At 52.6% G+C, this 70,511-nt stretch overlaps 1 protein-coding gene and 1 long non-coding RNA gene across 2 annotated transcripts; one reads left to right on the forward strand and one right to left on the reverse strand.

Moving 5' to 3' along the window:
- Nucleotides 1–7,787: 7,787 nt before the first annotated feature.
- LOC118976889 (uncharacterized) lies at nt 7,788–9,488 on the reverse strand. Its single transcript, XR_005064366.1, has 3 exons — nt 9,125–9,488; nt 8,633–8,745; nt 7,788–7,874 (listed from the first exon to the last, which is right to left on the reverse strand). It is a non-coding gene; the product is annotated as an uncharacterized LOC118976889 (long non-coding RNA).
- Nucleotides 9,489–23,156: 13,668 nt separating this feature from the next.
- Nucleotides 23,157–26,349, forward strand: IRF2BPL (interferon regulatory factor 2 binding protein like). The gene has a single exon (XM_037031223.1). It carries the CDS (start codon nt 23,181–23,183, stop codon nt 25,527–25,529), a length of 2,349 nt encoding a protein of 782 aa, XP_036887118.1. The 5' UTR covers nt 23,157–23,180; the 3' UTR covers nt 25,530–26,349.
- Nucleotides 26,350–70,511: the final 44,162 nt, after the last annotated feature.

Consider the following 70,511-nt stretch of genomic DNA (forward strand, 5'->3'; position numbering starts at 1 on the left):
TGTGTTACGTGAATGAATGCGAAAGCACAGAGGCACACGGCGTGTGAGATGACACCACGGACATCCTCAAAAAGTAAGCTGGACCCGGCCTGGGGTGTGTTTTGATGGGGGGGGTTAAAGCTTTCCTCTAGCATCGTAGGTGGTCAACCTTCACCTNTGTCTGTTTTGTTTACTACTGTCTCCCCAGTGCCTGGCAATAGCTCAATAAACTGTGTTACGTGAATGAATGCGAAAGCACAGAGGCACACGGCGTGTGAGATGACACCACGGACATCCTCAAAAAGTAAGCTGGACCCGCCCGGCCTGGGGTGTGTTTTGATGGGGGGGGTTAAAGCTTTCCTCTAGCATCGTAGGTGGTCAACCTTCACCTTTGCTTTGCATGTGTTATGCACACACGTATGTATGTGGGCACATGTACATGTGTGCAATAAAGGCCGCTGGGAGTGAAAATTTGATTGTGGTAGTGGTGGAAGAAGTTAAAAATTCATTGAGAACGTGTTCCCCTATCCTCCTCAAGTCCTTAGAGACATACCGAGTGAGATGTCACCCAGGGGTTTGGGACAGAGTGGGGATCCAGTGAGACTGATGGCGCCCCCCCCCCCCCCCCCCGCCCGCCGGCTGACACTGTGAGGCTAGGAAGGCTGATGAATTCAGGGAGAACTAGCCAGGTATGGCCAGTGGGGACTGCCCCACACAGTCTGAGGAGCTTTTTCTGTTTCCACTGCAATGGCCTCCCCTTAGAGGTCAGGACTCCATACCTAACCTGGAGCAGAAGGGCCCGGAGCGGGTCTGTAGGGTACCTGGTAGGTGGGAGAACCAGGCGAGCCTGGCATACCTCAGGAGCATGGCCAGGTCCCTTCCAAATGAACCAGGCGAGTGACAGCCCATGTTAGAAATGATGAGGTTTCCCTTGCAATGACATGATTATTGGTGGTGACTTTCAACTCCCCCCAAGTGACAGAGTCCTCCAGACTCACTCCCAGGATTTCTACTCTCTGGTTTAGGAAGATGGAGTAGAGAAGACTTCCTTGTTACAGATAAGGAAATGGAAGCTCAGAGGCATCACATACCCTGTCCAAGGTCACTCCACGTATTACAGGTCAGAGACGCAAGGAACTTGGATCACTTCCATGTCAGACGCAGTTTCTGGGGCAGTCTCTGAGCTTGAACTCATGCCTAATTGGCTCCAAACACCTAGCTTACCTGTCGCTCATTTTGCATCCCTCACAAAGCCTGGCACATTGCCAGGTGGGTGACACCTGGTGGGCACTCTGTGAATTTGGGGTCAAGCTACCAAGCAAGGATCTCCCTGCATCACCTCAGGTCCCCCACCCCGAGCTGGCAGGCCTGCACCTTTGCTCCCTGCCAGCAGGGGGCGCGCGCACATTTTTTTTCTAGTGGACTTCTCACCAACCTCCCAGCCCTTTTCCCCTTTTCTCCCCTCCTGAGATTGAGCATGTGTTAGGTATACAGGGGCCCTACTCCAACCAGCCTGTTTAATGTCAGGAGCCTTCCAACTGGGCGGTCTTCCCCAGCAGGCAGCCCTCTGGCAATGCCTGAGATCTAATACTTACTGAGTGCTCCCTATACCAGGCACCAGCTAGGCACTCGACGAGCATTATCTCATTTCATCATTTGAGGTACTAACATGATCACTTGTACCATGGAGAACACTAAGGTACTGTTTTTACCTCATTTTAAAAATGAGAATACTGAGGTTCAGAGCTGTTAAGCGGCTTGTCACCCCCACCCTTAAGACCTCGCCTTTCTGTCCCCTGGTGGTGGGCACGGGCAGGGGGCAGCTTGCCCAGGCCTGGGCCTCCAGAGAGGGCCAGGTCGGAAAGAACCCTTCCAAGAAGAGGAATGGTTTGTACCCACCCCAGTTCTGCCCAGGCTCCTGCCTCCTCATGTGTTGTCACTGTTCCCCAGCGCTCCGGGCAGGCCCCTTGACCCGCCAGCTTTTTACTGCTCACGTGGGCACCCGGGGACACTTCCTCCTGGTGGCAGTTCCAGCCACCCGGCATATACTTGGAAGTGTCCTGGGTGGTGACGTGGGTGGTGGTAGGGAGGTGAGGGCTGGCCCCGTGGGAGGGGAGAAGATACCACAGCGTGTCACAGTAGAACCAGCTAGCCCACCCCTCTGCCATTTTACCTGTAAGGAAACAAACCCGGACAGGAGAGGCCACTGGCCTAAGGTCACTTAGCCTGTGACGGCAGAGCCAGGCTGGAGCCCAGGACCCTGAGCTGACAGTCTTTCTTCAGGCTTTAGTTGATTATGTTCTCTGGGGCCCAGAATCATCTCCTTCCCGGCTCCCAATTTCCCACCACACCCTGGCCGTGTCTGCTCTTGCCCTTCCCATTCCAGGGACAGCCTCTTGCCCCTCTGCCATGGCTGGTTTCTCTCCCTGCATCAGAGCCGCTGGCTCCTGTTAACCGGTTTGTAGCCCGTGGATTCTATTCTGGGTGGACTTAACTTCCCAGCTGATCTTGGAGACAGTGCCCTGGGGGGGGGGGGGGAAGGCTGTACAATGGAGAGGGTCCTGGGTCGGGTGCTCCTGAATCAGAACCTGGCTGGGCCACTAACTCACAGGGTGTCTCAGGGAGGTCACTTCACTTCTCTGGGCCTCAGTGTCCCCTCTGGTCTAGATCAGGGCTTTCAGAGTCTGTCCAGGGAGAACATCTCTGGCCAGCATGGACAGGGCTCTGCCCCTGGCCCTGCCCTGGATTCAGCTATAGTAGTCCCATATTTTTATTTCTTTCTTAAATACTTGGGCATCAGGGTGGGAGGAGACGGGGTGGGAGGTTCTGAGGCTGAAAGAAATTTGAAAAACATTTTGAGAAAAACCTTTGTACTCTTAATCTTGTTTTTCTTCATATCCTTCTCATTCTCGGTCCCTAGCAGGAATATGGCATCTTGCATAGAGTATTTTGAATCCATATCTGGTGGACAGAATTGAATTTTGGTGTTGAGTCTGGCCAGGCAGGGGTCGGACATGCAGGAAGTAAATGGCCTGGAGCAGGCTTCTAATGTGAAGTGGACCTTTGGAAGGGGACTGAGGCCGCCTAGACACTGCAGCTTCTGCTTGCTCCTCACCTCCTCCGGGTTCCCTCCCGGCTTGCCCCGGGGAAGTGAGGCTGCCTCTCTCACAACCCTGCCACGGGGGCCACATTGTCCTCGCACAAACCCTGTTCCATCCCCTGCTGCCAGGGCCGCCCACGCGCTGGGCGGACGTGAGTCTGGCAGACGCTGGTGTGGCTGAGCTTTCCTGGAACTGGTTCAGGAGGGCCGTGGGGCTGGCATGGAGGGAAGTTCTGTGGCCTGGTCAGCAGACCAAAAGCTAGGCGGCCTGCCAGGGCCCAGGGCCCCCAAATGCAGGCCTTCCCAAGCTGCAGATGGCTACGACGGAGCTTGTCTGGGAAGGGACAGATTTTGTGCTTTTTTGTCAGTTGCAGGCCCTGTTAGTTCTGCTTCCAAATCTTGGCTCCTCCTGGAGCTACAAATTACACTCTAGCCTTCATCCTGTAGCAGGGCTTCCATGCCCCAGGGTAATCAGGGACCACCCCGATTGGGCAATGCGGCTGCCCACAATTAGAAAAGCCTGTGTCTCACAGTGTTTAACTCTGACCCAGGTAAGAAAAGGCACGGGAAGTAACAAAGGAGAACCAATGTTACAACCTCAGTAAGTTTCATCAGACACTTATTAACACGCTGTTTGAATTTCCTTGCCATCGTCATCTTCGTTGTTATTCTAGCACCCACCCACCTCTGAACTGCTCTAAAGTTTACTTTATTATTATCTGCCTCATTCTTTGGGTCACTCATCACAGTTATTCACACATTCACCTCAGATTGCCTCAACGGGAATGTCTTTAATCTTTAAGAAACTACTACATGCTGGGCACCATTAGGAACTTTGCAAACTTTGTTTATTTAGTCATCACAGTGACCCTGTGAAGTGTGCTTTGGGTTGCAAGTAACAACCTCGGTTCTGTTGGATTGAGCCAGTGGTTCCTCACTGAACAGTGAGGGAATTGATGGCCTTGGGAAATACTCCAGAAGTGGATGGCTCCAAGGCATGAAAACCCAACTGCTAAGTTGTGCCACCAGGACCCAGGCTCTTGCCACCTTTCCATTCTATCATCTCTGGTGTATTGGCTTGATTCTCTGAGTAGCTGTCTTCATCACATCAGAATGGCTGCTGTGGCTCCAGTCATCATTTCAGACATAACAGGCAGCTGCTGAAGGACAACTGTTTCTCTCATGTTTTAAGAGCAAGAGAATATTTCCTTCACACACCCGCCATAAAGATCCCTGCTGGGTCTCACTGACTGAAACCGGGCCCCATATTGATGCAAACATGAATCACTGGTGAGGGAAACATGGGATATTAGGATTAGTCTGATGTCATTAGGCTTTCTCCCACCCCACTTTCGGAACCTGGACTTCTGAGAAACATTTCAGGGCACTAGGAAGGAAGCAATAGCAACAATTAGTTGGCGATCAGAAATGTCTCCCATACCGGTAATTACTTTTTATCACCATTTTACAGATGGAAAAACTGAGATTAAGAGAAATGAAGTCATGCCTTAAAGTGACCGTCAGATGCCACGTTAGTATTTGCACCCCAAACTCTTTTAACTCCAAAGCCCTGACTCTTTCTACTATGGAATGTACCAAGAACTATTCTCTCTCTGCTTATGAATAAGAAAGATTCTTATATCCACACCTACCCCAGACTCTTGCTGGAACAGGGAAGGTATAAATAATATACACATACACTCACATAATATTTTATTGCCAATAAAATTACATCAGAAGAATTTATATGGAGGTGCCTTCATTTGACTCGCGTTTATTTAGGGCCCACTGGGTGACTTTTGGGGATAGAAGGTAAGCCCGAGCCTTGAACTAGGACACGTCGCCAAGGGGGAGGCCGCGTGCACGGGGAACCACAACTCTTCGTGACACACGCAGATGGCCCTGGGGTGAGACATGTCAGACACCGGGTTCACGGGAAAGGCGAAGACTGAGGTGGGATTTAGAAGACACACAGAAGCTGGTTCAAGGAAGAGGGGAAACATTCTTGCTAGACAGAGAAAAGGACCCTGCAAAGGCACGGGCTTAAAAGCTCATGTGGCGTTCGCGGAACAAAGAGGGATTTCATGCGGTCAGAAAGGAATTGAGGGGCAGGAAAAGGCAGAGAGAGGGGTTGGAGGGGTTTCCCAAGGGCCCTGTGTCCAAGTGAAGGAGTTTGTCTTGATTTCGGTTCAGTGCCTGGAAGATTTTTAGGCAGGGCTGTAAACTGATCAGACTGGAGTGGTTTTGAAAACTCAAACCCTAATGAACCCGAGTGAGTGGGAGCGTGCGCGGGCCGTGCAGAAGGAAGGAAGGGGTGGCTCGGGCACAGGTGTGCACTCCAGGTGTGCAGATTCCGGCACAAGTTAAGAGAAGCCACCAAGCATGGATTAGGAGCTACTCTCCCTGGCGTCGGCAGCGTGCGAGGTCAAGTGGGGACCGCGTGCCTGTGCAGGGATGAGCAGGCCTTCGGGGTTCGAGAAGACTCAGAGAGACGGATAACGACTAATGTATCCACACGGAACAAGCACACTGACTCTGAGGTGATGATTATTATCTTCATTTTATTTATTTACTTTTAGACAGAGGGGAAGGGAGGGAGAAAGAGTGGGAAAGATGTGCGGGTGCCTCTCGCATGCCCCCACTGGGGATCTGGCCGGCGACCCAGACATGTGTCCTGACTGGGAATTGAATCAGTGACCCTTTGATTCGAAGGCCACTGAGCCACACCAGCCAGGGCTGAGATTATTATTAAAAGCTAGCATCGACCGGGTGTTGACTACATTCTAGGCACTGTGCTAAGTACTCTATGAGCATTACCTTATTTCATTCTTACATCTCGTGAGGAAGATTTAAACTAAACTGTGTGAAATTGCAAATAAGTGATGTATTTAATTTAGAAAAACAGATCAAGAAACCTGGAGGTTGGCAAAGGTCACATAGTCACATGTAGCAGACTTAGGACTGGAACCCACGTCTGTCCGGTAAGGACTTTACAGTAAGGCAACCTTGAGTTCTAACTGCAGCCACCCCTTACGAGCTGTGTGTCCTGAGACAAGTTACTTAACCTCTCTGAGCTTCCGTTTCTTCATCTATAAAATGGGGATAATAACTGAACCCCCTTCATTAGGTGCGGATTCAAAGAGAGACTGCACAAAGCCAGATGCAGAAGAGGTGTCCAACGACTGTTAGCTGCGCTTGTCTTCACGGCTATTCCTATTCCCAAGCCTGGGCTGTTAAGCCACCTCCCAGCCTGTTGTGGGGGAGATGCCTTCCGGAGTCAGTGTGTCCCCTGGACGGAAAGGGAAAAAGATTGTACTACAGGAAATGTGACCAGTTCCAGTGTTACTGGTAGAGTCTTCAAACTCACGGGGTGAGGGGAGCCAGGAGCTGTGCCTCTCGTTTCCAGAACCACAGGCCCCTTCCTGGTCCTTCCTCTCTTGAGGTCTGGGGTCCTTGCGGCCACAGGGGATTGTCCCAGGAGGAAGCTGCCTTTCCCACTGCAGAATGTGGCTGGGGTCACTCTGCTCTCCCTCAGGGTGGCCTTCCTAGGAGCTGTTTCTGCCTCCTTCTCTCAGGAACCACCCTGAATAAGAGAGTATTTCCCGGAAATCCCAGCTGCCTTTGCTTTCGAGAACCACCTTGATCAGTGAGGGGTCCTGGCAGTCCCCACTGCCCTCAGGCCTCATGTGTGCTTTCTGACACATGTGTGTTTGCAGCTGTCTGTATGTGTGCTTCCAGGCCTAAGTGGAACTGGGCTGGCATGGGCTGGGGGTTGGCAGCTTCTCGGCAGCAACATGTCCAGGACACCTTTCCCCCATTACATTCCATGCTTGGGTGGGGTGCCTGCCTGCTGGGTGAGCATTGACTCTCTGCACCTTGCCATCTAAATCTTAGGGTGTTCTTTGGGCAGAAATTACAAGTGCCGCTAGTTTGAGAATGACGTTCAAACCCTGGCCTCCAGCTGTTCTCAACATATCTCTCTCCTGGAGAGGGATGGGGGTGCTTCAACTCAGACTGATACGGAGGCAGCTGCACTAATAAAAGGCTGAAAGAGGTCGAGAACAGGCGGGCCAGCTGAACCACACCTTTGTTTCAGCGTTTTTTTGGATGTGCACAGATCTTTCCGGCACTGTCTGCCCTTTTGCTTAGCTGGACTCTTGCACAAGACCTGGCTGCCCTCAGCTCAGTCTCTCTGAAAAACATGTTCGGCCCCCTCCAGAGAAACTCAAAACACAGACACTCCTTATGCATTTTCCTGGAAACATTCTATAGCTCCAGCCTGGGAAAGCTTCCAAAAGTTTTGGAGAACCAAAGATAACAAAGAGAGAGAGAGCGTGCGGTGCGAGAGGAGAGAAGCGTGGGCGAATGCTCCTGTTGGTTAATGTTCAAGGGAACAGACTTGGATTGTAGGGAAAGGAAAAAGGAAGGCTTTCCCAGGTCAATTTAAACATTTGTGCTGTTTGTGTTAAAGGCAATTTCAAAATATTTGGCCTCCCCAAAGCAAATTTTTGGAATCTACCCAGAGGGCAAAAACTTACCCTTCCCTCCTCAACCTGGAAGTTTTCACACCAGAGGCCCCACTCATTCCTGAGCTCTGGCTTTTAGAAAGGACTTTCCCAGCCTTCCAAGAGTCCCTGCCCTCCCTCACCCTGCTGACCCAGAAGGAGTTATTTTTGCTCCACCCCGAAGCAGCTGCATTCCAGCTGTGGCGCTATTATGAAACATTCAGGAATGCCCTGGCTGGAAAGGTAAATGAGGAGTGTGTCCTAACGACACCTGAATGCTGGCAAAAAATCTGCAAACAGAGAAGCACAACGAATAGATTCTTGACTTCGGGTTCCTTTTATAAATCTGTGCAGAAGAGCCAGCTGTGAGCTTACAGAGAGTTTTTAATGGTTTCACAGACAGAAGTGCTGACCAGACTGACACCCCTTACTGTGAAATGCAAGAAACGAAATTCGAACATATTTGTGAAGAGTCAAAAATATTTTCACCTGCTCATGAGCTCTCATCTTTTTAATTAAAGGCATCAACTTGCTCAAAACAAGTCTTTGGAAGAACAAAGTAAACAGAACCTTAATTTAGGAGTTTGCCAATTGATCTTGACTACTGTAAGCAGGTTACAGCAGACGATGTGGGTTTCTTGGGAGGATCCCATCCCTTCCAAAGGGGCTGCTTTTGCCTGAGGACTCAGGTGGAAAGGGGGCCTTAGAGACCAACAAAGATCCTTTAAATACACAGAGGTTGGCCAGACAGGGCAGGCCAGAGCAAATGGCTTCTTATGCAGCTGAACGGCACCCCGTGCCCCGCCCCCCACCGCAGCTGTCAGAACAACTGCCACCAAACCCCTTGGATTGCCAGAGTGCTGCAGCGCGAACTGGGGCCTCTCCCCTCAGTCTCTCCACCATCATGTCATCTCCTGAGCCTGTACCGGGGACCTCAGGCTAATGACAGCCCATCTCACGATCTAGGTTTAGACCAGCTGGCAGCAGCTGCCTAGCTACACTCTCTCTTATCCAAACTGCTAATTCCCTGGGTCCTGGGATTCTGCACCTTTTCACCAGCATCATCGGCCACCAAGCAACAATGAACAGCCATGGGAATTCTTTGAGAAGCCAAGTATCCAGGGTGAGGCACTCCATGAAGTCCTCCATCAATTCCCGGTGCTGAAAGCGGATATGGAAATTTAGTAGGAAAGCTGGTGGCCTGGGACCCAGGGGGCCACTAAGCTATTGTGAAAGCTTTCCTCTCCCCACTTCTTCCTGCTCCTGCTGTCCCACTTCAAACACTCCCTACCATCCACCTTTTAACACCTCCAAGGCCACCACTGCCACCCCCCTCTCACCACTGGCTCAACAACCCGCTTCTCACCCAGGTCCTTTCAGAGCCAAAGTGTGTCTTGTTGCCATGGAGAGTGCCTGTTCCCCCCACCCAAGCCCCTACTTTTGGGGGCTTTGAGACCCTAGGAGGAAAGTACCAGAAAAGCCCCAAGCATTGTCCCCCCTGAAAACAATGGCTCCCAGGGTCTGTGCCAGACACACTCACAGCACCCGAAATAGACCCATTGTCTTCTTGTGCAATATCCAGGAATCTGGTGAAACTCATCATTTTTCAGGTTACCGATAAATGCAAGTTTGGAAACTGAAACAGGAAGGAACACAGGCTGAGAAGGCTTTTATCCAGCCCACAGCATTTCTCTCTCCAGATGCAATATTGTTTTCTCGTTTCGTTTTGTTTTGTTTTTCAGCCATACTTTGATAGGGTTAAAATTAGCTGGCAGCATTCTGGTCACATGCTAGACAGCAAAACAAAAGGGAGCTGTTCCGAGGCAGCTCCTGAAGCAGCCCCGCAGACCTTACTAATCCATGGGCTTCTGGGAGCTGCCTCTTCAGGCCCGGGTGCAGAGGGGCCACCCCGGCGACGCCCCTCTGATGCCTGTCTGCCGTGACAGGGCAGAACATGGGCAGTGTCCAGGCAGTTTGGAATCTCGGGGCTTGCCTCCATCTGGGAAGGCACTCGAGAGCCCCAGAATGGTTTTTGCAAATCCCATTTGGAAGAAGAAGGCTGGGGAAAAGGAAGAACTTTCGAAGCCAACAAATAAGCACATACCACAAGGACACGGAGAGACAGAGGAAGGGTGGGGTCTGAAATGTGAACAGAGGCATCACCTTCTGGGGGAAGGGGCTGCTCTTGCCATGGTTAAAATGGAAAACCCTGCGTCTGTGCTATGTGCAGGCAGCTCTGCCCATAGATTCTTTATCTCTGGACCCTGATAATAAAGGGTTCCTCGTGACCTGCTTTGTTCTTCTGGTTTAAAACTGTCACTCGAAGGCCGGGATAAAAGATACAGCCTCTGATTCATGCATGCAGTCAGGAAACATCCCTTGCTCAGTACAGAAACATGTCGGTCAACCTGGGAAAGGGATCACCACCACAAAATATGCCTGGGCTTGCCAAAGCTTAGCAGCTTTGAGAGCCAAAAACCCAGCTGCCTGGATTGTCTGGGGAAGGTGGGGTCTGGGGTGGAGGTGGGAGGAGGGATTGGGAGAAAGAGGGACTTTTGCAATCACCTGACTTCTGCCCCCAAATCTGTCCTGTTTAATTCCAAGCCGCACCCATCTCCAAATATCTCAAGGGTAAATTGGTCCTAAAAATCGCATAGAACACGACCCCTTCCAACTCTGTGCCTGCTGGCAAGGTGAAGCAGATGGCTTTTATTGATAAATTTATTTATTTACTTGAAGTCAGGACATGCCAGCGAGACAGAGTGCGGGTGACTCTGGACAAAATTGCCGTGATGATCCCAAGCAGACACCCAGAGAGAGTCCAGCTGAAACAAAGTGCAGGTAAGCCCCAGGACCCTGGGGCAGCCTCCAGCTCAGTGCTGTCTGGCCTCCATAGCAGCCGTGCACTCAGAAAGAAATCCCTCGGTTGGTCCAACATTCTGTGACACTCAAAGGTTTGTGTAAGCTATGTAGCACCCGTTTTCTCAAAAGGGGTCCATAAACCGAGCAGGCCTCTGACTCGGATCTCATCCTGAAGCCCTCATTATACCGACAGGCCCAAACAGAAATCCCCCCTGCCTTAGCGCCTGGCACATAAAGTCCTCTTTAATAAACATACACCATTTTCTAGTGGAACAGCCTCAAGGTGTTAAAAGTACATAAAGGTCTGAAAGCCGAAGCCCTAGATAAACAGTGAGCTGAAATATATTTAGCAGAAAATATTGAAAGCCACAGGAAAAATATGTTCTCTTCCTGGGATGTTAACAAAGGTCTAGGTTCAGGAAAGCTCCAGGAAACGGCGAGCTGGGTCAAGAAGGAATGCTGTTCAATGTAAATAAATCACTAAACCTCTTTGGCCTCCATAGGCCTTGGCTGGAACAGACTATTTCATTTTTTCCCCATTAAACAGGCCACCCGGAGAGTTGGCATTATAGACCTGAACATGTACCAAATCTGAATGTGCTATTTTGTTTCTGTACATTGAATCAGACTGTGTTTCAAACAGCAGCTTGTGCAAAATAGGAGGCCGGCCGGCCAGACTGGCGCAACCTCACACCCAGCATAAATGATAGACCTGTTTCACCTCGGATCACCCAGTGTCTTGTCTCCAGAAACATACCCTCTGTTGTTGCTGCCGGGGTGATGTCATGCTCATTCTCAAGCCTGAGGCTCCAAAGGGCTCGGGTGCCTCTACTGCAATAAGATGCCTTCAGAAAGACCCAGATTTCCTGTGGTCTCAGGGCAGGGAGGGAGAGTACCAGGAGAGGACCGGCAGCCACGCTCCCCAAGATGGATGCTGCGTGATGTCAGTGGCTGGCTAAAATTTCTGGCATCCTTGCAGTTCTAAGTTGCCAGCAAAATATTATTAAAAAGATAAAATACACGCAAACTGTGCAGAATGTAGGGCTCCTGTGTTTACATCCGGGTTTTGATGACTCAAAGACTTACACTTGGACTTGCTGAAAAGCTCTATTAAAAACACAGCTTTGTGAAAGCCCCCAGGGAGCAGGAAGCAGGGCTGCGGAGGGCTTGTGATTGTCTGGGGGGTGTGTGGGGGGGGGCGTTTTGGTGACCTGCCCCAACAGGGTGCTTAGTCCTGTGGTCCCGGCTGGCACTGAAGAATCGGGAACCGCTTAGAGGTTAACCCTCTTCTCCGCTTCGGAACCAGGGAGAGGAGGGTTAACCTTTTTCCAGAACATTTATTTCACCATCTCACTGACTAGGAGGAGGAGGGGCGGGAGAGAGTGAGAGCCTGCCGCGCAGAGAGGCTGCGGATCACAAGGCCACTCTGATAGCCTCCTGTCCCCATGGCAACCGCAACGGCATTTATCAGTTCCTTCTGCGCACAGGCACAGCAAATCTGCATTGCACATGGCAGGCTTCCAGCATTTCAAATGAAAGAGCACTTTGAACGGCTGCCAAGTTTGGAAGGAGCAGAACTGTCAGGGCTGCTTAAAGCTGGCAGTTTATACTGGGGAGGCTTTCACTTCCCAGAATCCTCTGGGCCTGGCGAGCTGCCAGGTACTTAGCGGAAGCTAAAAAGTAACTCGCTCCGCTCCCTCCTCTCCCCTCCCCTCCTCCCTTGCCCCTGCTCTCGCTACCGCCACCCCCCCACCCCCACCACGCCATTCACCGCAGTGCTCTCAAAAATTTCCACATGTCCTGTGTCACCAGTGCAGACGGTACAATGAAAACCAGAACCCTGGCTCCCCATGCCCGGGCTTTTATTAATAGGGGGCGGGGTTGGGGGGGGCAGGTTGGAATCTGACGCTGACAGCCGGGGCACCGGGTCTCTACTGTACCTGCCACAACCACAGGGTGTGAACGTGTGTGTGTGTGTGTGTGTGCGCGCGCGCGCGCCTTGCAGCCTCAAAAATACATGAATAAAAATAGAAGTGAAAGGAGCTTCAGTGCAGACACCCAGAGTACAGGGTTGCTGCTAGGGTGGATTTCAGTTGGGTGTTTGGAGCTTCATTTAGGGTAAGGAATGGAGGTTATGCAGGCGGCGTGGTTCAGACGCAGCCTTGCCAAGAGCCTTGGGGAAGAGGGTTGTTATTGAGAACCCAACCAGTGTTGCGAGCTTTTCTCCTATCTCTCGGGTGTTGATGAAACCTCTGAGGCCACGGATGGGGAGGGAGTCCGACGATGGTTTTCAATGGAAAGTTTACCAGATAACTTCTGATTGTCGCGCTGTCACACACAGCCCAGAGCACAAGGGCTTCTGCTAGCAGAAACTGGAAATTGGCACCGTGTTCACTGTGCTGAATTTTTTTAAAAAAATTATAATCTACACTGAGATCAAGGGCCCGGGCTTCATTTTCCAGCACAAATAGAACGAAAATTGTCTGCCGCTTAGGCAGTTGGACAGAGTTCAGGAAAACTATGTCTGGCATTAATTCCAAAGTGGAGGTTTTGGTTCAAGCGAGGCCCATTAATTTCAGTAAACTGTTTTCACTAGTCCAGTCCCTGCTGTGCAAGAACTATTTATTACCTTTCGCTAACTTGATGTCTGCAGGGATGTAAAGTAAAGGGGGGGAAATCCAGGGTGGAGATATCTAAATCTTGGATCAAACGGGTTTTGCCCCTTCCCTTTGGGGGCTGTGTTTTATGAGGCATTTTCTATCTGCGTTTTTTATTTAGCAGCCCCCATTTTTGTTTTTGTTTTTTAAATCCATCTTGCACAATGAATTAGAGGGGGGGAAATCCTGATGGAGAGGAAACTAGCAAGAGCAAACACCTATCTCCTGCCTCCTTCGGAAGGGCACCTCCCAGACACAGGAGTGTTTTGTGTGCCTGTCCCCGGCTTCCAGGCTGCGGGTCCAATGCAAAGCCCTGACATGATTCACCCTGATGATCCCGTCTAAAATACACCAAGACAGTCAATTTTGGCATTTGTTCTCCCTTAGGAATTTTACTAGCTGCCTTAGAAAAGCACATAAATTGCTTCCCCCTCCCTCTCTTTTTTCCATGCCTCCTCTCTTCATCCCCACCCCACCCCCATTCCATCTTGATGTCATTTCAAAGGGAAGGATGAAAAGGGGGGATTTGTCAGGCGGTCAGGTTTGTGAATGTGTCTTTCTAGACCCCAACACACACAGGCATACACAGGCACACAGAGACACACACAGACACACACACACCCCAGTTGAGAATGAGAATGTTAATCAGAATTAAAAGCCAGTCAGTATTATTAAAGCATCAAACACGCAGACTTAGGAAGAGGAGGGGTGGGGTGGGGTAGGGCGGGGCGGGGCAGGGGCAGGGGGAGTGGGAATGAAATATAATTCCATTCTCTGCCTGATTTACTAAAAGAAAGGAGGGGAAAGGGAACACCAATTTGGTCAGCTTGTCAAATGTCGGAATTATTGGTCTTTCCTTTTAACTACCCCTCCGCCCGCCCCAACACAGTCAAGTTTTGTGCCTTTCCCAACTGTGATTAATCTCTGGCAGAGGCTAGAAACAGGAGTAGGATTCTTGGCTGCCCATTCTGATAAACAATCTGTTCTTGGGAAGAGTAGGTGAAGGGGGCGTCAGGGGGTGTGTTGCGGGGGGCGGGTAATCTGCGGGCGTTGTGGGGGAGGGGAAGAGGAGGGAGGGTGCCCGAGGCCAGCCCACCTAACCCTAGCGGAGGCCCGCCCTCCCGGAAAATGCAAGAGCCCTTCCTTTGGTGCGCGTGGTTTGGGGTGGGTCAGGTTTCCTGCCCTTAAGAATGCGAACAGACAGTGGATTCATTCTTGCTGCCAGTTCACAGCGTCCAGGAAACGTCAGAGGGACTACGAGGACTGGGGGAGGGAGAGGAAAGGGGAGTGGAGAGGTGAAGAGCCCGCTTGCCTGGAGGAGGCCTCGCACCCTTTTGAACGCCCAGGGGGCTACAGACCCGGGGCTCGGGTGCGGAGACTGCTTGCCTGGGTAAACCGAGGCAGCGGCAGGCAAGGTTGGGTGGAGCGGTGGTGTTAGGAAGTATCGTAAAGCGGAACAGGGAACGCTAGACGATGTCCAAAACAAAAGGAAGGACTATCTTGCGGCGTCGGAGGTCGCTGGTATCCAAACTGTGTAGGCAACAAAGCGGGCTGTGGATTTTGCTGTGGGTTTATTGTGTGGGCAGCCAGGCGGAAAGCGACAATGTGAAAAAGTGGGGAGGGGTTGAAGGGAAATCAGTGCTGAGAAGGCTGCGCATGGCTGGGAAATGTCACCAAGGAGAGTGCAGTGGCACCGAATAAAAGATGAATAATCGGCTACCTTTTGGAAAGGGAATGTAAAGATATTAATAAAGGCAAGAACCCGGCTTCTTCTCAGTCTGAAAAGCAAATCCATTCCTCACCTTCTGCCTCTCTTCCCCACCCAACAACCCCCCACCAACACCCCCCCCCCGCCCCCGCCCTCTTGTCTACCTTGAATCCAAGAAGCTTAGGCTGGGCTCTTGCTTTCCTCTAGATTTAATTACAAGAAAATGCTGAACAAAAACCTGTAATTACACCCTTAGTCCCTGCCACTCAGGCGAAGCGCACTTCCTGCCTAGTTTTGTTTTTTAAAGAAGAGGTCATTGCCTCTTTTCTTTCTGAATTGACCAAAACAAACAAAAAAAAGTGAAAGCCCCAAATACATCCGACTGTTTCCAAGCTTCAGCACCCCCAGGGATCTGGGGACAGAAAGTCCTGTCCCTCTAGGAGGGATGAGAAGACAGCCTAACCTGCTGCTGTCTCACTCTGGCACTTAAGTCCAGAGTCGCCACTGACTCTTTGTCTGTCAGCCTAGAGGAACAGAGGTGCTGGGCGGGCCACCTCAGGAAGAAACCTGCTAAGAGCAAGATGAAGAGTGTGGACAGGCCTCGCTTCCCAGCTATTTTTAGATCCAGAAGGGCTTAGTGCTGGGGAAGAGGTGCTTTACAGTGGCTCGGCTTGCTGAAGCCCTAGGCATTAACATACAGACTTTCACAGTAAGCCCCTGAAGTAGGGAGAATAGGCTTTAATATCAGTGCTTGACAGGTGAGGAAACTGAGGCCCAGCGGGAACGAGCAGATGGCTCTCAGTCAGTCCTCTGGCTGGTGAGAGTGTTGAACAAGCACCGCCTCTAATGACTGTGGGGCTATTGCATCAGGAAACTAGGGCACCGAGGGGGAAGTGGAAGCTTCTAGATTTTGGGCTGGAGCTAATCGGGTTTAGTTGATGGTTAAATCCCCAGGACTGAGAAAGTGCTTGCTAAATAAATGGTTGAATAACTGAATGAATGGCAAACGAAAAGGCTCAAGCTAAGGAGTCGGGAATGGAAACCCAACAGGCCATCTGGCAGCTGAGTTTCAGCTTTGAAACAATATGTAAGTGACGAGAATAGTTTCACACCCTCTACGGACACACACATCCGACTTGGGTCCTCTGGGTCTGGCCAGAGAGGGAAATTCAAGTTAAAGCATGGTGGTCTTCTAGATGAGTCAGGGTTGGGAGCCCCCGGCTCCCTCTATTTCTAGCTCCAGTGACAGGTTGACCAGGTTTGACTGTCTGGGTTGTAGGGCCCCCATAGGCTAGACATGCTTTGAGGGCAGCAGCCTGCCATGGTCATCAAGCGGACCCCAGCTCAAGTGTAGAAGGGTACCTACCAGGGGGCCGTGCACATGGCAGGTGCGGCCTCAGTGAGGCGAGAACAGAGGGTTGTTACCTGTATGATATGAACTGCGGGTCTGAGAAGAGCTCCTTCCACCATAACACATGCCCTGTCCACGTTCTCCTACCCCTTCATCATCTAGCCTGAGGTCCTTCTGAGGTGCGGACATTTAAAATGCAGCCATCCCCAGTAAGGGCAGCTCACTAAAGCTCCTAAATACTTCAGTGTGTTCTAGAGCTTCATATTTCCCTCCATCACCTCTGCCTAAAGCCAGGGCATACAAAACCCAGGGAGAGAGAGAAGTCTCAGGGGACGCCAGGGAAGCATGGCCACACAATTTTGCTCAAAGCTAAATGATGACTGATTTTAACTCTAAAATAACTGGTGCTAATTTGTGCATAATCTTACATCTACTGGGACAGTATTGGCATTAATAATCTGTAAACTCCTATAGGGAGAGGCATTGGACTTTGTCATTTTTAAAGATTTTTTACTGATTTTTTTTTTCTAAGAGAGAAAGAGAAACATCAATTTGCTATTCCACTTATTGGTACATCCATCGGTTGATTCTTATATGTGCCCTGACTGGGGATAGAACCCATGACCTTGGTGTATTGGGGTGATGCTCCAGCCAACGGAGCCATGCAACCAGGACCTTTCTTGCCATTTCTTAGAGGCATCGGGGACATATCCACCCCCCATCCCCCCATCCCCACCACCACCAAAAAAGGCCAGCAGCAACTGGTGAGTGAGAAGAAGGAATGCAGGGTTAGAGCCAGGGAGCCTGGTTTCCAGTAATTGTTGACCAGCTCTGGACCTGCTTTCCTCACCTATACAGCAGGGTGATGGAAGTAACACCTACCTCACAGGGCTGCTGTGGGGCTTGGTGAGATAATGTCTGGGAATGCACTGCAGAGCCCGAGACAAATGTTGGTCATTATATTGTTCATAATAATCTTACATTGGAGTAAGTACATTATAACATTTTATCGTTCGCACAGACTAATGAGGCAGGCAAAGGAGGCAGTCGAATTATTCCCATTTTACAGACTAAGGAACTGGAAGTTCAAGTAATTTGCTCAAGGTCAAACAGCTATATAGGGTCAATCAAGTCCAAGTTGAACATCATAATGTAAATATGTATTCAGTCCTAAGTTCCCTCCCTTCCTCCTTTTCTCCTGAGTTTTGGGTTGAACGGCCCAGCAAAGGCAAGTCAAAAATATTTGGAGACCCTGGCCCATCCACCTCAACCAGGGACAGCAGTGATGGCTGCCTATCTCTACCAGACTTGACACAGGAACTGCGAGGTTGTAGGGAGGGCTTCGCATTCTGAGGCCAGGCCTTCTGGCTGCCCCAGCAGGAAAACGCTGGCGACGACGGGTCTCTGTAGCTGGACGGTGGAAATCCCCAGCTCTGGTGCTGGCCGAAGGGAACTCACCCACTGGCACTCCAGCTCGCTGCAGAGGCCCATGCGCATGCAGGGTAGGGTGGAGGGTCCCGGGGTGTGCGCACCTGTGGGCTAGACAGCCCCTTCCAGGCTTTCTGCCCACACTGGTCCTCCAAACCCTCCTTCCCAGCTGCCCCCCTTTTCTTGGGGTGTGCATGTTTGTTTTAACCCAACCGGGGCATTGAATAGCACCCTTGTCTGGGGCTTCCTCCCCGCCCCCCCCCCCCCCAGGCCTGATCCCCGGGAGGCTCATTCCCGGGTTCCTTTATTTTTGGACCTTAAAAAAAAATCAGCTATTGCTGAGGACAGCGCTGGACTCCCCCGTGCCCTGGCATGCTGGCAAGGAAAGGAAACGGGGAGGAGGCAGGAACCAGACACGACTCCCCCCGCCCCGCCCGCCTTTCTTCCCTTCCCTGCTCCCCGCCTCTTCAGGAAGAAAGCATTCAGAGATCTGATCGCTCGCTGCGGCTGCTGTGCCAAGCACCAACCAACCACTAACTAGGTCCTCCCTTTTCCTTCCACCCAATTTTGAACGGAGCGCACAGGGGCCTGCGTGCCCTGGGCTGGGCAGGTCTTGGCGGGCGGCGCAGGGTCCCCTCCCCAGGGTTTCTCAACGAATCATGTTGTTCCTGGGATTTCACGGTCGAGTGGCTCTTGCGTAACCCTACCGCTCAGGACTAATACTTTTTATTTTTAATACCAGAATTAATCCTTTAGGAATCGGCAAATATTTCCGCCACGGAATCGGCCCAGGAGTAAATGTGTAAATTACCATGCCGACTGGATTCCCTCACCCCCACAGCCTCAGGGGGTTCCTGGCACGCTGGGATGGTGGCTCTTGGAGAGGCCGAGGAGCGCCCAACCCAGACTTTTGTTTTCATCTACTCCGAGGTGGCTTTAGCGGGCAGAAGAACCGTGTCCTGCTTACGGCTGGGCTGAGTGTTACCAAAAAAGGGCTTTCTCTTGCTCCAGCGCTTGGCTACGAGCGCTGCAGCGGGGTGACGTGAGGTTCAGACCCGGCCTCCTCAAAGACCCAGCCAGCTGGCTTACAGGGATGCCAGGCCGAAGAGTCCCCCGCCCGACCCATCTCTGCCACAAACCGGCGGGGGCTGGAGGAAAAGAGAGATTGCAGGGCGCTTTGAAGTGAGTGGGTACACTGCGACCTTCTCACCCCTAACGCAGGGCCATGGCTTCCGGAAAGACCAAGTGGAGAGATGACCTTGTGTTCCAGTTATGAGTGGGTTCTCAAATGGCAAGCTGGGGGAAGACACAACCACAGAAAGGAACTTCAGGGAGGACTGCAAGCCTTTTCCCTTTGCCCCAGTGCAGGTGGAGCCTGGCACTGCTCCTCTCCCAGACCCCACCGCCAGATTTGTCCCCCTCTCCCCCCTCCTGGTGTCTTAGCTTGAGCCCCGCTGGTTCTCCCCTGTTCCTGCTGGCGGTACTGTTATATGGGATTCTCCTTCCGGGAAAATCTGTCTCCAAAACATCAATGTTCTGCCTCTCACAATCCAACACATCCCTAAACAGGGCCATCTCAGGCAAGCAGTTCAGACAAAATTTATCACCGTAAATGGTGCCTATTTTTTGAGGGCAGGAAAGGTATCAAGAGAGCGATGCCTTTTAAATTAAAAGAATTAGGAGACTGTAATGGAGGTTTGTTTAAATGCATGTTTATTTCTAACTCAGCATGTCTGAAGACACCCAGCGTGTGTGTATGTGTGTGTGTGTGTGTGTGTGTGTGTGTGTATCTCCTTTAGTAACAGGGAAGACTGAGACAGACAGGAGAGGGAGACATATGTGTGCACATACCAAACATAACACTATGGCAGAATCCAACTTGCTTTTTCTCTAGAAGCCTGGCTAGAGGGTTGGGGCTAAGTCGCTAGTCCTCAGTATTTTTGGTTTAATAAAGGAATGGGCTGGATAAATATTAGTGTAAAGAAACAGACAAATCACCCTAGCCAAAGCGAAGAAGAGCCGTGAGTTTGGGGCTGACAGGGTTGTCATTCCATTTCCCAGCCCTACGTTTTGACTCACTCCAGGGTAGCTCTGGTGGGGGAGGGCTGAAGTCTGGCAGGGGTGAGGCAAGGTTCCTGGAGCGGCTCTTTACAGAGGAATGACTCGCAGAGCCAGCCAGGCCAGGGAAAGTTTATTATTGTTGGGGAGTGCACAGTGAGCTCACTGTTTTGCAAAAACAGAAATCTGGCTGCGTTGAGATGAAAGAGGGGCTCCCTGGGGCTCTTCCTTTCCCCTCTCCCTATCCTTAAAAACTCCCCTTCCTTTGCACCTAGGGCCCCAGAACGAGTGGGGGGTGAGGTGCTGGGGAGTGCTGGATGGGGAGATAGGCTCTGAAGGTCAACTGTCGAAATAAAAATAAATACTTCTTGTTGCTCCAACTGCAAAGTATTACAATTAGTAGTGATAGTGAGGTAATGCTCCTTACATCTTACTTTCACCCGTTCAATAGCTATCGTGCTAACATTAGTAACACTGAGAACTTACTGCCAGTGTCCTGTGAGGCTGCATGCTTTATGGTGTGTTTACCTTACAGTCAGTGGCAGTGGCAGATCCCCAACTTCTGTACATGGAGGAAAGTGGCACCGTTCTGTTTGGAAGGGAAGAATGGGGGTTGTTCATGAAGGTGTATTTGCATAGTCCTTTACAGGAGATTGTATGTAATGAAGAAAGGGGGGAGGTGGGCGCTAATGGAAATTCTGAGCACCAGAAACCACCTCTGAGAACCCAAGCTAGTCAAAGCCACCTCTCAAATCAGATTTACTGGATTCAGATCTTGGCTCCATCTCTAATGGACATGTGACCTTTGGTGAATCATTTAACCTCTTTACTTTCTGAGCCTGTAAAAACAGTGTTAATAATAGAATCTACTTTATTGATAATATTGAGGGTTTAATGGTGATGCAAGTAACCAACCACCAGTGTCTAGCTCACAGCAAGTCTCAGTGACTTACCTCCTACTGTGACAAGAAACAACCTGAAATCTCAAACAGTCCTAATGCGTTAGACGCTATTATCCCATTTTGCAGATGTGAGGTTATATGCCGGTAAGTAACTAATTTAAGGTCACAAAGCTAGTACAGCAGGTCTTCCAATAAAGGCATTTTTTCAAGGTCATTTCTTTAAAATTTTATTTATTTATTTATTTATTTAATTTTAGAGATGGGGAAGAGAGAGAAATACTGATTGGTTGCCTCTCCTACACGTCTGGACCAGCATTGAACCCACAACTCAGGCATGTGCCCTGACCAGGAATCGAACAGGTGGTGACCTTTCACTTATCACACAAGTCAGGGCCCAAGGTCATTTCTTTATAACGCTGATGTTGAGGAAATGCTGCAGGACCCTAACTCTTGTTTATAACAATTAGCTTATGGTTTGCTTAAGGTCCTAGAAACTATTGACAATATAAAGCAAGGACTTACTATATGCGATAGAAAGGAATTCCATTCTTGTCTGCCAGACTCCAGAACCTGATTTTCCATTACATTACCTCCCTCTCTACAGCCTTACCCAGGATTAGCTCAATCTTCATGAGGGAAAAAAGCAAAATGAACAAACAAAAAACCAGACCCAATACTTAGAAGAATCCTTTGAAATGCTCCAGCTAGAGCTATGGCCAATATTTTCGTTCTGCAATAAGCAATGATGATGAACAGTGATACTGTAGTAGCAGAAAAGAAATCATGCCCTTGCTCAGCCTTCTGAGCACTATGGAATTAAATCACAGCACCTGAAAAAGAACTTTGTAAATTGTGCTGTGGTTTACAAAGAGCTATCAGTATTATTAAATACTTCCCCCACCTTCTTTTATCAAACTCGGAAAAACCACTCACCTGTTTGGCCTCTCCAGCACCTCTCCCTCCCTGCCCCCAACCGCAGCTGTGCGCGGCCAGTTGACTGTTTTCCTTAAAGGCCTCCGAGTGCTCGTGCTCGTTGCTTCTTCAGACATTCAGCCAAAATTTTTAGACTGAGGCTGGGGGGAGGGGAAGGGGGGAAGGCGGGTAGCTCACCCTGAATCATGTAGTTCCATCACAGAAGCTCAGGTTTCTAGACCAGGGCACAAAAACAAATCGAAATGGCAGTTTCTGGAAGAATGGAAAACAGATAATTTTGCAGGTGTTTCGGCATTAGTTAGTAGCAATGAATGTAACATCCGTTTCGGGGAGAGGGGAAAGGTTTGATTGGAGATGAAATAGGTAGGTAATACCCTATACGAAATTCACAGCGAAAATTTGATACAGGACATTTAAATTCACTGCCCGGGGTTGGGTAGGAAGAGGAGGGATCGGAAACGAGCTTGTGGTTTTTAAATGCCTTTTTATTTGGGAAAGCCGGGCCGGGAAAGGAAAGGTCATCGTCTGTTTAATTTCCACCCCCAACCCTGGACTTCCAGCATTAGCTCGCCGGGCCTCAGCTGTCGTACACACACGGGAAGGGGGAGGGGAAGGGGGAGGCACAGAGGAGGGGCCGACTGGGAGGAATCTGGGCATCCTGCCGCGCATGCGCCTTTGCCGAGCAACAAGTGGGCTCCACAGACAGAGGAAGTGTAAAGGGGCGGGGAGGGGGGGGAAGAACTGGTGCAGAGCATGGTGGTGACGTCAGCGCTCCGCCCGGGCGGCATCCCGCGCGGCCAAGCCCGGGACAGCGCGAGCCGCAGCGCGAGCTGGAGCGCCGAGACGCGCCTCCGGAACGTAGAGTAACAATCACTACCCCACATTCCGGGCGAGTGCAAGCGGGAAGGGATGCGACCCGGGCCCAGGCGCCGCACGAGCGCCCTGCAGCCAACGTGAGCGCCGCCAGCCGCAACGGCCCGGGCGCCGGCCTGGCCTGGGGGCGGCGGGAGCCTGCGTGCGAGCGCTCCTCTCCTCTGATCTCGTGCGTCCTGGAAGCTGTGGCCGTGCAAATTCAGCCGCCGCCAGCGGAACAGCCGACGCTGCGGAGGGGAGAAGCTCCTCTCTCGGCAATCACCCCTCCCTACCCCGGCCCTCCAGGGAAGCAGCGACTTCAGCAAGATTGGACCCGGGCACCGGGTGGCACTGAATCCTCTAGCCCTCGCTCCAGGCAGCCTGGCGGGGAGAGGACGCAGCTCATAGGGGGACCCTCAGGGGAGAGGAAGACCCAGCCCCTTTCGAGCTTCCACCCACCAGCCACTACGGGGAGGGGGCCAAGAACTAACGGCAGCCGGCACTGGTCACCCTCGCCCCCTCCCCCCGGGCCTGGATCTTCCAGCCCCGGTCCTCGGCACCAGGAAGAAGGCGCCCGAACTACCCTCCCGACGAAACAGCCGCAGTAGGAGGTGGGGGCGAGGAGAGGGCTGAATTCGTCCGCCGCCCGGGCGGTGGAGCCCCAGAGGAGAGGCGCGGCGCCGGCGGTGGAGAGTCGCGCTCCCTCCAGCCCCTGGGGCAGAACTTTCTCGCCCCCCCTCCCTCCCCCGCAGCTGGACTCACTCCCCAGGCGGCCAGTCCTCCTGCAGGCGAAGGCGCTGCGGAGAGAGACCGGGCGGGGGCCTACTTTCCCCAGGGTTGGCATCATGTCGGCGGCGCAGGTGTCCTCGTCCCGGAGACAATCTTGCTACCTGTGCGACCTGCCCCGTATGCCCTGGGCCATGATATGGGACTTCTCGGAACCCGTATGCCGCGGTTGCGTAAACTACGAGGGCGCCGATCGCATCGAGTTCGTGATCGAGACTGCGCGCCAGCTGAAGCGGGCGCATGGATGCTTCCAGGACGGCCGCTCGCCCGGGCCACCGCCGCCTGTTGGGGTCAAGACGGTGGCCCTGTCAGCTAAGGAGGCGGCAGCGGCAGCGGCCGCAGCGGCGGCCGCAGCGCAGCAGCAGCAGCAACAGCAACAGCCGCAGGCACAGCCGCAGCAGCTCAACCATGTCGATGGTTCCAGCAAGCCTGCGGTGCTGGCGGCCCCGTCTGGCCTGGAGCGCTACGGCCTGAGTGCAGCTGCCGCCGCTGCCGCCGCCGCCGCCGTGGAACAGCGAAGCCGCTTCGAGTATCCGCCGCCACCGGTGAGCCTGGGAAGCAGCAGCCACGCCACCCGGCTGCCCAATGGCCTGGGGGGCCCCAACGGCTTCCCTAAGCCGGCACCAGAGGAGGGACCCCCAGAGTTGAACCGCCAGAGCCCCAACTCGTCTTCAGCAGCGTCGGCGTCGGTGGCGTCTCGGCGCGGGACGCACGGTGGGCTAGTGACGGGGTTGCCTAACCCGGGGGGTGGAGGAGGCCCCCAGCTTACTGTGCCCCCCAACCTGCTGCCGCAGACGCTGCTTAACGGTCCTGCCAGTGCCGCCGTGCTGCCCCCACCGCCACCGCATGGCCTCGGCAGCCGTGGGCCCCCAACGCCCGCGCCTCCAGGAGCCCCAGGGGGCCCCGCTTGTCTCGGGGGTGCACCTGGTGTATCTGCCGCGTCTTCCTCTGCGTCGTCTTCAACCTCGTCCTCGGTTGCTGAGGTGGGCGTGGGTGCTGGTGGCAAACGGCCTGGCTCGGTGTCAAGCACCGACCAGGAGCGTGAACTGAAGGAGAAGCAGCGTAATGCCGAGGCCCTGGCGGAGCTGAGCGAGAGCCTGCGCAACCGCGCGGAGGAGTGGGCCAACAAGCCCAAGATGGTCCGCGACACGCTGCTCACGCTAGCTGGCTGCACGCCCTACGAGGTGCGCTTCAAGAAGGACCACTCGCTGTTGGGCCGAGTCTTCGCCTTTGACGCTGTCTCCAAGCCTGGCATGGACTACGAGTTGAAGTTGTTCATTGAGTACCCCACGGGCTCAGGCAACGTGTACTCCAGCGCATCTGGGGTAGCCAAGCAGATGTACCAGGACTGTATGAAGGACTTCGGCCGGGGTCTGTCCTCTGGCTTTAAGTATCTGGAGTATGAGAAGAAACACGGCTCCGGGGACTGGCGCCTACTTGGAGACCTGCTCCCCGAGGCTGTGCGCTTCTTTAAGGAGGGTGTGCCCGGAGCCGACATGCTGCCCCAGCCCTACCTGGATGCCAGCTGCCCCATGCTGCCCACGGCGCTGGTGAGTCTAAGCCGCGCCCCCAGTGCACCCCCGGGGACCGCGGCCCTGCCGCCTGCCGCCACCTCTGGCCGGGGTGCAGCCGCCAGCCTGCGCAAGAGGAAGGCGTCCCCTGAGCCTCCGGACTCCGCTGAGGGCACTCTGAAGCTGGGCGAGGAGCAGCAGAGGCAGCAGTGGATAGCGAACCAGAGCGAGGCACTAAAGCTCACCATGTCTGCCGGGGGTTTTGCAGCACCAGGCCATGCGGCTGGGGGTCCGCCCCCGCCACCTCCACCCCTGGGACCCCATTCCAACCGGACCACCCCACCCGAGTCAGCCCCTCAGAACGGTCCGTCCCCCATGGCCGCCCTCATGTCCGTGGCAGACACACTGGGCACGGCGCACTCGCCTAAGGATGGCAGTTCCGTGCACTCCACCACTGCGTCCGCGAGGCGCAACAGCAGCAGCCCAGTGTCGCCGGCCTCTGTGCCCGGGCAGCGCCGCTTGGCCTCACGGAACGGGGACCTAAATTTGCAGGTGGCGCCCCCGCCGCCTAGCACCCATCCGGGCATGGACCAAGTGCACCCCCAAAACATTCCGGATTCCCCTATGGCCAACAGCGGGCCCCTCTGCTGTACCATTTGCCACGAACGTTTGGAGGACACGCATTTTGTTCAGTGCCCATCCGTCCCCAGCCACAAATTCTGCTTCCCTTGCTCAAGAGAGAGTATCAAGGCTCAGGGGGCCACCGGCGAGGTGTACTGCCCCAGCGGAGAGAAATGCCCCCTAGTTGGGTCGAATGTACCTTGGGCCTTCATGCAGGGTGAAATCGCGACGATCTTAGCTGGGGATGTTAAAGTGAAAAAGGAGAGAGACCCTTGAACCACAAGACAGCCATCTCCTTTCATCCAGACCAGCTCCTCTCCAATCCAGAGGGCCCCTCCCCCCTTTACATCGACCCTCCCTTCCCTCACCCCCAAGATGTAGAATTGTGAATATAACAAAACTGCAAAAAGTTAGTCTTATGTATAGACATTATTTTCGTCGTATGTTTCTATATTTTGAAACTAAGGTATGTAACTTCTTCATTTGAAGGATAAGCTGGTTTGTGTTAAGCAGTATAATATTGGTTGAGTCATTTGCATCATATTTGTTAGCATTTATTTGGTGGCAGAGTGTTTGCCTAGGTACAGAATCAATAGCCCTTAGCAACACTGCTGCTGGTGTGTATTTTTGTAAATGTTATGCACTCTCTGAAAGGAAAGAAATACACAAAAGAAAATGACTTTTTTTTTTTTGCCAAGGCCAGTGTTGCTGCCTAAAAAAAAGATGCTATAAAATGGTGACAGCTTCTTTCTAAACAGCCCCAAGTGTTGAAGTCTTCACTTTGTTTTGTTTTGTTTTTCTGTTCTGTTTGCAAAATGGTAAAGGGGATGTTGGGGGTGGGGTGGGGTGTTTTTCGTTGCAAGTTTGTGAGGGGAAAATGTTTGGGTTTGTTTCCACGGACCTGAATGTGGCGGACCTTCACGTGTTGTTTGGTTTTTGCTTTATTGGTGCACGGATGCTTTTGAACAGTAGAGCGAAATGCTAGACATGGAGAACCTGCTCTGTTTGTCCTTTATACATTTCTGTAGTTAACAGAACACTGTAATGTGCCTTGGAGCTTAGTAACTTGTAATAAATTCAATTGATATTCATTCTGCCCCGAGTCGGCAAGTGTGTTTTTCTCGGGGTAGGCCACAGCTCCAACACTCGGGTACTCCCTGCCTCCAGCTGGAACTCGGATGCTGGTACCTTGGAAAGCCCTCAGAAGTGGCATCCGCAGAAGGCCCTGTGCTGCCTGGCTGCCCTCCCCCCTCAGTACCAGGCTATTTACATTCACCTCGAGGGCAGGGACAGTTGCTGACTAAGGGAGTTCTGTTTACTCTTCAGCATCTCTATTTTCTTCTGGCTGTGTGGGTGCCCCAGCTGCAGATGGCAGTCAGGAATGCTTTTTGTATGTGTGCCTTGCCTTGTGGCCACGACTATATACTGACACCCAGTGCAGCTCTGATAGGTGCAAGGGGTTGGGTGGGAGAGCTTAGGGTGCTTTGCTTCCGGCCTATCACTGTATTCCCACATTCAAAGCAAAAAAGCCACAGAGCTGAGAGCCGCCGTCAGGGAGGCAGGAGAGGTGTGGACAACTGGAAAAGCAAGTGCATGTACTGCTAAGCCAGGAGGGTTCCCATTGGCTTCCAGCTGATGCATTGGACGAGCGGTTTCACCTCTTTTATTACACGTTTTTCTTTCCTCCCTTTTCAATAAGTATTCCTAAAGACAGGGCGCTTGGCTAGTCAGAAGAAAGTTGCGGGGAAAAGAGAAAAAACCCCAAACCCAGTTCCTGTGCAAAGGTCAGTTAGGACATCAAATTAAACCCATTCCCCTGGTGAAGAAATGAATTCTTATCTAATCAACTTCCTGGTGGCATTTGTGAGGGTGGGGAAGGAGACTGGGCAACGGGAATGTCCTTAGCGCTTTGAGCCCCCCTTGGTGGAGGCTGGACGGGTGCTCCCCTAGAGCTGGGGGAAGGCAAAGGACCCCTTGTGCGAGCCTTGTACTTCCCTGGGAGGCGAATAGGACAAGAGTAAAAGAACCTGCGATCCTATCTGAAATTCATTCCTGGCCACACCCCATTCCTGCTTGGAGTAAGGTGGGCCCGGTCAGTTCTCACCAAGGAATAAGCAAGTAAGAGAAGAGACTTGGTGACCCTCCTCACCCCACTCCCATCAAAGAGGGAGCAGGAGGGTAGGGAGGTGGTATGGGCACAGGCACGTTTGGGGGTGGGGGGGATGGACAAATCACGGGTTTGCTAGCTACACCGCTGGTATGGTGTGGAGGTTGGGTTGGTGTTGGGACTTGCTGTTAATAACACCCTTTTGGTTTCTGTTCCTGCTTTGCCACCACCATCATTGAAGTAGTGGAAACCATGACTCTGTGTGTGTGTGTGTGTGTGTGTGTGTGTGTTGTGTGTGCCGGGGGGTGTGGATAAATGGCAGTTCATGGGTCTGCTGCAGCCTCTTAGCCTGCAGCCTCTCACTCCTGGTGTATGGGAGGTGCCTGTCTCACCTCTTTAAGAATCTCCCCACATATAAATAGATATTCGTGTCAGCTTCCTGCAAATGTGTCCTTGCATTTTCATCTGCTGCCAAGTGTTGTATTGGTGCTTATGAGTCATGAAACCTATTTTCATCCCCAGGGGTAATTAACTTGGGGGTGATAATGCATAGCAGACTGTAGGAAGAGTTAATTCTAAAACCCATCCTCGCCTGGCTACCAATCACACATTTCACTTAAAGGTCTGGGTTGGCTTTTCTCATAAACTCATTAATAAAAACCAAGCAATGCTTTGCCTGGAAGATCCTCTAAGGTGCTCCCAACCCCCACTCCCAATGCACACACTCTGAAAATGGGTAAAGCCCAGCAGCCTGAGAATAAAGATAGAGTGTCACGGGTGTAATTGAACCACCGTTGGAGGAAGGAGCGGTGGGCACAGCCACAGCGTTGAACTGTACGTGAGAATGTCAGTGTGTGGATTACCTGTCCCGGTGAGAACGATGAGCGTTGTCGGGCCGCTCCAAATGGGAGCGAGCCCTGCTCTCTGGCCCTGCGTACACATCTGCTCCTCCTGGGCCGCCACTGCCTCCTCATTGCTAAGGCAGTGCCTTCCAGAACTTTTCGTATTACAAGACCTTTGATTTAGTGCACAGAGCTAGGAAAGGGGCCTGTCATCGGGAGCTGAGAACAGTGTAGCTTGCCCCTCTTCCTGTTTCTGGGTGCATTGTAAGTGGGAGAGGCAGTGGCTACAATAATGAGGCACCCAGCGAAGGCAGCCTGTGGGTTTCACTGAGGAAACCTGCCTTGATGAGACCTGGAGAAGAGGAGGAAGGGCGTGGGAGGGAGAGTGGAGGTTGGGGTGGAACTTGGGCTGGAAGTGAATTATAATGGTGCAGTTAATTAAAGTTTACCATAGCCAGGGGCCATCTGTTCGATGGCTTCACTCCCTCCTCGTTTTTTTTTTTTCCGGAACCATGTGACCTTTCTCTTCGCTCTGGCCAATTCAGCGGCTAGTCTGGTTGCCTTAACCAGTCTCACTCTGATCCCTTAGTTGGGTTCCTCCTTCCCTGAAGCCTTCCGCTCTGCAGACCTGGGAAGCATTTTCCCCTTCTGTTCCCGGGCATTCTCGTGGGTCTGAGGGATTCAGACAGAGGTCTCTGGGTGAGCATGGGCTTCCTTCCTCGCCAGTTCACTGTGATCATCGCCTCCTCCGTTTCCCATCCTTCCCGCTCCCTTTCATCTGAGAGCCCAAGTGGCCAACATTTAAAAATCCGTATTGTATTTATTTATATGCATCGTTTGAGCAGCTAACCCAAGCTGGAAGTTTCTTTAGGGTTGTGGTCGGGGGAGGCAGGGAGTGAGTGAAGGAGATTTTAAGAGAATAGTTTGATTGGAGTCATTCTTTTTACCTTGGTCTTTGAAGCAGGCACGCACCATAGGAGATACAAAACGTCAAGCCCAGCATTCACCTGTGGACCTGCTCGGCTCCCAGGGGCAGGCAGGCCTGCATCGTTAAACGTAAGGTTCGCACACATCCAGCCCAGGCTGTTGTGTATGAGCTCTGGAATTCCCTTTGCCTTCTCTCACACTTTATCAGACTAAGGAAACTGGAACTGGGAATGACTCTGCAGGTCCTCTAGTGAAAAGCGTTCCAAACCTTTCTCAGGTTAGGCACACCTTAAAAAACTCTGATAGAAACTATGGATTCTTTCCCAGAAAGTACAGGTACTCCCACACACATGGATTCGCATCTATTTTCTCTTCTTTTTAATACAAATATTATGTGCTTATTTTTTAATAGATAATACATTTCTTTTGTTCAAAATTCAAAAGATGTGGGAGGAATACAACACAACTGTGAGGTCTCCTTTTTACAGCTGGCCTCTGCCACTCAGCTCCTTCATGGGATGCAGGCAGCATCCACAAAGGGGCTTACTCACCTCTAAAGCCCGTCCATGGACCTGGAGGCTGGAAGTTAGGTCTGTCCCTCCACCTCATAGAGATGAGGGCCCCCAGGCACAGAGAGGTGAAGTAACTTGCCTAAGGTCGCACAGCAGCAGAGGCTGGGCTAGATCCCTATCAGAGAACAGTTCTAATAGACATTTTTTAAAACCATAAGGGCACACGGCTTAACTACAGCCGTATTTGAGAAAGGGTGGTGCTGAGGTGGGCAAAAGGAGAATGAGTACTCGGTGGACTGGGGATCAACGTTCTATTACCAACTCTGGGAGGCCTGGGAACAAGCATTTGCCCCTTGGTCTCTTGCAGCCAGACCATTTGGGAGAGAGGGTGTTCAGAGAAGTTTCTAGGGTTTTGACTGTAAATATCAGGTGGGCCTGAACGAGTGGAATCTTTTTGCAACCTCTGAGCTGTGGACCTTCACACTACCTTTCCCTTTGCTGCCTAGATACTTCTGAAGGTTTTCTGTTTTATTTTGTTTAAATTTTATTTATTTTTAGAGAGGGGGGAAGAGGGGGAGAAAGAAAGGGAGAGAAACATTGATGAGAGAGAAAAACATTTATTAGCTGCCTCTTGTGCATGTCCTGACCAGGAATTGAACCCAAAACCCAGGCATGTGCTGTGACCGGGAATCAAACCCATGACCTTACGCTTGGCAGGACCACGCCCAACCAACTGAGCCACATGCGTCAGGGTGAAACTTCTGGTTTAAAGACAGTCAGGTGAGCAACCACCTGGGCATAAAAGTAAGTAGTGAGAGAGGAGAGAATATCCACCAGGACTCCTCCCACCTTCCCTTGAGCTTGGAGTTTCTCTCCTACCTCCCTGTTCCCCGTTTCTGCACTCCCTCCCCACTGCTAAAGAGGGAGTGGAGGGAGGAAAGCGGCATGATGGTGCTGTGATGCGCTGGGAAGCCAAGCTTTCGTCCAGCCCATGACGAGGGTGTGCTGAGTCCCATCTCACAGACAGGTTAAACACCCACGGCCATCCATCCTTGGCACACAAGTCAAGCCCAGACTGGCCTGGTGCTTGGACTGCCCCCAACTCCACCGACTCCCATGTTGCCATCTGCAGAGGGCCTCTGACTTCTGACCTGCAGGGCCCTGGAAACCCAGACTCAGACCTTGAGCCCCATGCCTCAGCCCTGTCACTTCCTAGCGTCTTTGTGTGAGTCTGGCCGTGCCAGTGAGTAAGGCTGTCCACAGGAGAGACCTGGGGAAGCCACGAAGAGAGGGCATTTCCTGGGGACACACAGTGGTGCTGTCGAAGAGGTGTGTCCAAGCAGGGCTTCTGGAGCAAGGCTGCCCCTCTGAAGCCTCCTTCCTCAGCTGCCGGCTACCCCTACCTCCATTAAAGAACGAGGCCCCTCTGTCTCAGCTTTGACTGAACAGAGGTGGGCAGAAAGCAGAAGGGGTTTTAATTTCCATGGGGAGCATCAGCCCTACAAGCTTGTTTTGGGGAAAAGGAGGTGACCGTTAACTGTTGGGCCTGCCTTGGTTGTCCTGTGTCCTTTGGGGTCACTTACTTCTCTGTGGGTACCATATTGTGGACCCACAATCCGTGGGTCCCTGCTTCAGGCTACACTAAAAAAAAAGGAAGAGGCCCATCCTCCCCTGGTCTCCTGGTGGCTTCAGTCTCCGCCCACTGCAGGCCACGCTCTGTAGCTGTCAACGCTTCTTCACGTCTGAGCGCGCCACGTCCCTGCTTAGAAAGCTTCCCTGGCTCCCTGTTGCCGACAGGGTCGGGTCCAAAGTCCTTAGCACAGCGAGCAAAGCCCTTCATCGTCACTCCATCCCAGGGGCAGAGTATTTTAATTTTTAAAAGCCTATTACATGTGCATGATTTTTCAAAAATCAAGTAGCATGAAAAGTTACTCGGTGGAGAGTCAGTCAGGCTTATTCCTGGCCCCGGTCTTCAGCATCCCTCCGCTGAGGGAGGCGCTGTTGGCAGTTACGCTGTGGATCTTTTCAGCAGTATTAGATGCCCAAAGAAACTTAGATTTATAATAGGTGTCTCCTGGGGGAAGACCTTGGGACAAGCCAAAGACAAGAAAGAAGGTCCAGGGCAAGGAACTGCACTTGGGTCAGAGCCCCAGTCTGGGTCTGGGGTGTCCCCTACCCCTGGCCCCAGTGGGGGATTCACTATTATTCTTCACAGGCTCCTGGGCAAGGGGTATGCGTTTGTGCAGGCATGTGTCTGTCCGTCTGTCCTTGGCCCATACCCTTGGCACCTATGTTGCCACGGTTCATTGGGCTTCCTAAGAGAGCCCCTGTGTGGCTTGGCAGGTGGGGGGGAGGGGTTCCCTGGAAGGAATGAGGGTGGGGAGAGGTAGGGTGGTGGCCAGAGAGGCCAGGTGCCCCCTGCAGCATTCAATGCCTTCCTTGCCAGTAGCTGCCGTCCTCTCTTGCCTCCACCGAACAGGGTAGCTTTGTGAAGCTGGAAGAATTGCTCTCTTAGGTGACAGACTGGGAAACCGTGGCTAAAAGCAGAAAGGGGGAAGGAGAAGCACTACTGAGTATAAACTTGGGAGCCGACAGTGGCTTAGGCATCGTCGTAGACTCTCCTTTACCGTGGCAAACTTTTAAGGCCACTGGTTCCTTTGACAGGAAAACACCGCAGCGGGTACTATTATTACCCCCACTTCACAGACAAGGCAGGAAGTGACTGGCCCTGCCCTGTGGCACGCCTCTCACATCTGAAGGTCACTCGTGTGTTCCCAATGCCAGCTGCTGTGCAACTCTCTCCACCAGTGCAAACCCTTCGGGGAGGCCTGGGTTTGTGCTACAAGAGGGAATGAGCCCTTGAATTTGGATCCTGGAAGTTAGTGACCCAGGAGCCACAGCTCCGGGAGATTCCGCTGCGTCTGAGAACAGGTTTAGGTCACTGGGGGTGCCTGGGGCAACGCTGGCGGCCAGCACCCCTGGAGAGGCAGCTCTGGAATGCTGGGCCACGTGAACAAGAAGGAATTAACTCTGCGCCCTGGGTCTCAGCCCAGACAGTCATGTGACCACCTCCTACAAACTCCACCCTCCCCGCTTGTCTGCTTACAGAGCCACAGGCCCACAATGCTCTGTCCGGCTGAGAACAATTCGTGACTTGGGGAGTTGCCATCATGCCCTCGGGGGGGCAGAGGGAGCCCTCTGGAGCTAGGATCGTTTTAGGGGACAGAGAGAGAGGCAATGGGGAGCTTCCCAGGGTAGGCCAGAGAGGGAGAAAGCTGGAGCTGCTGTGAGGTCCTCCCTCTCACCCGAGGTTACACTATATGGCTAGGCCGTCTGCGGGCAGGGGCGGCTGCTTCTCAGGCATCAGGCTGGTCCGGCCCCTGAAGGGCCTTAGTGAGGACGGCAACTCAGACGGAGCTGGGAGAGGCTGTTGGGATGGCCTGAGAGCAGGGAGCTGGCAGCTATAGCTCTTTGTCAACCCAAGCTCACACCACCTGGTCACTGACTCCTACCTGTCCTCAGCCTACTCCTCCCCCATGGAGGCAGAAGGGGTCAGCAGGTGTCAGCCAGCCACAGCGCTGCCTCCAGCACCCTGGGAACAGGGAGGCCCCTGACAGCCTACACCTCCTTTTCTTAATCCCACATGGTCCAGGTCAAGGTCTTCTCCCTGGGAACTAGCTGAGTCAGAGTCTGACCTCCTTATCCCTTCCTTCATCTCCAGTGACACCTGCCAGTGGCTTCTCCTAGGGCTCTGTCCTCCCCACTGAGGTTCAGGGCCTGCGGCAGGGTCCCTGCTCCCTCAGGATGGCAGAGGAGGCTGGAGAGGCCCAGAGCAGGCTGCTGCTTCTGCTGCAAAGTTGCTCCCCTCTCCTGCCGTCCTCCTCTCTCCTCCTGTTTCTCCTTCAATGCTTATCAAAGGCCCTCGCTTCAGTGAAAACCTGAGTTTACTCAACAAACTGACTGACATGTTAGGGTTCAAATCCTGGCTCTGCTGTGAACTTAGGGCAAGTTACTTGTATCTCACAGCCTCACTGTCTTCCTGTGAAATGGGAATACCCCTCACGAGGTCATTGGAGGAATTCAGACACCATCTTGGCTTAGTTTGTTGGCTCTTAATGAATGTTGGGTATTGTCACCCTTATTCTTGCTTGGCTGTGGCGCCCCCCTGCCCTCCCCTTCACTCTCTGTGCTGGGAAGGGAAGGGGACTTGTAAGTGCTGTGACCAGAGAAAACAGGGCACTGGAGACAGACCCCTTACAGAGGTGGGGCCTGTAAAGGAAGGAGAGAGCAGGGAGAAGGGGGCTGGGAGGGAGGGGAGCAAGATTTGGCCAGAGAAGGGCAAGGAGTTGGCTTGGTTTGGCTGGAGCATGAAGAGAGGTGAGGCAGGACCAGCAAGCAGGACCTCCTGGGCTCAGCTGACAGGCTTGGGATTAATCTTGAGTGGCCATTGAAGGGTGTGTTACGCAGAGGGACACAATCTGATTTACCCTTAGAAAAGATCCTTCTAGCAGGGTGAGGGCTAGATTAGGGGAGAAAGAGGTCCGAGTTGGGAAAGCAGCTAGGAGGTGATGGCAGTGATCCAGGCAGAAGGTGAGGGGACCAGATTCAGGAGGGGCTGCGTTTCCGGGAGGGTCTAAGAGCTGTTAGGAGGAGAGATGGCAGGCCCTGGTAGTGCTCCGACACTCGCAGCTTGGGCTCCCAGGGAAGAAGCAGGCTTAGGGGAAGAGGTGAGGCCTACCATGGACAAGGGCCTGAGGTGACGTGGGTCAACGGGTGGCGGGGAGGGGAGATGCCAGGTAAGCGGGTAGACGTGCCCATCCAGGCTCTGAAAACAGGCATGAGCGGGAGACGAGACCTGTGTTGTCTTCTTGTGGGTGATAGCCGAGCTTTGAATTTGGATGAGGTCCCTGAGGGAAAGTGAGCAGAACGAGAAAACACAGAATATCGGAAGGGGCCTCCCTTCCAGGGTTGGAGGGGGAGGAACCTGGGGAGAATGAAAAGTGAGAGAGATAGAAGGACAATCACAGGAAGTAGTGTCCTGTCTGCCAAAGGAGATGCCACAGGATGACTATACGACTTAGAAGGTGTCCCTCCAGTGTGGCGGCAGGGTGGTCCCTGGAGACCCTGGCCAGAGTGGTGTGTGCAAGACGGGGGGGTGGGGGGGTGGGACAGAAGCTAGAATGCAGGGTGGTGTGAGGTGATGGGGGTTAAAGTGGGGACAGCAGAAGGCCAGCTTGTCCCCGGGTCTTGTATTTGAAGGAAGGAGAGAACCTGGCAGCCAGGGGGCAGGAGGGGGTAGTTTCTTTGACGCCAGTTAAGAGACGTAAGATAGTTATAAGGAAAGAGCTGGTTGAGAATGAGAGGCTGAACGCACCAGAAGGCGGACAGTAATTACTGAATAATAGCCTTGAAGAGGGAAGGAGACACCGAGGAGAGGAAGTACTGGACGAGCAGTCAGATTGATGGTGGCCACCATTTACACAGCACCGTCTATGCGCCAAGCACAGCTCTGAGTTCTGTGCACAAGCCATCCATCTGGCCCACACCGCAGCCCTGCAAAGTAGGCGCTATGATACACATGTCACAGATGAGGGACCCAGACACACAAGGAGGAGCCTGGCAGAGCTTCGCCCACAGCCAACATGTGGTGCTGCCGGAGCACCAGAACTTGAACCTGGGAAGGGGGCTTCCAGCTGTGTGTAGTGGTCAAGAGCATGGATTCTGGGGCCAGACAGCCTGGGCATGAATCCCAACTCTTCCACTTACTTGTCTTGCTCCTCTGTGTCGGCTTCTCTATCGAGAAGATGGGCATAAGGATCCTACCTCCACCACGGTGCCATTAATGCACCACGGGGCATTAAGTGTGTAAAAGCCCACAGGACCCTCGGAGGAAGGGCTGGTACACAGAGCACAGCAGTGGAGGGACTCGCCTGGGACAGAATCGCGTGTGAGGGAGAAAGTCAGCACAGCACTGACACCGAGCCCTATCCTGGGTCCGACAGGGCTCTTTGCAGGCTGGGTTAGGAGCAGCTTGTGCTGAAATTAAAGAGACCCGTGGGCCCAGATTCCAGTCTCTTCACGCTAGTCAGTTGTTGTGGGACCTTCTGCAAGTTACTCCGTTGCTCTCAGAGCCTCAGCCCCTTCTCAGGTTAAAGGGGCACGATGCCCACCTGCCGCGCTGTGGGGAGGGTTAAATGAGATCATGCCTGTGAGCAGGCACGTTCAGCACTAGGTCCCACTCCCTGGTGACATTGTACAGGAGCTACCGCTTCCTTTCCTGCAAATGTTGGTGGGTCAGGGGCAGGCACTGTTCCAGAGTGAAATTCTTGAATCCTCAGCAGACTACCGGATGATGGCTAAATGCTGATCAGAGGAGGGAAGAGGTAAGGGCTAAGGAACAGGTGAAGGAACAGGTGCTGGGGTTAGTCAGTCGAAAAGAGAAGGAGGCTTTGCTCCATAGCTCTGCCATCAGATTCTCTCAGGGCCCACTTGCCTCATCCCAGCTCAGGCAGCACCCGATGGGCTCTAGGTGGGCACATGTGGCCTGGGAGGTGAGAGTGCCGGGTCGGAGCATCTGAGGACAGGTGGGAGGGCCTCTGGGCCGGGGCAGCCTTCACTTCCTGTGGCCTGTACTCTTGGGGCCCTTGAACTGCCACGTACCTGACTTGGCTATGGAATCTCCCAGGTAAGGAAGGAGTTTGTTTTGGGGATCATGTGGTTTCCAGGAAGGCCTGGCGCCGTGGATGTAGACCCAGGTAGTCACCCCAGGCCCCAGTGCCGAGGATGGGTTAATGCTTTGCTCTTGCCATCCTGAAATTTAAAATATATGTACATATATATATTTAATTTACTTTTTAGAGAGGGGAGAGGAGGGAGAAAGAGGTGGACAGAAACATCAATGTGTGGTTGCCTCTCACGTGCCCCCAACCAGGGACCTGGCCCACAACCCAGGCATGCACCCTGACTGGGAATCCAACCAGTGACCTTTTGGTGCACAGGCCGGCACTCACTCCACTGAGCCACACCAGCCAGGGCCCATCCTGAAATTCTTAACACTTTTGAACAAGGGGTTCCACATTTTCGTTTTTGCCTTGGGCCCTGCCTGGTATTGGGGCCTGGAAGGCTTGTTTGTCTTCTTGCCCATAGTGGGAGGGCCCACAACTGTCTCTGGCCCTGTGGAAGTTGAGAGGTGCACGGTGGGGCCAGAGAAGGGTGCGGGAGGCAGCTGGATCTTGGTCTGTCCCAGACCTGGAGCCGGGGGAAGGCCTGTGGTGTGGAAGCAAGCATGCTGAGCGGATTCAGGTAACTGGGTTTGCACCCTCGGCCTGCCAAGAGCTAGCTGTGTGCTCTTTGGCAGGTGCAGACAGCTCTGAGCCTGTGTCCCCACCTATAGAGTGGGGACAAAGTGACCACAGCACACAGTGGTATGAGGGTTCACTGAGGTAATACACAGAAAGCGCCTAGTTTATAGTAGGTGCTCAGCAAATGTTTGCTGTTGGCTTCTCGTTGGGCCGGAAAGGCCGTTGGTCCTATTCCAGGGTACTCCAGGACAGTGGGCACAAGACGCTGCTGTGACCCAGGCCGAGAGCCAGGCCGAGAGCCATCCCGGGAACCATCTTTCAGAAAATGGGCTGCCAGCTCTTCCTCCAAAGTAGCCACGACTTTGGCCACCTCTGGCCAAGAGCTGTGCCATTTCTGGAGGGAGCGGAGGGAGAGCAAATGCCAGGTGTGGTCTGGTGGTGGGCATTCCAGGCTGCTGGGCTTGGTTCCAGGGCCCTGGGCGATCCTGCCCCACACTCCCCACCACTGTCCCCACCTTTGTTCCCCCAGAGTCTGTGTACACTACGCAGGCCTCACCTCACCTCCCGCTCCCCCCGCCGCCTGTGACAGTGCAGCACCCCCTTCTGTCCAGAAAGCTCCCCCTCCAGGCCGCAGAACTATGCGCTGAGGTCACATGCTAGCCCCCCATCCATGCCTCAGGTCCCCGCCCCCTTTCTGATCCTTGACTTACCCTGAGCTGGATTAAGACCTTGAGCAGCCCTAAGAACTAAGAGGCTAAGGTGCACCTCCCCCTACCCACCGGCATAAAATTCAAGATAAAAACCACTCTGAACCTTTACATCACGGAGAGGAAGTCCCACAAAGTTCTGATTTTTCCCAGGGTGACTACTTCCTAGCTACTTTTGAAATAATAAGAATCAGACCCCAGAAAAAACCCAAACCAAATCAAACGTTTTGTTGCCCTTTTACCACCAGTACCCCTGAGCACATGCTTAATCCGCCTGTTGGGTAACCTGACCTCACCTGCCCCCTCCCCCGTGCCAGAGCAGGACAGAGCCTGGCCTGCTCCACAGGGCACTGTGCCACTCTGCCCAGACACTCCCCAGGGAAGAGGGAAGCCCTGGCCAATCAGCTCCTGCTGGGGAGGTGACTCAGGAAGCCCAGAAAGTTCCACTTCCTCCCAGGCCACAATGCACCCTCTCCTCCCCACCACCACAGGGTGGGGATGGGGGTGGGGAGGGCTTCCAGCCCAGCCAGTGGAGGAAGACCCAGCTGTGTTAGCTCCCAGGTCCGCTGCCCTTCACTCCACACCGGTGGGCAGGTCTCCCTGCCCCAACCCACTTACCCTTTTACTGTGGGGGAGGCAGCAAACCAATCCTGGAACAGCTTCTGCAGACTGGCTTTTCCAGATCTCGCTGGCAAACTCTGGTTAAAAATAAACCCCATGTGTCTGAGAAGGAGAGGGTAGGAGGGCGCAGTGGCGGGAGAATGAAAAGGCGGGCAGAAGGCTATGGAGAAGCAAGAAGAGCAGGCCTCCTTAGCCCGACCAGGAACTGTCCTGGAGAAAGGCTGGGTTGGAGCATGCTAGAAAATTCCAGGTGATGGGGACCTTTCAGAGCACTTCACTTTGCAGGAAGAAAACAGGCCTGGAAAGGGAAGAGCAGGCCATTTGCACAAGGCCGCCGTTAATGAAATGGCAGGTGGAACGGAGCCTTCTTGACCTTGCCTCTCCCCTCCCTGTGCCCTGAGTGAGACAGGAGGTCAACCCTCTCTGCCTTACCCACCCACCCCTGCCCACTCTCTGCTCAGCTCTGTACCCCCCCACTCCCTCATCCAGCTTGTCCCCTTTCACCTCCCCCTGGGGACGGGCATTCATTGAGTGCCCAGCACAGCGCACCTGAAGTCATGTATTTCCCCTGGTGAGAAACCAAAGCTGGAGCTGAGATGTTTTCTGAAGGAAATGTCACATGCAGGGGAGAGAAGGAAAGGAATGAGTGGATTCTGAGCACCACACACGTGAAAGACATTTCCCCACCAGGACATCTGAGCCTTAGCACAGCCCTGCACGGCACTGTGAGCACTTCTACTCTAGAGATGAGCCCAGGAGCCGGGGAGCCTGGGGCAGGGAAGCCCAGGGTACCGGCCGCAAGGCCGCAGTGTGTCTGAGCTGGGGCTGGAACCGGACACCCTCCCTCCTGCAACACGGCAGCCTCACTGCCCAGCGCTGGGGGTAGGCTTGGGCTGAGGGAGGTCAAAGGCTGAGAGGGGATTGGAGCTTTCGTCTTTTGCTCTCTGGCCCTTTTTTTGGTGCTTTAGCTTTGTCCCCGTTGTGTTGGGGATTCAGGTTATAGGTTTCCTTCCTCAGCAAGAGCTCCCCCAGAAAAGGCTGTGAAAATCAGAGATGGGGTCTTTGGAAAGAGTCCCTTCAGGCTCTAGGATTGGACAGAAGGGGGCTCAAATTTCTTCTGTACTAGTGATATCAGAGAAGTCCCTCTGAGCTCTGAATTGTTCTGCAGTCAAGCAGAAAGGCTAGCGCCTCCTTTTGAGCATTGTGTATGTTAGGTGTCTGGGGCTGGTGGGGGGCGGATCCTGGGTCAGGTCCAGCTCCTGGCGACTCTCTGAAGGCCCAGTGTCCACGATGTCCTGTCCTCGCCAGCCCTGCTCAGCTGCGTCACAAAAGAGATCAAATGAGACAATAGATCATAGTAAACTTTGAAGTCAGTTGTCAATTATGACACATTGATGCTGATGCTCTTCTCTTCCTAAAGGAAAAAGGTGGGGGGGGGGGTGTTCAAGGTTAGTGAAGGCAGTTGGGGGTGACAAGCTGAAGGCGGAAGGGTTGTTGGTAAAGCCAATTTTGTACAACAAAGGAGAGGCTGCAGATGGGCCAAGTGTGTGCTTTGCCCGGGCCCTGGGGAGGGTCAAGGAACTGGCTGTCCCTGAGCTGCTGAGGGAGGAGTAGGCGTTCACAGGACTGCAGGGTGGGATTTGCCCTCTCTGAGTGCAGCCCCCCCCTTCCTTCCCAGCTGATTCCACCCCTAAAGAGGAGGGGCTCCTGACCTGTTGGGAAAGCTGAGCTCCTGGGGACCCCTATTTCCATCAGCCCAGTGGCTGTGAGGAGGTTGGACGCTGGGGGAAGCTGTGAGGAACCTCTGCCAGGGGTCCATGGCTTTAGGAAGAGGGGGCCACTACAGCATGGCGCAGTCTCCCCTGGATTACGTTACCGTTTTCCTCCACCCTCCACCACCCGCAGAGTGTAAACAAATGCTACCTTGGAATAGATTCCGACCTGGTTGAAGCAGGTTATCAAAACCAGGAACTATCACTGCCAAACAGTAACGTCCTTCCCCCTCAGCTGAGCTGACGCCTGCCTGATTGGAGAGGAATGAGAGTTACAATCAGGCTCTCGGAGTCAAGAAACAGGGACTGTCCTTGCTGTGTTTGCTCACCTGGTCAGTGACCATTTCTTCAGAATCAGATCGTGGTCACAAACAAGCCCAAGTCCTTGTTATCGATACGCTCAGTCTAGTGGGGAAGAGTTCCAGAAACCCACGGCTTAGTAATGGAGTGGGGGACTGCTTTAGCTTGGGCAGTGTGGCTTGGGTTTTGACAAGTGAGTAGGAGTTCACTGAGCAGGGAAGACAAAAGTGCATTCCCAGGTTTTACTTGAACTTGAATGTGGCCGAGCCCGTGTTCACCATTTCCAGGACTGGATGGACCAACTTCAGGGCCAAGCCTGTGGAGTGGACACCCTGCGTCCACAGCCCCTCGTTGCTTAAACAACAGGGACTGCAGAGCCGTGCGTGGATTTGGTCACAGCTGGATTTATGTGCATCTGTCTGTGGATCAGTCAGAAGCATGTCGATGGTCACGTATGATCTCTTTTCAAGTCAGAGTTTCCTGTGGACAGTGAGAATGGGGTTTTGTCACCGATTTCACCGAAGGGAAAGTCAGGACACTGAAGAATGATTTGCCTACAGTTCCCTTTTTAATTTTACTTTTTAAATCCTTGCTGGAGGACATTTTTTCATTGCTTCTAGGGAGAGAGGAGGAAAGAGAGCGAGAACAAACATCAGTGGGAGACAGAAACATTGATGCACCCCGACCGGGGATCAAACCTGCAACCTTCTGGTTTACAGGATGACGCTCCAACCAACCGAGCCACACAGGCTGGGGCTGCCCACCCTTTTCTTACTTAACAGATACCTACGGACCATCTACTACCTGCCAACTGTTATTCCGAGCACAGGGGACTTAAGAGGAAGCAAAATGAAGGGGCTGCCCTCAGAGAGTTTACATGTCAGTGGGGCAACATCTGTCAACATTTTTCAAAATAGGTGAGAATATGTCGCGTGGCAGTAAGTGCTAGGAAGATGAATAAAGTAGGTCTGGAGTGGGATGGGGGTGTTGTTATTTTACATGCACAGGTGGTTCTAGAACGTCCTGCAGGTGAGGTGCTGTGAGAAAAGAGACCTGATTGATATATACACCAGGCAAGAGGGTCCCAGGCCGCTGGACGTTGTCATGGTAATCACACTGCGCTGCACTCACCTCTTTGATCTGTCTGCCTCTCGCTCCCTGCGGCTGGGCAGTAAGCCTTTGAAACAGGGAGTGACATCTACTCCCCTTCAGGTCTTCAGTGGGGAATATGGTCAAGACGCCGTGTGCGTGTTTCTGCCTCCCCCTCTGGAAGGGGCTTTGGTAGCCCTGAGTGCCCGGTGCAGCAACAACGCCTAGAACAGAGGGCGACTCTGCCCGACCGCCTTGCAGACAGAACGCGTGAACGGAGTCCTGCAGCTGCAGGTGGGGCATGGCCCCGGGGACTGGGGCAAGTCCTAGGAGGGGGGCAGGAATGACCTCTGATTTCAGTGTCTGTCATTGGTTTGGTGACTTCCTGTTGGTCTGCTACAGAAAAATAGTGGGTACCAGCCATTGTTCTAAGCACTTTCCATACTCGAATGCCTTTAACCCTCATAAAAGCCCCATGGGGGGGTGGTGCTATTATTATGCCCATTTTACAGGCCAAAGTTCTGAAGCACAGAGAGCTTGCCTGCTTTAGCTGAGGTCACACAGCTAATAATTGGAAGAGCCAGGATGTGACCCTAAGAGTCCTTGTTCTTATCCTTACCCCACGGGCTGGTCCTTTAGATCTTCTGCGTTTGTGTCTCCGAGTCTCCAGGATCAGCCCAGAGCATTTTTGAGACTCAACTTCCAGGAAGGTCACTATTAAGTAAAAGCTTTAGAAAAAAAAATTGATTATAGGTAATGAAGACATTTTAAAACTGCCATGATGACAGATATGTTATATGAATAACGCTAAAAGCCGGGTGAATTTTTAAGATTCGAAATGAGAGGGGCTTTCGAGAAATGCCGCCGTGATGTGATGGTGGGTTGCAGGGTCTCTGTCCCCAGGCCCCATTCTCGGGTCTCAGTCCAGGGTGAACTGGGTTAGTCTGTGTCTTCCCCGCATCCCAGCACACATGTTGGGTCCATGTCAGGCTGGGTGACAGTGGGAAGTACTGATGTGTAATAATTCTTATTCTTCTGTGGGCCTGGGCCTGGGCCTGAGGGGCTGAGGGAGCCAGGCATGGAGGGGGGCTGGGCCTTGGCTCTGCACAGAAGCGTGCACAGGGCTCTGCATTTCTGATGTGTGCCTGTGGGATAATGGGACACAGGCTGACTCTGCGTCACCCGCCCCCTCCCCGAGACACTAACACAGGAGGCAGGAGGAGGGCCTGCTCATGCCCTGTGCTGTAAACACACCCACCACCCAGCCTGGCATCCGATGCGCAGAGCATAGCCTTAGATGCCCTCTCCTGCCGAGCGACAGGCGTGTTCTGTGGCCTGTGTTTTCTGTGTGTCTGTGTATATCAAGCCTGGGGATGTGTGTCCTCACTGCCACATGCTACAGAGTAGGGCTCCCTGGGGAGACGATGCCCATGGGATTTTTAAAGGCAGAGCAAGATGAGTGTGAGCTGACACCTCCACCCGCTATTGACAAGATGCTGACGTGCCTCTCAGAGGACAGGCCTGGTAATTAATGTGCCAGCGTCTTCATTGACAAAGCAAAAAAGCAAACACACACCAGCGCAGGGAGTGAGTCACACAGGCAGACAGTGGTGGCGGGAGAGGTGGCGGGAGGAAAAGGGCAAGGATGTGGGGAGTGCATCTGGGGGGGGGGGGTTGGAAGGGCACAGGCAGGCAGAGCCGAGACAGGGGGAGGGGACAGAATTGTCTGTGCATCTGGGAGGAAATGGACGTGTGAGAGAGTAAGGAATGTGAGGGACCACGTGTGAGGGGACCGCTAGTGCATGACTGACAGATCGAGGGAGGGAGAGGGGGATGGCAGGGGTGGGGGCTGTGGGCCTCTCTCTCCACCCTTCTTCAGCCACAAGGGTTCTGGAAGGCCCTGCCGTTTGGAGTGAGGGACATGCAGGAGAGGTGAAATTCCATTACCTTTCCCTTTGTGTGATGTTTTCGAGTTAGAAATGTAAGGCTGGAGCTATAAATAATCCAGTCACAGCTGCAGCATCCTGGAGATTTACGGTGCGATGCCAGCCAGCCTGGGGGCAAGGGAGAGTGGGGGGGCTGCTTGGCTCTTACAAAGCCAAGATGAAAGGCTGACTCTCCTGTGCTTGGTCCCCCAGCCTCAGCCTGCGCATCCCACCCAATCCTTTTCTCCTGACCCACGGAGCGGAGGGAGAGAGAAGCTCACAGATGCTGAGTGAGCCCCCTGGTCCCGGGCAGTTGGGGGCCAGTGAAGACTGCGACAGCAGGAGTTGAGTCCCCTCTGGGTGCTGCTTTGCTCCGCCACCCCAGACGAGGAGCAGGGCAATCCATCCTGGGAGAGGGTGCACACCCAGTAGGCCTGGGAAGGGGCCATTCCCCAAGAACTTGTCATTCTGTCTTAGGTGCCTAGTGCCACCTAGGGCAGAGGCAGCCAGTGTGTCTGGGCCAGTGGCAGGGCAGGGAGGAAGTGTCCCTCTCTCCCCAGATCATCTCCCAGGATCTGCCTCCAGCTTTGCCAGAGGCTTGTCCTCAGAAGCCACAGGAGCTGCAGGAAGAGGGGGAGGATAGGGATCTCAGGGAGAGGAGCTGGTTCTTTCAGGGCACCCCAGCAATAGGCCAGTGCCCCCCTGCAGTTTCCCCACCAGGGTACTTCTTTGGCTGTGTCCCCCGCAACCCTCGGCCTCCCCGGGGCAGGCAACCTCAGAGCTGCTCTCACTGCAGCCAGTGAAGGGCGAGCCCTGGCTCCTGGTTTCTGTGCATCAGTTTCGCAAAAGGGTGGGACTCTGGAGCTGATGGGTGCACAGGCTGGGTGGGGCTGAGGGTGTGGATAGGGAGAGGCCAGGCACACCCTAGCTGGTTCCTTCCTGCCTGTTGTTAGGCTGCCCTTGGGGCTCAGGATCACCAGGCCTTCCAGTCCCCTGCCCCTCCTGCCCTGCAGCTGGTATAGCCCAGTTACCTCAGGCACCAGCTTGTCACCTTCGTGGTTTCCGCTTTGCTTTTCTTCGAATTCCCTGAGCAAATATTGAACATCCAGAGAAACATCTGAATCCCAAATCCTGGGCATTGGGTTGGGGATGGAGGCGGTGACACAGCTGACCACACTGTGGGGCCGCTCAGGCAAGATACACGCATGTAGCCGAAAGTTTCTGGCAGAGGGAGGCTGCTGAGGAGGTGGGGGTGTCCCCCCAAGGGGTAGGTGCATTCCTCCAGGAGGGGTGTCTGCTGCATGACTGTGAACTTCCAGAGCTGCCACATGTGGGTTGTGGCAGGGTCTCTTCTGGGGCCGGGACAGTCTGTCCTTTTTCAGCCTCCCAAAGCCAGTCATGTCTGGGCCTGGGACACACACAGTAGGGCTCTCTCCCCTGGGGTGTCCCAGAGACAGCTCATCTGAAAACACAAATGACCTTAGAGCGAGCTCGCCTAGTTTTGTGGACAGCAGAAATGTGGCATGCAGAAGGGGCCTGAGAGGCTCTGGCGCCCTCCTTCACCAGCAGCTCAGATGCATCCTTCCCCGATGCACTGCTGGCCCACCTGTCCCCCACTATATGCATCATCGGGATGTCCTGGGACCTTGTACCAGTCAGGGTTCCTGTTTCAAACAGCCTAATGGACTCCAACACTCTTAAGCAGAGAAAAGATGTCTGGGAAGGATTTGAGGATGCTCACAGCATCCACAGGAAGTCTTTTTTTTTTTTTAAGATTTTATTTATCTTTAGAGGGGCAGGGAAGGAGAGAAGGAGAGAAATATCAATGTAGGGTTGCCTCTCATGAGTCCCCTGCTGGGAACTGGCCTGCAACCCAGGCATGTGCCCTGACTAGGAATCGAACCGTGATCGTGTGGCTCGCAGGCCCACGCTCAATCCACTGAGCTACACCAGCCAGGGCTAGGAAGTCTTGAAAATGAACAGCATCGAGGGATGCTACGTAGTCAGCATCACTGCCAAGGTCACGCCACAGGGCAGTCTGCTTAGGATGCCTTTGCTGTCACTAGCCCCCTACCATCTGTGGTGTGGTGATGGTTAATTTTATGTGTCAACTTGCTTGGGCCACAAGATGCCCAGATACTTGATCAAACATTATTCTGGGTGAGTCTGTGTGTGTGTGTTGCTAGATACGATTCACATTTGGATCTGTAGACTGAGTACAGCAGGTTGCCCTCCCTGGTGGGTGGGCCTCATCTAATTAGCTGAGGGCATAAATAGAACAAAGAGGCAGAGGACACGGGAATTTTCTCTCTCTGCCTGACTGCTGAGCAGGAGCATTTGTCTTCTCCTGCCCTTGGACTAGGACTTATACTGTTGGCCTTCCTCGTCCTCAGGCCTTTGGGTTCAGACAGAAAGTTACACACTGGCCCACAAATACTTCTCAGGAAGAAAAATGATCATCCTCAGCCTCCAAACAGGGAAGGAGAGATCCAGGGGCCTTCTCAGTGTGCTCCTCCAGAGCTCCCTCCTTCGACGCTTTCCGCCAGCTCTGAAGTCCAGGAGGCTGACTCGTGGGGCTGCAGCAGCCGAGCTGCCGTGCCTCTGCCTCCCTCATCGGGCATCTCCAATAGGAAGAACCGTGGAGGAGCCTGGAGGGCGCCTGGGGCGGGGGAGGAGAGGAGTGGGGGTTCGTTCCGCGTGCTTCTTCCCTTTGCAGCTACGGCTCTCTCCAGCTTCCAGTCCTTTCCTTCCCTGTCTCATCAGGGGCTTCACCATTCCTTCTAGTTCCCCTTAGCCTGGGCCACCTTTGGTAAATAGTCCTCACTTGCCCTTTTGGAGGGTGATACCAATTTCCTGTGGAGACCCCAAATTCTATAGGCAGTTTGGAGATTGACCGGCAACAAAACACCAACAAATGCCTGCAACACAATGGTACCGTGGAGGTGGGCAGCACGGGGAAATGGCAAGAGCAGGCGTGGACTCTGGGGATGGACCTACTAAGGTCTGAATTTCAGTCTCAACTGTCTTTTTTTAAAATACTTTATTTATTTATTTTTAGAGAGAGGGGTAGGGAGGGAGAAAAACATCGATCAATTGCCTCTCCTAAGCACCCAGACCAGGGACTGAATGCACAACCCAGGCATGTGCCCTGACCTGAAATTGAACTGGTGAACTGGTCAGGGCTCTCAGCCCAATTCTTATTTATCTGTCTATCTATCTATCTATCTATCTATCTATCTAGATATTTATTTATCTTTAGAGGGGAAGGGAAGGAGAGAGGGAGAAAAGTATCAATGTATGGTTGCCTCTCATGCGCCCCCGCTAGGAACTAGCCTGCAACCCAGGCATGTGCCCTGACTGGGAATCGAACTGCTATCCTCTGGTTCGCAGGCCCATGCTCAATCCACTGAGCTACACCAGCCAGGGCTCAGCCCAGTTCTTATTGCCTATGTGAACTTAGAAGGTGACCCTTCTTTGCTCTTCATCCGGGAAATAAAAGTTAATCTTTTTCTCATGGATTTGTTGTGAGAATTGAATGAGTGATTTATTAAGCACTTGGTACTAAGAGGACCAGTGATGGCAAAAAGAATTCACCTTATGTACCAGCTCCAGTTGATCTGGTTTCTTGGGTCTCTGCGTTAAAAAGAATTCAGGTCCTGGCTGCTGTGGCTCAGTGGATCAAGTGTTGGCCTGTGAACCAAAGGGTTGCTGGTTCGATTCCCAGTCAGGGCACATGCCTGGGTTGCAGGCCAGGTCCCCAGTGGGAGATATGCAAAAGGCAACCACACACTGATGTTCCTCTCCCTTTTTTTCTCCCTCCTTTCCGCTCTCTGGAAATATAAATAAACAAAATCTTTTAAAAAAGAAAAGAATTCTGACGTCTCTTCCTGGCCTGGAGGTGATGGGTACACTAGGCATTGATTAGTGATGTCTGTCACAGCGTGGACAGGGAAGTGGTGGTAGGTTGCCCACTGGAGTAGACACTCACTTAATGGTAACTATTGGTTTTTATATTTGCTTGCTTCTTAGGAAGGGAAGCGGAATTCTCCTGGGGTCAGAGAGGCCAGCACCGTGCTTGCCTGGTGTCCATCCCCAGCAGGATGGTCCAGGGCCTGAGTCATTGAGCCACCTCTCCTGGCCCGGCACAGATGCGTCAGCAGGGCAGCATCTTTCTTCAAATCAGCAAATTGCTTCGCCCTCTCCAGGATGTTCAAGGTCTTTCTCCTGGGACTGTCTCTTGCTCTGTTCAATCCTCAACCCCCCCTGACCCTCCCTGCCGACATTCTAGGGTTCCCTCTCTTTCCCATGTCCAGTGCCTTCCCTGATTTAGGAGTTAGGTACAAGGGGGGACCCCCCCAAAGTCTGAACTTATTTATAAAAATTGTATATTTATTCTTACATGTTTAACCTTCAGTCACAATACACCTATCAAGATGGTTTTCCCAGTGCTCAAAACAGTTTCTGAACTTGTCAATTTTGATGCCTTTTAGTGCTTCTGCCATTTTTCGTATCATTTCTACTGCATTGGCAGAATGTTTCCCTTGGAGGACTTTTTTTTATCCAGGGAAACAAAAAAAAGTTGCTTGGACAAGACTGGGTGAATAGGGAGGGCAGGGCATGGGGGTCATGCTGTTTTTTTTGTCAAAAACTGCTGAACACTTGGTACAATGTGGGCAGGTGTGCTCGTGAGTCACCCGTCATGAAATGGGCAAATGCACTGAAGAGTCTTAAAAAAAAATTCACTAAGGCCAAACACCACCTCTCACAACAACACCAGCTGGTCCACTGATGCAGATGAATTCCTAGAACACACACCTAGTGGGGTAAGCCTGTACTACAGGGGGCCTACCCTCCAGAAGATAATTCTGGTTTTTGGGGGGTCCCCCCTTGTATATTGACTTGAATTTCTTCACCCCTGTCACCCCATTTTCCAAATCTTCCCCATTATCTCTGGCCCCACCTTAGAAGCCCAACATTATTCCAGCAACACATGCCAGAGTTGGTTAAAGGTCAAAGAGGCATAAGAGAAATCGGGGCCATAGGCAAGCTGTCGTGCAAGCTGGAGACTTAGTTATCACCAGGCGGTTCCTGGAGTAACAAGAAGGTAGAGGGAGCGAGGAATCCCATCCATAAACGATGTCTAGTTTCACTGGTACATAGCAGCAACTTTCCTTTGTTCATTAATCCAAGAAGTAGTTATTGAGCACCTACTATGTGCTGAGCAACAGTGCACAAAACAGATGTGCTCTCAACCCTGAAGGAGAGACAGGTAAAGCTCTTCCATCTGGCCCTGGGGGCACCACAGGCAGAATTTGGAAGGTGTGTGTTTGAAGAGCTGCCCATTGCTGGTGTGGCCCTGTGTCTGGGGCTCCGAGCTGGCAGGGAGTGGGTGTTGCAGAGGGGCCAGCTGCCTTGAAAAGGCCTTTCTGAAGAGTCCAGATTTGCCCAAAGTACACACATGCCCTTCCCCCTATGTCCTGTGAGTCATTAGGCATGTGGTGCGAGCTGATTAATGCTAGGGGTGGGTGGACAGGAACTGCCGAGTGGGGCTGGGGAAGGCCCCAGCCTGCCGAATGAAGGCTGAAATGCAGCCTCACTGATAACTGGCAAAACCCAACCATCAGGTGCAGTTCAGAGCAAAGCAGGCGTTCACTTGGGCTTTTTCTCTCTCCAGTGACCAAGGGGGCTTGCAATGACCTTCTCCTCTCATAGAAGCCCACCACCTTTTTCCCAGCCACTCCCCTGCTCAGACCTGCTTCTCCTTGGAAAATGGGAAATGGTGGGTCTGTTTAGCTGTATGTGTGTGTCTGTGCATGAACACATCTCATAAATGTGTGAGGAAGTGTATAAATGGGATGTGTGCTTGCATATGCATGGGGACATCTCTGCTGGTGCCACGTATGGGCACCTATATGCATGAGATTACATGCCCTGTTTATGTTGAGGAACATGGGTGCATACATGTACACCTGTGTCCAGAAGGGCCTGTGGGCGATTAACAGTGTGGGGGATTATGAGGTGTGTTTGCAGTATGTTCCGGTTTCCATGCACCTGGCCATGGGGGAGAGGTGGCTGGGCTGAGGTATTTACACCGACCGGAGCAATAAAATGCTGAATGAGCTCCTGCTTCCCTCCTGCTCTCTTGTAACCCGTTCTCCACCTAACAGCCAGTTTGGGCTTGGGCAAATGCAAACCTGAAAACCCTCCAGTGGCTTCCCACTGCATCTGGAATGAGTCCAACCTTCTGCCTCTGGCCACTCGGTGCGGCCCCACCCACCCCAATCTTTGAAGCCGTGTAGCCGTGTCTCCTCCCACTGCATGGGTAGGAGCCTTTGTACCAGCATCCCCTCTCCTGGACCCTCGTGGACCGAGTGCTGTCCTGGCTCCAGGTGCAGCCCAACCTGATGACATTGTCAGTGGGGTCTTCTCTGACATCCCACTTTAAACTGGTGTTCCCCCTCTCTGTTCCAATACTCGGAGTCCCCGGTGCCAGGTCAACTGGGCTGGAAGCAGATGCTGAGACAGAGCTAGGTGTGCACTGGGGTTAGTCAGGGGCAGCCCCTAAGAAGAAACGGGGAGAATGTGGACCGGGTGGGGCAGGGTGGGGCCCTCAGACCCCAGGGCAGGTCTGGTAAGGTCTCTGAGAGCCTCAGGGTTGCCCAGAGCATAGACTGCCCCTTCGGAGAGGTCTGAATTGGGCGGAAATTGCTGGACCCTGTACCATGTTTAGCAGCATCAAGGGCTGGGACTGTCCACTCAAAAGCAGTGAGAAGACAAACCACAGAAAGACAGAAAGTATCTGCAAAGGACACATCTGATAAAGGACTGTTACCCAACATGTACCAAGAGCTCTGAAAACTCAACAGTAGGAAACTGCAGAACCCGATTAAACAACGGGCCAAAGACCGGCACGGACACCTCACCAAAGATGACAGACAGATGACAAATAAGCATGGGAAAAGATTCTTCACATCATACGTCACTAGGGGATTGCAAATTAAAACAAAATTAGATGCTATACACCAATGACAGAGGCCAAATTCAGGAACACTGACAACACCAAGTGCTGACGAGAATGTGGAGCAATGGGAACTCTTATTCGCTGCTGGTGGAAGTGCAAAAAGGTACAACCACTTCGGAACAGCCTTGGGCGGTTTCGTACAAAACTAAGCCTATTCCGCCCACAGGATCCAACCATTGCACTCCCTGGCATTTACCCAAAGGAGCTGAAACTTATGTCCACACAAAAAAAACCCTGCACACAGATGTTTATAACAGTCTTCTTCATAATTGCCAAAACTTGAAAGCTTCCAAGGTGTCTTTTAGTAAATGAATGGATAAACAAACTTTGATACTTCCAGATAATATCAAGCAACACTAAAAAGAAATGAACTATGAAGCCATGGGAAGGCATGGAGGAATCTGTGTATTATTAGGTGAAAGAAACCAGCCTGAAAAAGCTGCATGATTCTGGCTGCACGTCTTTGTGGAAGAGGTGGCACCATGGCCATGGTAAAAAGATCATAGTTGCCCAGGGTGAGGCGAGAGAGAAGGACGGCTAGGTGGAGCCTGGAGGATTTTCAGGACAGCGAAACTTCCGTATGATACTACAGTGGTGGGCACCTGTTGCCACACATGTGTCCAAACCCACAGGAGGTCCAACGCTGACCGTGAACTTGATGTAGACTCGGGCCCTGGGCGGCAACGATGTGTCAGTGCAGGTTCAGCAGCAGCAGCAAGTGCCCTGCTCTGGTGGCGACGCTGACTGTTGGGAGGCTGGGCGTGTCTGGGGGGTGGGGGTGCTCAGGAAACCTGTGTGCTTTCTACACAATCGTGCTGTGAATCTAAAGATGATCGACACAGGAGAGTCTATTAAGAAAGGAAGAAATGGAGGAAACCCTCAGACCCTCTCCCTGGGCTCCCTTCTCCTCTCTCTGCCTCCTTTCCCTCTGCTGAGTGTTTTCCAACTTCCTCACAGGGGGACGTGTTTGCTGGACACGTCTATCTGCCTGTCCTGGTCTTCTAGGGTGCGGCCGGATCCTTTGATAAAGCTTTCCCAGCTCAGGGACCAGCCTGGCTGGGAGCTTCTTCATCTCCACAGTTCCTCTGCCCAACTTGCAGGCCCCCACCCGTCTCCTCCCAGCCTGCTGGCCTTCTACAAAGAATCTCACCAACAAAGGACAACTAGCTTGTGCTCTGTAAGCCCTGCCCTCGCAGAAATATGTACCCTGACACCCAGCCAAGGCGAAGAAAATTCAGGGTTGGAGAAGGAAGAAGAAAATCCTGGAAAACTCATTAGCAGCCCCTCCAACCAAACCTCCTTCCGTGTCAAATTGAAGCGAGAGGAAAGCCTCTTCCCTCCATATCCTCCAGAGACAGACTTGAGGGGAGCCCGCAGATGGTGTACCCCACTTCCATGTCTGAGGCCTTGATTAAGAAAGATTTCTAGGGCTTTCAGCTCTGAGGAGATGAGGCCGTCTCCACCTTGGGCCATACAAAACAAGTGTGAGGAAGTCCTCCAACATTTTGATTTTTTTTCCTATGATGGCTACTTGGAAATTTCGTATTTTTTGAAATATCACATTCAGAACTCTCACACGATTTTCTCCTGCTTTGCTGGGTTCCTACGTATGGGTTGGGTCTGCATATTGCTCTTATCTGTGGCCAGCCTAGCTGAGCTTCCTGCTCGTGCCCAGGCCTGCCCTGTGCTGAGGGTGGCGGTTCTCCGGCTGACCTTGAGGGCACCAGGTCCTTCCAGGAGCACAGGATGGTATGCAGTGGGGAGGGCCACAGAGTCAAGTTCTTGCTTCGTACTGCCCAAACATACAAGCGTGGGGTGGAAGGGGGCTAAGTAGGGAGCAGGAAAGGCAGAGTCCCGGATGGGCATTGGGAGGGGGCATTCTCCTTGGCTAGGGTAGCCCCGTTTTGAAAGTCAAACTTGAATCAACTCAACAGCTGCTGAGGTCCACGTTCAGGTTAGAAACTGGTTGGGGCAGAGCGGAAGGAAGGCCAGGACTGGAGTCGTACTGTGCTCGGGGATGTGGCCTGGCACCCCTCTCTCCTGGGCGGGGGGCCAGCGAGTGGAATGGAATGGGCAAGTGTTTGTGACATGCTGCCCATCAGTTCAGGTACATTCCCTCCTGTAAGTGTTGCAGGATCCCCCCCTCCCCCCATTACAAATGGGCAAACTGAAGCCCGTGCTCGGTGATGGAAAAGTCTGTCTCTCCAACTGGTCAGGGTTCCCTCACAGTGCCCCCAGGGCTTAGGGCCCAGGGCCTAGGGCTCCTTGTTTGTGTATTTTATCATAGGCTGGAGGAAAAGGTGAATAGCCTACAGGCATTTACATCATAACTGCCCGTTTAGCCCTACTGTGTGCTGTGCATGCAGGTACATACTGTTTCAAGTGTATCGTCTCTTCACACGGCATCCCTGCAATGTGGCTATTGTGGACCCCATGCTGCAGATGAACTCAGAAAGGGAAAGGGACTTGCCCACGATGACATGGAAAGCACGTGGTGGGGACTTCCCGCCCACTGGAGGGGCAGCTGCACGGGTGTGGAGCCCGCTGGCTTCCAGATATAACCCCAGGTCACAGCACCTAGTGCAGTGACTAGTGTATCACAAGCAAGTAATAAATATCTAGTAAAAGAATAAATAAGTGATCGATGAACTCCTTCTAGCCCCAGATTTGTGCTCTCTCCTGGTTTTCAACTAGCTAAGATCTGGGAGCGGAGAGTAGACCTGCTGGGTGTTCCTGGTGGGCCAGGCTCCCAGGTAGTGCTGGGGGGAGGGCCTGGGGGAGGGTTCGCAGCAGGGCCAGGGCCTCCTGGCTTGGCCCACACAGGGAACCTTTGCCTTCACCCTTGCCCTGAACAGCTGCTCCTGGTGACCATACGCAGTCCCAGACGCCAGAAGGAGTTCACTGCACACTAAATATACAGGCTGTACATCCAGTGATTCAGAAGATCCTGCTGTGCTGGCCTCACTCTCTCCCAAACTATGTGGTTCCCATGGCAATCACTCATCAAACCAGAGTTTACAGAGGGCATCCCAGTGAACTCCTTCCCCGGGCCCTCGGTTAGGCTCAGCTCGCCTGTCCAAGTATCCTGGATTCCCATAATGCTGATGCTCACAGGCCACCAGAAGAGGCAGGGGGCAGAATTGTAGGCTTCAGGGGTCAGAGGCCTGGATCTTTGGGCCAGCTGTGTGAATTTGAACATGCCAGTAAACCTTTGAGGCCTCAGTTTGCTCTTCTGCAAAATGGACATAATGGTGTGTTCCCTCACAGGGCTAGCTGGGGAATGTGCAGTAACACCCAGCAGGATGCCTGGCACAGAGCGCACTGCAGTGAATGCTAGTCCCAGGAGGAGCTGCGGGTGCACATAGCCCACCATCTCTCACTGCAAGGCACGTCTGGGGGACGGCACACGTTGTCACAGACTCACAGAGCAGTGATTCATCTGGAAAAAAGGAAGCCCACAGCTGCTCGAACTGTACCAAGCCTGGATGTTGCCCAGGGAGATCCCCATCAAACAGCCCATTCATTCACCTTGAACTCACACTTCTCCAGACTCCTCTGAGCTCAGGGACTCCCAGACTAGAAACCAAGACAGAGAGAAGGAAGCCAGGGAAGAAAGTACACAGAGAGCTGGGTGAGGAGGGGAAAGATGGGGCGGGGCTTGGATGTGCTAGAGGTCAACCTGGCAGCCTGTGAGTATGAGGCCACCTGCTGTCAACTCCATTGAGCTAAAAGGTCCCTCGGGGAAGAGACAGTGGAGAGTGGAGCAGACAAGGCATTATTAATGGCCACCGTTTATTGAGGGTCAGCCAAGGGCCAGAGCAATGAACACCAATAAGGCCACATTTCCCCCCACCCACTGCTTAAAGCATTTTGACGGCTCCTTCCTACTGTTATCACTGGGACCCAACCCTCAGGGCGCCGGGCCCCTGCCTACATCGCAGCTCTCTGTGCTCCCAGCCACTCTGCCCCCAGCACTGGGCTTTCTTTGGTTTTGGCTTTCAAAAAAATATGCTTGTCCAGCCTCAGGGCTTTTGCACACACATGTGTTTCTACCTGGTGTGCTTGTGTACATCTTCCCCCAGTTCACTTACTGCATTTTATTCATTTTAAGATACCCACTTAGAAAGACCAACCTTTCACTCTGAAATAATTTCAGACTACATAAAAGTTGCAAAAGATAGCATCAGTAGTTCCATATTCCCTCCACTCAGATCCCCCAAAAGTTCGCTTTTTACCATATTAACTTTTTTAAAAAAGATTTTGTTTATTTATTTTTAGACAGAGGGGAAAGGAGGGAGAAAAAGGGAGAGAAATATCAATGTGTGGTTGCCTCTCACATGACCCTCACTGGGGACCTGGCCCACAACCCAGGCACGTGCCCTGACTGGGAATCGAACCAGTGACCATTTGGTTCACAGGCCAACACTCAGTCCACTGAGCCACTCCAGCCAGGGCCCATATTTACTTTTGTTTGGCTCTCATTCCTACTGACAAGTCCCTGTTATTTATTTATATATATCTTTAGCTCATCGTCACTTTCTGGCACCGTAAGATGTTCCAGGGTCATCTGGTACCTTCCGGAGGCGGCCCTGCAATTGGCTGTTTCCCTGAAATGCCCTGATTCCTTTTAGTGAAGAATGGTGTTTAGAAACCAAGATCTAGACACTAGGGGTGTTCTGTGCTTCTGGGTAAGGCACATCTTTTAAATCTTCGACAGCAGGATGCATTTTACACACTATGGTATCTAATAAACCTCCCTGTATGGCATTTGACTCTTCCTCTTGGCCACTCTCCCATTCAACCAGAATTGGAGACTGGCAGTGAGTGTTAGCCAGGGCCCTTTGCTCACCCTTCCTGCCCTTCTCTGCCCGCCTCACATGGCCCTCTTGTCCTGTCTCCCTTTCCATGGAACCAGAGACTGGGAGCCTGTCTAAGGCCAACTCCAGGGTTTCTCACGAGGCAGGCCTGATGCTGGGCAAGGTGGGTTCCTCTTGGATTTCACCCCATTCTGATCTCTGCCATTACAGACCCTTCTTTGTTGTAAATTGGGTGGGAGATAGGAAACTCCTCTGGGGTTGAAGAAAGAGTGTTAAAGAGCTCTTTCAGTAAGCACAAAATAACATTTCTAGGGGTAAGAAGGCTTGGAGTCACGGTTAAGCCATGGCAAAGTTTTCTTTCTTGGTCTCATCTAAAATAACAGTGTGTTGACCATCAATAGTAGTATTTTAGATTCTGAAGGAGATCACATCAAGGTATCCTTCAAAAGTAAGTTCGCACAACTTCCTTGCAAGCACTTTGCCTTCGCAACACTCCACGTGACCAGTGACAGAGACATCGGAGTCAACGTTGGTTCATGTTTGTCAGAGCCCCCGCTAGCGTGTGCCCTTGGCCGTATCTCTTATACTCATAGCCCATTGTCAGTGCCTGGCACCTCGTCGGTCCTCAGTGCAAGTCCGCTGACTGGGTGGTTGAGTTAATCCTCCCCACGAGGCTGCAGTGCAGAGATGTCTCTCCCCATTGGACAGATGAAGAAACTGAGGCCCTAAGAGCCTAAAGTTGTTCAATGTGGTTCTACCAGTAGGTGGTGAAATGGGGATTCAGACCTGGATTTGTTGGAATCCAACGTCTGCACAAAGTATTTCGATGGAAGGAATGGTTTTAGTGAAGAACCAAATTGAGTTTTTGTTCACATTAGGAGGCAAGTCTAAATCCTTAGAAATCAGGGCAGTACAGATATGACCCAGGAGAGGGGACAGGACAGGGGCCAGTGCTGCAAAACTGGCCTCCAGGGGCCACAGATGCTCAGCTCACCCTTTGCCATATTCCCACTGGGGAGGCCTGGACTACCCTGTCCTCTTACGGGAAGGCCAGGCAGGGGTACAGGTCAGGAGCTTGATCCTAGGCCTGGGCCCTTACCCCCAGCTCTGCCTGACTAGAGCTGGGCCCCGCCATGGTGTCTTCCATGGCAGAGAGTGCACTGCCCTTAAGAGCTCTACCATCTTACCTTCTAGATGAGCACCCTGAGGCCCCAGGAGGTAAAGCAACTTGCCCAAGGCCAAGGTTGGGAATTTGAACTTGAGTGCAGGTTGATACCACAGCACTTCACTATCTGAAATTCGACTCTCAGCTATCCACACTCTCTGGAATGTAAACACCACAGAGGATAGCCTTGGGACCACAGTGCCCCAGTGTGAAGGTGGGTGGGGCCAGCCCCTGGCTGCAGACCCACCCAGATGCTTTTATTGGTTGCAGGCCTCACCCAAACCGGCTCAGACTTAATCTCCAGCAGGAGATGGGGAGGGATGGAGGAGCGGAGGGGTTCAAAGGGCCATTCTTTTCAACACATCTCCAAGAGAGAGTGCCCAGGCAGGTCCTGTGCTGGGCACTGGAACACAGTGGCGATGATATGACAGGCAGGAACGGCCTCCTATCAGAGGGGTCGGTGGCGGAGGGGTTTAAGAGGGGCATTGATCTGCACAAAGCAATGAGGCAATGACCATGGCTAATTAGAAATGGGTCTCGGCTTGGGCCTGCTTGTCCTCTGGGGTATATGACTTGGAGGCTATCCCTCCCATAAGCAAAGCATTGGAAGAATCAGCAGGAGGAAAACCTGCCAGTAATGACCTTCACCTGTCTCCACTCCTGGGGGAGAAGGTGTGGTAGCTGGTGGAAGCCGGGTGGGAGGTATTCATGGCTGGCAGAATCTGGCCCTGGGCAGGCAGGAGTTAACTGCAGCCTGCCACTGGCCTGCTGGAGGGTTCCGGGGGCAGCCCAGGATTGCCTGTGGTCAGCACCACCTCTGCGGCCAGTCCCCTCCCCTCCTCACAGCCCCAGGGCCAGCCCAGAGCTCACCAACAAGAGCAGACCCACACCCAGGCCTGCGGCCAGACCTCACAGGTGAGTGGGGCTGCATGTGACTTGAAAATGCCCCCCAGTGCTCAGACAGGCCTAGGGTCCTGGAACCCTAGGCGGCACCCCAGCCTGCAGTTCCTTGGAGTCCAAGGCCCTTGCTTCAGGTATGGTAGGGAGTGGGCTCAAGTAACCTGGGATGCAGAGGCCAATGTGGTCACTCAGGGTGGCTTTAAAATGAACTCCTGGCCAGAGGGCCTGGCACATTGAGTTCCTTGCTCAGGATATACAAACACAGCTCAAATAGAGCTTAAACACGCACTTGGCCGTGACCTGAGGGAACCACTTCCAGGCCTGGGCCTGCAGGTACCGCATTCTCCAGAGGCTGTGTCAGCGCCTGTGAACACACCCAGGCCAGGTTCACGTCTGCACTGGTATGCACGCTCACACACATGTACTTTAGCTTCAAGCCCTCCCAGCTTTCCGAAGCAGGCATCCACAGTGACAGCAAGCGCGTCGTGTCATTATCACGCAGCCGTCTCTTACTGGGGTGGGGATACCAAGGAAGGGCAATTGCCCACTGCTACCCAAATGGAGAGGGACGCTTTCCTTTTCTCCCCTACCTCCTCTCCACATGCCCTTCACCCCACTCTGAAGGTCCCTCAGGTAGGGAGCATGGCAGCCAGAACAAGACTTTGGGAGCTCAGTGGCCACGTGGGGGCTCCCCCCAGCCTCTCCCAGTTCTCCCTGGACGGACCCAACACCCTTCAGTCTGCTGGTAGCTGTGGGTTCCCAGCAGACTCCTCTCTTCTCTGCAGGTGTATCTCCTACTCTACTCTCTCCTCCTCTTCCTCTGCTTCTCCTCCCTCCTGCAACCTTCGGATTTTGGACGGGCAGCTGTGTGCAGCTAACCGCATGCCTTCCCTGACATCCAACTCTAAAATCGTGAGGAAGTGGAGTCAGTGGGAGGATAGGGAGGGAACCCAAGCCAAACTCCCCTCTCCTCTCCCTTCCCAAAGTTCCCCTTGGCAACACCCAGCTCTGCACAAGGAGCCCACAGACTGAGAAAATCATGACAGGCCTGACAGAGAAAAAGGCCTGGCAAAGTTTACTCGCCAGGTCTTTACTGAGCATCTACTATGTGCCAGGTGCTTGGGGGTCAGCAGTGAACAAACGAGATCAAGTCTTTGCTCTCATAGAGCCACCGACTATGGAAGGAAGCTCAAGGAGGCTCTCCTTGGGGGTCTTTGTGTTTCTCTGTTGATGGTGAACAGTTGTCCCTGGTCCAACCCCCTGAGCCTAGGGAACAGGATTTAGTGCTGTTCATTGAACATTTGTGTTCTATAGAGCCCCTTTTGGGCTGGGCCGGGTCCTCCACCTGTTCCAGAGCCTCTGGGCTTCTTCCCTGGGCAGCTGTCTTGCCCCACCTCCTCCCTGTCTTGTCTTTCTTCTTCTCTCCCCTGCCTTTGGGCACTGGTAAAGGTTCTCAGTCCTGGTTGGCCCTCCCACCCGGGAATAGCCAGATGCTGAAGGTGCCGGGGTGGGGTCCTGGCCTCCGGATAGTTTTAAACAGGCCAGGTCTTTTGGACACAATTCTAGGTTGAGATCGTGGCCCTCTGTCCAAAAGGGAGGGCCTAAGGGCAATTCCCCCTTTTTAACTTGGAGCTGTCAAGCCCTGAGGGTGGGCCCAGGGGCTTCTGAAGAAGACCGGGCACCTCAGAGCCAGGTCAGAGGAGACAGGACAGAGCCCAGCAGATCCAGAGGTTGACATTCGGTGGAGGGGCTGATACTCCCTCTTCGAGGGCAGTGAGAGGTGGGAACCCTCTGTCCCCTTCCCAGGCCACTCCCAAAGCCCTCTGTCCCCTGAAGGTTGCAAAAGGCTCCTGGGGCAGAGCCCAGTTTGCTAGAGGTCAAGGGCAACAATGTGGAAGAGTGAATGGGGCAGCTCCGTCTTCTTTCTCTCTTTTTCCTGGTAAATTCTGCTCATCTTTCAAGGCACACTTCAAATTTTACCTCCTTCAGGAAGCCTGTCTCGTTTGCCCAGATGAAAATCTACCAATCAGTCCTCATAGATTTCCACAAGGAATTCCTCTGGATTCCGTTTCTGTGTTTGACTCATCAAACTTAGATTTGAAAGTGATCTTGGAGTTGGCTGAATCTCCTCTACTTCAGGCAAGCCCACATGTGCATCTCATACACGTGTATACCTTGCTCCGGGGACAGAGCCTCAAGTGCCTGAGGCCACCTGCAGGCATAGGAGCCCAGTTGTTTGGTCACATCATTCTTATGGGATGGGGGAGGGGCAGAGATGGATCTCCTGGATGACTTGGGCGCCTCTGACCCCAACCCAGTGCCAGGACTCTGGGGGCGGAGGACTTTCAGCTGGGCCCACCAGGTGATGGCGTGCCCTACTCAGAGGGACTAGATGCTTTAACCAGCATGTTCTGGGGAAAAGCTCTTGGTAGATATGGGGGCTAGATTAGGCCCCAGCCCCGAAAGGTTTGTAGAGCTTCTTCTCCCCTCATGTAATACAAGGAAACCACAACAGAAAACAAGTAAAGAAGCCCAATAAAGATTCTGATTTTCCCCATGATAACCTTTTCATTTCTTAAATATCACACTCTAAAAATTTTTTCACTTTTTTTTGTGTGTGTTTTGCCTTGCTGGCGACCTCAGCAGTGAGTATTAGGTTGTGTATTGGGAAATCCAGCTCTGCACGTTGTGTGCGTGTGCACAGGTTTCCATGCATAGGTTGCATATGCACAGAGCACGTGTACACACATCCCATCCCGTTGGCTGGTCGTTCTCAACCATGGCTATACCTTGGGAAGAGGTAGGGAGTACCAAAACCCCAGTGCGCAGGATGTCCCCCTCCCCAGTTAAAACTGAAAAGGAAGTCTGGGGTAGGACCCAGGTGTCCGTAGCTTGCAAACCTCCCCAGCTGATTCCGGAGTGCCGTCAGGGCTGAGAACCACTGATAGAGATCGTGGCTTGCTCGAATTCCTTTATTGCACAGTTAATAAGGGGGGGCGTTCAGACTCTGACATTATTAAGGGATGGCACTTGCAAAGAAGTAGGTGGCAAAGGCTCGGCCTGGATGCTTGTTCTCACCTGCAAAGTGAGACCAGTGGACGATAGCACTTCTGAAGTCCCACCCAATTCTTTGGAAATGCCTGAGTGCTGTGGATGTGTCCAGGGAAGGGAAGAGGCAATGCACTCTCCTGGGGGAGGCTGGACCCCCTTTCTAGAGGCGGACACGTCCTGGAGCACCCACAGGGCCACAGCTGCTTCTCTCTTTGTGATGGGTAGAAACCAAGCGGACTCCTGCCCACCTCCCACAGACACAGACAACTGCCGGTGGAGCCGGGATTAGGGAGGGATTAGTAAACACTGTTGAGAGGCTCAGGAGTGTGAGGTCTAAAGAGAGCAAATGGTAGAAGGAGAGAAGATGGACTGGATGGGAGGGGCAAGTGGGGAGAGGGGCGGTTGGCAACCTGATGCTTGGGTCATGAAAACTTCATTTATTAATTACTAACCTTTTAAAAGTTTGGTTGTAGGGCCCTGGCTGGCATAGCTCAGTGGATTGAGTGCGGGCCTGTGAACCACAGATTGCGGTTCGATTCCCAGTCAGGGCACATGCCTGGATTGCAGGCCAGTCCCCAGCAGGGGACTCATGAGAGGCAATCCTACATTGATACTTCTCTCCTTCTCTCCTTCCCTTCCCCTCTAAAGATAAATATAAATAAAATCTTTAAAAAAAAGTTTGATTGTGAAACTAAGATATCCTTATAAAAATTTGGACAATATTGAAATATACAGATAAAAAAAGTGAAAAGTTCCTTTCTCCTTCCATTTCCTTCCTAATTTTACTTCCAACTACAGTCATTGGGGGTACCATTGAACAACATGGCGGTCAGGGGTGTCAACACTCCACCCCACCTCAGTACAGTGGAAAATCTGTGTATAACTTTTGACTTCTCCAAAACTTAATTACAGTCTCTTACCTATTGGTTCCAGGACCCCCCAGAGATACCAAAATCTATGGATGCTCAAGTCCTTTGAACAAAATAGCACAGAACAATGCACACAGTCAGCCCCTAGTCGCGTCTGCAATTGGTTGAATCAGCAGATTCGGAACCCCGAGATAGGGAGGGCTGACTGTACATGTATTGATTTAAAAAATCCCAGTGTAAAGGGACCCACACAGTTCACACCATGCTGTTCAAGGGTCCACCGTATATTCCTCCAGACTGTTTTCTGTTTGTATGTTTTCTATATACAACGTTTTTCTTATGTCTTTAAAAAACTCAAGTTATACTGCACGCACGACTTTGCAACTTGTTTTGTAAGCAGCGTACCGCGGACACCCTCTGTGCCTGTTGGTAGGTCAGGGCCACTCCAGCCCTCTGATGGCCGTGTGGAATTCCACCCGCCCATGAGAGTGCTGCAGTCGGCACGCTTGTTCACGGCTCTCTGCAGGACACTTTCCTGAAAGTGGAACCGTGAACAGTGAGTTCTGAGAGAGTGTGCACTCCTAAATGGGATGGACTTATCCAGGCCCCGCCCCCACCCCGCCTTCCTGCATCCAAGGGCACTGCACTCCCACCAGAGCACCCTCTTCCTCATAATCTTACCAACACTCAGGACTAGGAATCCTTCAGACGTCCCCCAGTGTAAAAGGGGCCTGTAAACAGAGCTTAACGAGAATGTAGCCCGTGCGGCCTCATCAGCTTCCAGTTCCACTTCTCCAGGTGAGATAAAGTGTGAAGGGAAAGGGGTGTGGCTTCTGTCAACAACATGCTAGGGAGACTGACTCCGGGACCGCCACCCCTGAGGTGGCCCTGGGAAGGGGTCCAGTGACAGGGCGGGCATGAAGTGGTTTTCCGTGACAGCACATTGCCTGCGACCCAGCAACCCTGCCTAGGGAGTCAGAAAGGTGAAGTAATAAGGCCCAGGGTCCTGCCACAGTCACCTGACACTGCATTCCCTCAGCTTAAGTCCCAGCCCCGCCTCTCACTAGCTGCTCCTCTCTGAGCAGGTTACATAACCCGTTCTTGGCATCCATTCCCCAGTTTATTAAGTGGGGGTGATGGAGGTGAGCTTCCCCAGCTGCCAGGGTTAAGGATGAAATCAGTCCATTCATACTTGTAAAGTTTAGAACAGTGCCTTGCAAGAAGTGAGAGACTGAAGTGACTTTGCGGTTAGGAAACCATTCCCCACTGCCTACACACACATGTACTCACACACGTACGAGACACCGGAAAAGAGCAGCGTTCACACTGCCTGTCACATACCGAACCCACCAAGCAGAGACAGGGATTGAATCTCATGGGTGCTTTTTTCAGGTGGCTGGTGATCTGAGAAGATGGTGGGTTCATACCCTACCAGACCATCTTAAATTGATTTTAAAATGACTCCTTTGAGAAGGAGAACAAAGTGTAGGTAAGGGGTTTGGAATTCAGGGAAAAGTTACCTGGATTAAAAAAAAACAGTTTCAGCATTTTCACTCCGGGAGGTGGTCTTTAGCTGTGTCCTGGGCGGTGGTCACCTCACCCTGGAGCACAATGGCTCAGGTGCCATCTTGAATTGCTTGCAGTCCTCCTGAAGCACAAAGGTGGGATTGCTTATGGTGTCCTGGAATCAGGGTGGGTCACACCTTCAGTTCCTGGAACAAAAGCTTTTACATGCATTGATTACTAAGCTTATTGGCTATAACTTAAAGCAAAATTTCCCAACTCTTGAGTCCCCGTCATACTCACACACAACTTCTCTCCCTCGGAGTGATCGCTATGAACAACGGTTTGGTGCATGTCCTTCCATGCTCTTTGGAACATTTGGACACATGATAATACATGTGCATGTGAGTGCATGTGACAGTTATAAATATACCTGTGTACATATGCTATCATTCAGAAGTCTTTTTAGCCCTGGTTGGTATAGCTCAGTGGACTGAGCGTGGACTATGAACCAAGAGGTTGCCGGTTTGATTCCCAGTTGGGGAAATGCCTGGGTTGCAGGCCAGGTACCCAGATGGGGGTGTGTGAAAGGCAACCACACGTTGATGTTTCTTTCCTTCTCTCTCTTCCTCCCTTCCTCTTTCTCCAGAAATAAATAAAATGTTTTAAAAAAGAAGTCTTTTTAAATGAAAAATATTTTCATCATTTTTGAATAGGTATCATATATATGGTATAACATTCAAAAATTAAAACAAGAGGTATGTAGCAAAAAATCAGTATCCTTCCCTCCTCAGTTTCCTAGCTATTCAGGTCCCCATTGTTACCCATTTCTTGAGTATCCTTCAAGGGATATTTCAAGCATAAATAAATAAATAATACAATAAAAAATTAAAAAATTATATTCATTACCATTTAATCCTCTTATATGCTGCTCCCTCCTCAAGCATTTTTAGAAATGTAAGTTTATGCGTTACATTTCCTTACACAAATGGTAGCAAACTTCAGCAATTCTTTTTTCACTTAATGATATGATTTGCACATATCTTATCATATCACCACATGTCAAGATTTGTTTTCTGTTTTTTAAATCTTAGCTGCACAGTCTTTTGTGGTCAGAAGAACCATCACTTTTGTAACTCTTTTAAAGGAAAACTTAGATTTTCTAATATTTTGCTTACTAATGAAGCTATAATAAATATCCCCATAAGAGGTCTTCTTTTCCAAGTGAAAGAAAACCTGGATAAAATTAATTTGAACCAACAAACAGAGTGGAGTTTGAAGACTTAGTCCTTGCAAAGCTTAGCGCTCACAGAGAAGTTTGGCTATAATAATGGCTTCCACTGAGGCTTGATCCAGCTGCTCAGTGTCCCCACAGCCCTGCTTCTTTGTCCTTTTCTGTCTTTTGATGTGTGGGCTGCCTCCTCAGGCTCCACGCAGTGTTTGCTCTCCATCCCCTTCACCAGAGCTAGAGCCTCCCCTATGGAACAAAAAGGCTGCCACAGCCCCAGACCTCCATCTTCACACCACACCATCCAAGGCAAGGGAGAATGTCCTCTGTAGCTTCTACAGGACAGAGATGACTTGTCCCCAGAAACCCAGCAAACCACAGTATCTTCTTCCCTGTCTTGTCTCTTTGCCTTTTGCATGTTAATGTCCTACCAGGGACATTGTCCCAGGTCATGTGTCCCTACATTCATTTCGTGTGCCCTTTCCCCCTCTCCATGTGCTTGACCACAGCATGCAGCAGGCCGCAGGGCCTTCCTCGGTGCAGGGCCTTCCTCTGCCCACCATTTTTGATAACTGGTTACACATCTGTATCACTCAGGCTTCTAGAAGCTGTGTGTGCAGGAATCTTGCCTGCATGCTGTTTGCATACTCCAGCCTGAAGCAGAATGCGTCTGACAAACAGTGCTGATTGTTGTTGACTCACGGTCCCACTGGCTGGGTGCAGCCCAGGGCCTCACTAATGGCCCCCAACTTGACCAAGGGCTGGGCCTCTGAGCTCCAGGCTAAGAAGCTCACGGAGAAGGAAGAGTGACTAGAAAGTGAAAGTAAAGTGAGAGGGGAGGAAAGAACCCCAGAGGGTGCAGTCTGGGGAGGAGGGGCCAGGCCAAGAGTTCATTCAAGCCAGCCTAGTGAGGCCGTCTGGTGCTGAGCCGTGTTGGGATAGGTGGGGGCACCGTGGTGGGCGGGGAGGCGAGGGGAGTGAAAAAAAGAGAGAGAGAGAAATGTGTTTTGTAATTAGTCATTGCTCCCTGGGGTGATACTGGGAGTTTTCACCGGAGGTGGGTAGACCAAATTTGCAAAATGACAAACAGGGGCTAACCACCGGCTGGGGCCTCAGCGGGGCTTCCGGCCCTGGTGGCGGAAGTCAAGCTTTCTAGTTTTTTCTCTGACCCACCCCCACTAGGTTCAAGATTCTGCCAGAGTGGAAATGAGAGGGGAAGGCGTCTAAGGGGAGACTTCCCCAGGGGCCAAACCGGCCCTTCCTGACTTCCCCAGCTGCCTCTCCTCTCTGCTTGTTCTTAGAATCGCCAACGGGGACACGGTGGCGCTTCCACTTGGAAAAGGCTCGGAGATGACCCTGTGTCCAAAAATCCTGACTGACTTGCCCTGAGGTTCTTGGGAAAGATGAAAACATTCTGGGGACGGGGAATCTGGGGAAAATGCCATCCCTCCCTTCCTACCAAAGAAAGGAACAAGGGTTTGGAGCACATTGAGACCTAATGGAACATCTCGTTCCACGCTCCTCACTCCAGGGACGTGGAGGTGGTTTGCCCCCCCAGACACTCCTGGGGGTGCTGGAATCCAACGTGAGGACGGAGACCCTGCCCTTCACACCCATGGAGGGCACACTCCAGGACGCACTCCTCTGTCATCTGGAACCGTGGCTTCCCACTTGTGAAACCCTGATCCTCAGTAAGGAACACACTTCATACCTCAGCCCATTACTCAGAGGAGCATTACAAACACTGAAACAAGTTTTATGAGGCCACTATTCCTTTTACCAGATGTCATTTACGCTTACATTTTTTTTTCAGTCTATTCCTTAAAAAAAAAATTCTGGGTACAACCTCCTAAATTGATTTCATGACCCAGAGTTGGAGAGACCACCGCTCTGGGACAGCAGACTCTCCACTCTGTGGGGTCTTCAACCCCTAAAAGCTGGAAGCCGGCCCCAGTTTTCCTGGTGAGCTTCTTCCTGCGTGTTCTTCTTATTAGTACGCCTCACACCAGCCCCGCAGTCCTGAGAGTCACCCACCTCATCAGGTTAGCTCACCTGTTCCAATCAGACTTCCTCTGATCCCGCAAGACCCTCCCTCAGGGACCTTCAGGGGAGACATGAAGAGCCCCACTCCTGACAGACTGTCTGAGATAAGGGTAACACCCAGGAGGCCCACCAGGGTCGAGCCTGGTGGACTGCGTTGGGCAGCAAGAATCCCACAAGAATAAAATGCTTAATTCAAGCAACTTAAATGGTGAGGGGTTCATAAAATCACACACCAGGAAGCCCAGAGGTGGGAATCTCCAGAGTTGGAACGGAGTGATCCAGGTGATCACATGGCCTTTCTGTTTATTTCCCTATTGTCATCCCCGAACCTTTGGAATTATCCTTCCCTGCCTTAGTCTCAGTGTGACAAGAGCCAAGACAGCTATGTTAAGGGGCTTTTGAGGGTAGCAGGAGAAGGGAAAGGTGGAGCCTGGGCGTCAGCCAGCTGGGTGAGCCAGTGAGTCACCGAGTGGCTGGGCCTTGCGTGAGGACAGGCCACGGCCACCCACTGCCCGGACTGTGTCTGGGCAGAGGCAGGCATGTCTGCTGTGCTAGGATAACCCTGAGAATCAGGAAGGCCAGAAATGCTTCTCATCCCTCTTCTACCCACAAATCAAATCAGGCCCCGCAAACGGAAATGACTCCTGAGCTCACCTACAGATCCAGGCATGAGCACAGCAGAGAACCCAGTGTCCTGTCTCCAGGGGGCACTGGATTTCCTGGAGCAAAAATGACTAAACAGGGATGAAAGAAGCTCTCTGGTGCCTCCTGTACTAGAGGCTTTTTCTAAGTCCCATATCCAGACCCCTCATGCTGGCTCTGGTGGTCTGCTGGTTTGTTTTCCCAGGGAGAGCTGGGAAGCAGGGCCTGGTAGTGGCAGAGTATCCCCTGGTGTTTCAGGCTTCGGTGGCATCTGACAGCATAGACCTACTTATGATCAAGGTCCAGAAGTATCTGGGGCTGCGTGTGAACTGGAAGGAAGCTGAGAGCACTTTCCTTAATTTCATACATGTGGACACTCATGCCCACAGAACAGCAGGGACTTGCCCAAGGCCACACAGCTGGTTATCAGCAGAGGCAAGGGCTGAGGTCTTTTGCCCTCCAAGCCCCGACTCTGTCACCACTCCCACCCTCCTGGGATCTGTCCTTTGCCCTCCAGCTGGCTCCATCTTCTACTCCCTGAACCCAGGGCCAAGCCTAGTCAGCAGCTCTGAAATGGGGACTGCGTACCCCAGGCTGCCCTGCCAGAAGAGGAAGTCCCTGTTTCACCAGCCCCAATTCATTTGCCTGTCTCCTGACAAACACAGAGAAAGGATAGAAGAAGCATCTGTATTGCAGGCCCTGAGATGATCAATAGGCCCTTCAGAAGAAAGTCCTACCTCTAACAAAGGGGAGCATCACTTGGCGGCTCTGTGAAGGGTTTGCTCCAAGAGCTGGTGCTAGGGAGGGTGTGGTACCAGTGCGCTTGGGAACTCTGCTTGTGGGCAGGGCGGAAGGGCCCACCAGGGTGTATGCTGGTGCATCTGTGTGTGCAGGAAGGGGGTGGGTGGTGTAGAACCCAGGAAGTACTGAATTGGGAGTTGGGATGTCAGGGCTCTCTCTGCCACGTGGCAGCCCTGTGACCTTGGAATTTAACCTTCCAGGCCCTCAGTTTTTCCAGTTGCAAAATGGGGTGCCTTGTCCTGAAGACCACAAACAGTGGTCTTCAGGACAAAGCATGAGGGCTGCTCTGGGGGTGAGGGGGTGGGGAGGAGTTGTGCTGCTCCCTTGGGCCCTCTCTGGTCAGGGGGGTCAGGCAGCGCTTGCTCTGGGGTAGAAAGAGCAGCTCCAAGCCCCTTGCCTGTGGCTTCCTCCCTTGCTTCCTGGCTGCCCAAGGCAGCACTAAATCAGGTCACCGCTTGTCTTCCCTTGCAGTAGCTGTCAGTGCAAACAGCTCCTGCCCAGCTCCCAATCCAGGTCATGGCTCCCACACCCCTCCTTCCCCCAGCAGCCAAGGAGAGAGCGGCCCAGGGCTTTTGTTCTTGAGTGCTGTTCATTAGACCCTGGCTCTGTGCCTGACCCTGGGCTTACTGCTGTAAGGAGAAATAACCCGCTCCCTTTGCAGCATGCAATGCACCAGGCTCCGTCACGAGATGATCTCTATTCGGCAGATAGGATCACTTCTGCTTTATAAGTGAGAAAACTGAGGCTCAGAAAAGGTAGGTGTCTCAATCAAGGTCACTCAGCTGGCAAGTGCAGAGCCAAAGCTGAAACCTAGATCTCTCTGATTCCAGAGCCTGCACTTTTAATCCCCGAGGTCCTATGGTTAGAGGACTGGAGGCAGGAGACACAGGGACCAGTGGAGGGAAGGTGAAGTCTGAAGGGAGAGAGGAGGGGAAAGGCCTTCCATGTGATGGAGATGCACACACACTCACCCAGACACATCACACACACACAGGTATGCAACACCGAGGCACACACGACATATACACACATACAACACACACACAGAGATATACAACATCCAGACCACATACACAGACAGATAACACACACACGGATACCCCCCCACACACACACCCAATTCAGAGGCAAACACAGACACTGAATGACATATACAAAGACCCACAACATAGGCATACACATAAGTACACACATGAAAGACATGCAGACCCAGAAATGCACTCCATGTTGACATACATCAGAGACACACACAGACCCAGTGACACTCAGACTCACATATGCACAGACTTGCTCACATGACAGCATTCAGACACCCACTCACACATCCCGCAGGGAAGGGAAGGAAGAGCCAGGACTGACTGATTTCCTGGCCTCCTCCTCTGGGCGCAGGGAAAAGCCTTCCCCAGAAGTGCTGAGTCAGCAGCGGTGACAAATGAGCCTCTGGGCTCCAGCTCCGGCATCCTAGCACTTAGCATTCGCAGCGTGTTCTTGTTCTCAGTCATGCCCGCACCAGCCCCTGGGCCAAGGGGAGGGGTAGGGAGCTCGGCTGGCTGCTCACTCAGGGGGAGGCCCTAGGGAGGAAGGGACTCACTCTGACTTTGCAAATGCCAGACTTTGAAGCCCAAGGTCACGCAGCAGGCTTTGCCAGCCTGCTTCCTGCAGGAAGGTGGGGTGGGCTTGGGCTGGTGCAGAACGAGCCAGCTATTCTGAGAGGGGTTGGATGCAGGCCGGATGGAGGCAGGGGCTGGCCCTCTCCATGGACGATGGAAATGTACCGGGAGGTCCCTGAGCTCTGAATGTCCCCTCTGTGGGGCTAAGTCAGGGGAGTGAAGCGGGGTGATCCTCGGGTTCTTTCATTCATATTCTTCTCCACTCCCTGAAGCACCCACTGGAATCTGGAGAAAGGGGCCATCGGGACACACGTGGGTGGACACAGCTGCCTGCTGGCCTGACTCTTCTGCCCTCTTGCCCCCCATTGTAGTCTTCAGGGAGCAGCCAGCGAGATCTTTGCAAGGCATCAGTCACATGATTTCCTCCAACGGCTTCGCACCTCATGGCAGGTAACATCTTCCAAAGGGGCTGCTCTCAACCATGGAGGAACGATTAAAAATGACACCAAGATGACCCGTGTGAGCCAGGGTCATCCCAGGCACTCAGCCCTACTTTGGGTTTGTTCCCACCTCAGAACTTCTGTCCTCACCCCCATCTTTGCATTGCCAGCCCTAGTCCCAGCATAAATGTCACTTCTCCAGAGAGACTGTCCTGCTGCCCCAGCTCGGAGGCTTTGCAACCCAAACCTGGCTGGCAACTCCTGCCCTCTCCCCTGCCAGCTCTGTGTCTTTAGGTCGTTATTTACCACCTAGAAAATGAGGATGATCCCCACCTCCCCCCCAGGATTATTGACAGCTCTTGGTCCTCTCCCAGATGTCACTTTTCCCCCTTGTCAGCTCCTCAGACTCCCTGGGCTCTGCAGGGGAACCTGGAAGTGCAGAATTCCAGCCATGTTTCCAAGCCAGGTCCTGCCAGGCCCGTGCCTCAGTTTCCTCCTGGGTGGACAGGGATGGAGCAGGGATGCCCCACGCCAAGGTGGACCTCTGGGAACAGTGGGGAAGTCTTGGCAAGATAGAAACACCACAGAGTGTTGGTGTCCTGGCTCCGTGGTTCTGGTCACTCCTGAGCTGGAGATGTTTCTACTTTCATTTGTCCTGTCTTCTCCGTGTGCCCTGTCCCAGAGCGAGGGTCCAGTATGATGATAAGCAGGATGGTGCTTTGGAAAATAGCTCTACGGGGGGATATAAGGTTCACCCACGGGGAATTGAGGGGGCAGAGAAAGCTGCTGAATCCCCTTTCCTCCCAGACACAGGCCCCCAGGGCCAGTATTTCTGACCACCCCCCACCCCCCAACTCCCACCCCATCTCTGTGAGCTCTTGCTGGAGCCCAAAGCCTGGCTGTTCACACTCCTGTGGAGAAAGCAGAAAGCGAAAGTGGCCATGTGAAGGATGTGGCCCTGGGGAGCGTGCAGTCTGCACAGGGACCCTGGGAAGAAAGGGTAACTCTTTGCCTCCCAGGACCCCAGCCCTGAGCTGCCTGCAGAGCCCTCGCCCAGTGCCTGGT

Source organism: Sturnira hondurensis, unplaced genomic scaffold (assembly GCF_014824575.4).
Source record: "Sturnira hondurensis isolate 20B ecotype Veracruz unplaced genomic scaffold, ASM1482457v3 Scaffold0021143, whole genome shotgun sequence".
NCBI classification, from domain to species: domain Eukaryota; kingdom Metazoa; phylum Chordata; class Mammalia; order Chiroptera; family Phyllostomidae; genus Sturnira; species Sturnira hondurensis.

Coding starts and splice junctions, on each gene's coding strand:
- IRF2BPL (XM_037031223.1), top strand. CDS start 23,181: ATGTCGGCGGCGCAGGTGTCCTCGTCCCGGAGACAATCTTGCTACCTG.